This window comes from Orcinus orca, chromosome 11 (assembly GCF_937001465.1).
Source record: "Orcinus orca chromosome 11, mOrcOrc1.1, whole genome shotgun sequence".
NCBI lineage: Eukaryota > Metazoa > Chordata > Mammalia > Artiodactyla > Delphinidae > Orcinus > Orcinus orca.
In genome coordinates this window covers 55,387,546-55,459,634 of record NC_064569.1, presented here as the reverse complement: position 1 = coordinate 55,459,634, position 72,089 = coordinate 55,387,546, and the positions used below count along the sequence as shown (strand labels likewise).

At 41.2% G+C, this 72,089-nt stretch overlaps 1 pseudogene; it reads left to right on the top strand.

Moving 5' to 3' along the window:
* The first annotated feature begins 49,121 nt into the window (after window positions 1-49,121).
* LOC105748646 (40S ribosomal protein S10-like) lies at window positions 49,122-50,539 on the top strand (annotated as a pseudogene).
* Window positions 50,540-72,089: the final 21,550 nt, after the last annotated feature.

Below are 72,089 nucleotides of genomic sequence, written 5' to 3'. Positions count from 1 at the left end.
AATCTCACTTCATTTGAATCCTACAATGTTTCTTTCTTTTTTTTTCTTTTTAACACAAGGCATCATAAAGGTCATTTATTATTATTCTTTATTAGTTTGGATAAATGTAATAGGAAAAAAATTAATAACACATGTATTCATAGACTTTTTCTCCCTCACCACACCCAATACTTCATGGAGGAGAAAGGGAAAGGATGAAAGTTATGCAGGCAGATTCTCACTAAGGAGGAATTCAGAGCTGAGAACAGCGCTCTCTGGAACATGAATCCTACAATGTTTCTTATGGTTTGTTTTAAGTAGTTTTATATAATAACCAATGCATCTTGCTATCACCATCATAAGAGTGTACTCTTCAGGGGGCTTCCCTGGTGGCGCAGTGGTTGAGAGACCGCCTGCCAATGCAGGGGACACGGGTTCGTGCCCCGGTCCGGGAAGATCCCACATGCCGGGGAGCGGCTGGGCCCGTGAGCCATGGCCGCTGAGCCTGCACGTCCGGAGCCTGTGCTCCGCAACGGGAGAGGCCACAACAGTGAGAGGCCCGCGTACCGCAAAAAAAAAAAAAAAAAAGTGTATTCTTCAGATTAATAACTCAAAGCCTCACCTATTACAGGAATGATTTCTTTCCTTGTAGAGTTTTTCCTTTATAAGCCAAAAGCCCCCAGGGGTTATTCAGTCTCATACCTATTCTGTTGCCTCACAGAGAATCTGCTTGGCGCACTGGAATTCCACATTCTCTACGGCTATTGCTGAGGTTCCTACAAAAAGAGGTGGTCCAGTGTGGTGGACACTCTGTAATGCATGTAGAGAAGTGTTTAAGAACATATATGATAAAGATCTTTGTAAGAGTACTGAAAAATAAATAAAGACATAGGTAGGTAGGTAGGTAGATAAATAAATAATAAAGCCCGCATCCCCCCACCCCCAAGAAAAAGAAGTGGTCCAGTACTATGCCCAGAGCCTCTGCTTTGATGATAAAGGCATAGATAGTAGTTTCTTTGAAGGGAGCCGGGAGATGAATGCAAAATGAAGAAGCGGGCCTGATTTCCATATTATAGCTCTTAGTTACATAACTCTTTCAGCTTGCACACATTCTCTGTCATTTCCCCAAGGCCATCAACAGTGACAGAGTGGCTGGGAGAGGAGGGTCTCCAACCTCAGCCACAGGTAGAACTTTCTCCCATGACAATCCAAGCCCTGGGGAAAAACTGAACCACTAGATCATCTGCCCTCTCCACTGGTAAGCTTCTCTTCAGGGTTGAGTGCCCTCCTGCTTGGTGGCCTTGAAATGTGACCAGTTTAATCCCATAGAGGTGTAATTTTTTTTTTTTTTTTTTTTTTGCGGTACGCGGGCCTCTCACTGTTGTGGCCTCTCCCGTAGCAGAGCACAGGCTCCGGACGCACAGGCTCAGCGGCCATGGTTCACGGGCCCAGCCGCTCCGCGGCATGTGGGATCTTCCCGAACCGGGGCACGAACCCCTGTCCCCTGCATCGGCAGGCGGTCTCTCAACCACTGCACCACCAGGGAAGCCCCCATAGAGGTGTAATACTAACATTAAGGCAAGGGGATTGGTGTTCCTATCCCTATCTTTTGAATTTCCTTGGCCCTTATGCCAGTTTGTCCATTTGTTCCCAGCAATATCTGAGTCCCTTACTAATAGGGGCCAAGCAGGTAGAGCTTCCCCAGAAAAAGAAGACCTGTGCAAGGCAACTGAATATAGCCCCAGCTAGAAAGACAAAATATTCATTAAAATAGTGCCCATTGTTTACATCTGCGTGGCAGTTTCACTTAAACGGGGTGGGGAAGGAAAATTAATGTTCTCCCTCATTGGGTATCTTGCTACGCATGTGGTTGAACTACTTAAAAATTTCAAAGCATGCAGTGGTTTATGTCAATATTGGGAAGATCTAAACTCCAAGATAGACTTACTATAACTAACCAGGAGTCAGACATCTAAGAAGCTAACAGGAGAACAAGTCCTGGAGGCCATCCTAGCTAAATGAGCTGGAAAAAATTTAAAAACTTGCATCATCTTACAGGTTGACTCACCTCAAAACAGATCTGTAATTGCCTCACACGGCACACAGCACACATGATGATTTGGCGGCAGTTCACGTGCTACGCCTATTATGGAGACAAAAACTCTGCCATCAGTTGAGAGAAATTTCTGATCCAGATGCCAGACATACTGAGTCACCTGTAATCCCTTGCCACCTACACCTCCCACTTCTGGCTGCACAAATATGTACGTGTGGTTTCAAGAGGTAATTTAAATAATTTGCCTCTGGGAGATGGTTTGTACCACATGTAGAAAAAACAATTCCATCAACACACACAAAGCTGACCATTAATTCTTCTGCCCAGAACAAAAAGCATTTTGTGTGTTTGTTGACCTACCCTTTACTTTGAAGTGAAGGACATGACAGGGAAACTGGCTAAGCCATGCTCTTTGCCTTTCAGATGATTTTTGGTAGGTAATCTTATCTTAAATCGATGGAACAAAGCAGCACTATAAAATTTTACACTTAAAAACAAAACATAGAAACACAAGAGAAAGTCTAAAATTTGCATTTGGAGTCTGGTTCTAGTGGAGATTTGCCAAAATATCAAAGATGACAAAACTCTGAGGAGTGGAACAAATTTTGGCTTCCCTGATTAAAGACAGCTAGCATAGCATTTGTGTCTTTCCACATTTTCTACCCTTTCGCATCCTCCACTATTTTCTATGGGTAAAACCTCCAACTCCTTAGCCTGAAACACAAAGACCTTGACAATCCAGCCAGAACTCTCCTTCCAGCTTTATGTCCCGCTGCCCTCCCCCTGCATCTCTAGGATCTACACTCCAATCTCACAGGACTACCCACCATTCCCTGTAAATAACAGCCCACACTACTGACAGGGTGTTTCTTCTATCCAAGGGGCTCTTCCTACCTTCTCAACCTAGAAAATCTGATCTCAGAGGTCACCTTTAAAACCGGTCACTCCCTCCTTTGTGCTCCTAAAACAGTTAGCACTTAATTCAATTAAACTATTTTATCACATGGTATTGTGGTTATTTGTTTACTCATCTGTCTCCTTCATTAGACTTGAGCTCTTGCAGGGCAAAGACAATATCTCATTTTCTACATCTGCCTTGGGCCCAACAATGCCCGGCACAAAATAGCTGCTCAACCAATGCATGTTCATCAGCGTTAGTTATTGAGAATCAACAGCTTGCTGAACGACCCCCTTTCCTGACCCATAACTTAACACTCAGCTCCAGGCTTAGCCTGGTTGGGTTCTGAGACCAACCACAGTTACCCAGGAGGGAATGAAGATAATCTTACTCAGGTAACACAGAATCAAAGGGATACTGAGTCTCGATCTGCTTTGAAATTACGGCCTAGTTATAGGACCCGGGTTTTGGTCTTGATCTTGGGAACATACCCTCAACTCATCACTACATCCACTTTACTCTCGTGTGACCAAGTTTCTGTTTTGTTACATGGTGTCCCAAGGACTATGAAAAGTGAGATTCTTCTCTTTCTTAATGCAATGAAAATTGCAAGACATCAAGAAGCTAGCCAAAAAATGTCACTCTTAATTCCCTATTAAGCACAATGTTAAGAGCACCCATACCTGTTTTGCTTCTAGTCCTTGACTTAAAGGTGAGCTTCTTCAAGTGGCTAAACCGTTCCTGTCATGGCTCACTTAGCAATAGGGGCTTTACCCAGACACAGGTAAAGGCGAGTGGTGTGCGGGCACTGGGACGTTTCTAAAGCATTGCTGCAAATGTTTTGACATTTCCTCCATCTAAAAGTGGCATATCGGTCCCCAGTCTTTGAATATGGGTGGGTATGTGACTACTTTGAGCGATAAAGTATGACAGAACTGTTGCTGTGTAACTTCTGAGGCTAGATCATTAAAGGCCATGCAGCTTCCCCTTATTCACTGGAAAACTGCTCTTGGAGCTCTAAGCCACTATGTAAGAATTTTGACTACTTTGAGCCAAGTATAGGTGCTCCAGTAGACAGCTCAGCCTTCCAGTTATCCCTACCAGGTGCCGTTTTGTACCCTCTAAACCAATCATTCCACCAGCTGAATATTACCAAGTCACTTCCATCAATGTTATTTGAACAGAAAAATCACCTAGCTGAGCCCAGTTCAAATTTATGACCAATATAATCATGATATGTAATGGAATGATTGTTATTTTAAGTCACTAAGTTTGGGGGTAGTTTTTCATACAACAATAGGTAACGGCAACAGAGGTAGACAATGAAATGCCCTGATTCCTTTTATTGTTTTCCTCAGGGAAGAAACTGAATTTCTATAGCATTACTGAAGTTGCTGATAGACACATTTTTCATTAATTTTTTAACGGAAACTTAAAAAGCAAGCAAGTAGGATTTCTAAAATTAAAAGGAACTATTGCCAGGAGATTTGCAAATGTAGTATTTCTCTTTCCTCATTACAGACTTGGAGCCCATCTCCAGGAATAGATACACAGACTTGTGTGCTTTCTTAAATACAATAGACAATAGTCACAGTGTCTGTTAATCCCATCTGCTTCCCTGGAAAAGGAAAACTCATTACGTGAGACTGTCAAGAGGTCTCAGATTCCATGAAGGGGAATTTTTCTCTATATCTCCTATAACATAAGCCTAATATCTAGTTATTTCAAGATTTGCATAGTACCTAATCTATATCTCTAGCAGGGCTTACCCCCTTCTACTTTGCATTTTAGTTTATTTCTATAGCAATCACAGTTTAATTGCAAAGACAGAATGTAGTTTAAGCAGGAAGAAGTCTTTTGTAGGATATTAAGTGACTTGCCAAATTGTTGGGAGGATGAAAGAAAAAGAATTTAGACTGAACCACACAGCAGAGCCAAGCCACTAAGTTTGCTGCTGCCTCCTCTGTGATCAAAAAACCACTGACTCTTCAATTATACCACCACTGCCATGATCAGGAAGCCACCATGATTGGGAAGCCACCACAATCTGGTGGTTATCCCAGCCCCAGAACCACACCATTTTGGCTGCAATCTGCACCAGCAGAATAGATGCCATGAACTCCATCTCTGAACACCCACAACCGAAAACTCAGTGACCCTGGTCACGGGCAGAAAGAGCAGAAGGAGAAGATGTTATGGCTTCTAGTTTGCTTGTGTTTTCTTAATTTCCCTCAAGTGCATATGCGTGGTTGAACCTAAGAACATAGGTTAGGTTCACATCCAGAGTGTAGCAGCAATAGAATCTGGGAAATGCAGTTTTTGCTTTTGCTTTTATTTGTTTAACTTTCCAGGCTTTGTAGTATAAAAAGGCACACTTGAAAATAAGTGGGGTGATTTGAATGCCAATCTACAATATCATCATAATGTGTATTTCTTCTACTGGACTACTAGCAATTTGCATCTACTTTTCTGTCCCATCTCCCAAAGCATCTAGCAATTTCCAGGGAGTCAATTGTTTGAGATAAGGAAGGGGGTTTAGTGAGGAAAAGAAGAGAGAAGAATCATGAAGTCCCACACACATCTTTCAAGTCCCCACCAGGAAATGGAGTCTTCAAGGGCAGGATAATATGACGTGAGTCTTAAAACGGCCTCTGTCTTAGATATTGTCCATTTCTCCTGTCTGCTCTCAGGTCCACGTTCCACTCATGCCACCCTGCTGTGCGCCATGGGAAGCTGACCTCTAGAGATGGCTCCACCTGAGTTCTTGTGCCCTCTGACTTCTGGTTAGGCTTTGGCAAGGAGAGAGTGTCAGATTATTTGTCCCCCAGGCTTCTTCTGTGGTTCAGCTATAGCTACTACTTTCTCTATCTAACGTAACTGGGCAAGTGGGCTCGTTGCCTGCTGCACAACAGAAAGACCAAATGCCAAGGCAAAGGTGTTTTGCAGAGAGAAAAAGGCTTTACTGCAGGGTAGCCAAGCAAGGAGACAGGAGGCAATACTCAGATTTGTCTCCCCATCAGCTGTTGAGTGGGATTTTTATGTTGGAAGAGAGAGATGGGCTGGAAAGTGATTGGTGGAAAGTAATTTGTAAGTTTCAAGAGTTCTCTGCAGAGGTGTGACTGTTCTTCATGCCTCTTCATGGGTAGCATGTGCAAATCTGAAGAGGGTCCGTATGTAACATGGGATGGATAATTCGACCTGTGGTGTCTAAGGTTAACTATCAGTTGTCCTAGCCCCTCAATGTGCCTGCTTCTGTGGGGCTGCCAGCAAGTTGTTTCCATGTCTGTGGTTTCCCTGGAACTCTGCAAAACAAGCTTGGTGTTCTTGATGTATCATTTTGTTTCTGTTTTGTTTCTACCTTATGGGCCTTGGGTGTGTAAAGTACAGGGTATGGTTTCATGAATGCCAGTACCCGAATCAGAGGCCCTGTTAGGTGGCCCCAATCTGCCAGCCACAGCTCTCACTAGGCTCTGATAACTGCTCCTCCTCTTGTCCCTTCAGGGCCCATAGTATCAGTGGCTTCCCACTAATACTAGTCACAGAATGCATCACCATGCTTAACCCTAATAAGGGTACTGGTTAATGAGTGTTCTGTGTGTCAGCTGCCAGGACACAGACTTCAGTGATGGTGAGCATTTCCAGACCCCATCAGCCCACATGCTCTCCCACCTCTTCACAGCACATTCCATGCTCTACCTGTCTGGTCAGACTTTCCTCCTTTGGCTGAAGCTGGGTCAGCTTCCTCATGGTGCCCATGGTCCATGAGGCAGTTGTGGTTCCACATAAAGTGTGTCATCAAGGGAGCTGGGTCTGAGAGGACAAACGACTTCCATTGGCTGGATTTACCTGCTCAATTTCACCCCACCTGTAAAGATGAGACAAGCAACCACCTGTAAAGATGAGACAAGCAACCACCTGTCAGGACTGGTGCAAGGATTAAATAAGGTGGTTATGTACGTCAAACAGCTGAGTGAACTGTAGATGGTTTTACAAATATTAGCTATTACCTAAACATTTCCAAAGCATGGAGTTCTTTCCTTTCATCTTTGCTACTACATTTTTCCTTCTGCTAATTAAGTTTCTTATCAGTATTGATATTTTAACTAGTATTGCAATCCTGGTGGTCTAAATCTTTGTTCCAGGGAGAGAGGAATGAGGAGGGGGAAAAGGCAAGGCAGAGGTGGCATATAAAAAGCCGTTTTCACTCCTAAGTAGAAAATACTACCCCAGGGGCCCGAAAATTTCTCACTTATTAACTTGGGATGGAGAATTGGCAGAAAAAGTCATTACTATGGTTTGCGTCTGTGGTAAGTCAGCTGAGACTTTAGCCTTGGGCTGAAATAGATGGTTTAGAGTAATTGTGACAGGATGAAACTAGAGTCAAGTGTGGCCAATCTGTGATTTCCACGGCACTTGCGCCCCAGTTGTTCTAGATCTCCTCCAGATCGCGGACAGCTTTTAGGATTTTAGCTAAAAGAGTGTCCGGGACAGCTGGACAGCATGGCAGAGTTTTCATAGGCTTGGAATCCTGACTTTCCATTTTACCCAACAAAGAAGCTTTTAAAATATTTAGGGGCTCTAATTACAAGCAATGATAAAAGGCCTCTTAAGGCAAGCTTCATATAATTATAAAAGATTAAAGTTTTTAAAAGAATTTACAGGTTTAGGGAGAATGATTTAATTGTGTCAGAAACATTAAAATTAAGTTATACAATCCAGGTAAAATTTACCAAAATTTTCCAGAAGACTATTTGAAAAAAGATGGTCTACAAGTTGAACTATTCTAGTACAATCATATATCCCAAATCTAAACTGAGTCATATTAAGCCGCAAAAGTAAGTCATATCTGGACTAAAAATTATGACATTATTCCATTATGATAAGAATTTATGCCTCACTGCCTAAACACAAACCGTTTTAAGAGAAAACTGAAAAAGTTATCTGTCCCCTCACATTCAGGGTACATAAATCTTCTCTGAAGGGATGATAGTAAAAATACTTAATAACTGGTATGCACAAGCTCCCACCAAGTAGAGCAGATCCCACTGTGATCTGCCTTGTGGCTGAAGCAGTACGTCCCACCTGAGTACCAGCTCCACCTGCATCCCATGCACCAGCTCTTGCTCATCACCTGCAATGGTTCCTCAGCCTGCACCAAAACAGTCCGCCATCCAGAGTATTCCACATTTTCCAAAATGTAACCCAGATTCTTTAGGATAGTCTTATTCTTTGCTGTCTACCTTCTCCGTTCCACTACCAAAGGCAACTTGCAACTTCTTGGCAACTCACGAGAACGTGATCCCCTTAGCAGGCCGAGCACAGCTCCACATAACAGATGTTGTCTTGAACAACATCTGGCCTCAGTGAATCATTGCTTCCATTTTTTGATGTATGTGGCTGTCCCCACTTATCAGAGAGTAATGGCAGGTGGGGACAGCTGAGCCGAATCAAGCCTGCTGAGATGTCACTCATCACCACAAGCCTGGTTGCAGTGGCCTCCATCCTGATCAGCCCAGTAAAAAAATCAAAAACAAAGAGTTCCTGTTATGAAAGAGTCAGCCAGCTCAGTGGCAAGTAGGTTTTTCATTTTGGGGGTTTCAAATTGAGTAGCTCTTCCTTTAAGCCCCTTATTTGGGCTTTCCCAGCCACCTACAGTTAGCTTTATTTGCACTTACCGTACTGGATTGAAATCATCTCCTCGCATGTCTGTCTCTGCTGCTACGTCTCTTTAAGGGCAAGCGGCTTGTCTCATTCTTCTCTGTATCCCCAGCACCTAACCTGGTGCCAGGCACATTGCCGTGTGCTCAGAAACAGTTTGTTGACCCGAACAGAATTAGCCTTAGTCTGAAATGAAGAAAAAAAGTTGAACCAGTGATCTATCTGGATCCACTTTGTGGTTAATGCAATATAAGAAAATGGTTGTTAATGAATGAAATTATATTTAATGTTTTATAATTATCTATTTCCAGTCTAAGAATTTTCGTAGTTGATGAGAATGAATTTGACACCCATGGATGGAAGCTCTCAAAGCATACCTTTAATGTTAGATTTAAGCACGAATCGAAAGTAAGCCAATATCCTTTAAATTGTCTAGCATTCTCTTTTTAAAAATTATCTGTAAAATAATTTTCTTAAAAATGGAAAATAATCAGTCTAGTGAGTCTTTTTTTGTGTGTGTGTGTGTGTTATGTGGGCCTCTCATTGTCGTGGCCTCTCTCGTTGCGGAGCACAGGCTCCGGACGTGCTGGCTCAGTGGCCATGGCTTATAGGCCTAGCCGCTCCGCGGCATGTGGGATCTTCCCGGACCGGGGCACGAACCTGTGTCCCCTGCATCGGCAGGTGGACTCTCAACCACTGCGCCACCAGGGAAGCCCTAGTGAGTCTTTTTTAAATGGTCCCAGATTAAAGTTTTCCAAAAATGAAAGTTATAACTATTACTGTAGTTTTAAACAGAGATATGAATCGTAGGAACAAGTTTTTCCTTAAAAAAGTAACTCATTGATTTCTTTTTATTTTAAAAGGAATACATGTTCATTAATGAAACTTAGAAAAATATGGAAAAGATCAAGGAAAAAATCACCATAATCTATAGTTCAAAGATAGTGGAAATAGTTTCTTTCTTCTTAGTCTTATTTCAATGCATATGCGTATTTTTTACGTGGCTGACATTGTATCATGTATATGGTTTCATATCTGACTTTCCTACTTAATGTCATAGCTTAAAGTTCATTTAAAAGATAAAATGGTGACACTGCTGTGCTCTTGGTCAGTACCCCTCTGGTTTGGCCTTTTTCATGTTGGTGAGTGACTAGCTGAGTGTTTCATCCTTGTCAGCAGTGCCCCGCCCTGGGTAGAGATTGGCTGGGTTGCCTTATGGTCTCCAGCTTTACACACAACTTTACACACAACTAAATTATTTTCAATTTAATTTGGTTTTCTTTCAAAATCCCCAACCAAATCTTGGACTTTACAAGAAGTAGGAGGAGAACAACAAATGTGACTAAAGGGACATCTGAAGAAGGAAGGAACTCAGGTTGCTCTCTCTCAATACAGAGGAGGATAGTGACCACGTGGCTCCCAGTGGAACCTGGGAATTAGGATTAACTTTCCCTTCAGTCTTATCCTGGGGATCTTCTGTGGCCTCTCCCGCTCCCCACTCACCCTTCTCCACCTGCTATGTTCCCTGGGAGGCTGGCCCAATGCAATTCCCGGGCTCTCTTGCCCTCAAATTACCCACTTTAAGGGGGCTTTTGTTTCCTGCCAAGCCTCTATTGATAGAAATATTTAACCCACATGACCTTCTTCCAAGGCTAGAGTACTTCATTCAGTCTTCAGAGTTAAGCTATTACCTGAGTTTCCTTAGCAGGGTTATTTGGGGATAATAAATGTATAAATAACCTATCTCCAGTTCCAGCAAGCAGCTAATTATAATTGCCGTGCTGCTCTTACTGGTGATGGTGATGATGAATACAGTAATAATAGCTGTTGTCATGCTCCTATTCAATGCCTGGGCCAGATCCTCCGAACAAATCAGCAAGGTGGCTTTTGTTCCCATTTCAGAGCTGAGAAAATCAAGTACCTAGAAATTTAGGTAACTTTTACCTTATATCACATAAACTAATGCATGCACGTCCAATGCTTCACCTCCTTCAAATCTCATCTCAAATGACATTTTCTCAGATAGACCTTACCTGACTAGCCAGTTTTTTAAAATTTTATTTTATTGACGTATGGTTGATTTACACTGTTAGTTTCTGGTGTACAGCAAAGTGATTCAGTTATACATGTATATAATAGATTGCATTTGCTAATCCCAAACTCCCAATCCATCCCTCCCCCACCCACCACTAGTTAGTTTTAACATTTTCTACTCCCTCCCCTGCTTTGTTTCCTTAGCACTTTTTACCAGCTAACATACTGTGTTTTCTTCTCATTTATCTTCTTTAACGTCTATCTCATTCCCCTTGAACATAAGCTCTGTGAGGGCAGGGATCCTTGTTTTATTCACTGCTTTATCCCAGCACTTAAAACAGTTCCTGGCACATAGTGGAGCCTTCATGAGTATTTTTGAATGAGTGAATGATAAAGCTGGAATTCAGAGCCATGTCTGCCTGACTTGAAGGTCTTTGTTTTTCAACAATACCCTCCTTAGCAAGTCACCATCAAGGTAAATACACAACAACCTCAAAGAGAAAAAAAGACAACAGCATTATCTTTGAACTAGATGCTACCATTATGCCACCTGCTATGACTGCAACATAAGACAGCTAATGAAAGAAAACAAAACGCTGCTCACGTCTTCGTTTAAAAAAATATGTTTCCCATCAAGACACCCAGACATATGGTCAGGCGGTACGGGTTTTGCCAGAAGTGAGGTGCCGTTTGGAATGAATACCAAGCAATGGATACGGGTGCTGACAGCAGCTACCCACTGTCGGCTTGGTACAGGTGCTCAGTGACGGAATGGAGGCTCTCTTCGGGGTCCGGGAAGCTGGATGGCGGAGGCCCATAAGCCGAGCAAGCACGGCCTGTGGGTCTGGAAGGGGCAGATATTCTGGAATTGAACCCTGGATATTGCCTTTTCCTGGCTGTTCAGATGCTTTATGCTTCGTTTCCCATGACACTTACTTAGGAAAAGGGGAAGGAAATAAGAGTTCATGAACAAAGTAAGAAATAAGTGCCTCATGGACATATATACACTACCAAATGTAAAATAGATAGCTAGTGGGAAGCTGCTGCGTAGAACAGGGAGATCAGCTCGGTGCTTTGCGACCACCTAGAGGGGTGGGATAGGGAGGGTGGGAGGGAGACGCAAGAGGGAGGAGATATGGGGATGTATGTATATGTATAGCTGATTCACTTTGTTATACAGCAGAAACTAACATAACACTGTAAAGCAATTATACTCAAAGATGTAAAAAAGAAAGAAGTGCAGCAGAAAGCCCATGTTTTCCAACTACGTATATACCAGGAAGATGATTATTAGCAGGCAATTTGAGCATTGGCAGTGACCTCAGATGTACATGGCTTTACCTGCCTGCTGTACCGCTCACTTTAACCTTGGGCAAGTTAATCAACCTTTCTAAACCTCAGTTTCCTCAGTTATAGTTGGAGGATAATGGTATTTATCTCGTTATTGTAAAGATTATAGGAGATAATTCTTGTACTTGACACATAAGAGATGACCGATAAATTCTGTGCTCAGAAATCACAGTTATACTGTCCAATGACTGGATTCTAATGGAGTGCTCTCCTAGCCAGAGAAGGTTATCGTTTTCTCCAGCACCAGTTCTCAACATTACAGCGAGAGGCAGTTTTGATAGAGGACCTCAGGAAATTCTCCCCTACAGGTTCTGAAACATAGGATATCACCAGATGACAATGTTTCCTTCTCATAGGAAGCAGGTAGAATTAAGAGACTGGACTATTAGTGTGGTTCTTAAGCAAAGCATTAAGTTCTCTGGGTGCCCCTTCCCAGAGACAGTCTCCAAGTTGTTCAAAGTCTTCTTAGTTAGAGATAATGCCTGCTTGCTGTTTGACATTTCTATTAGAGTTATGTTGAAACTTGCCTTTCAGTGTCCCAAATGAGATAGGAAAATTATGTGTGACTGTCGCTAAGGGCCTGTAATTTATTCCCTTAAAGAAAGTATTAAAATGTTCAGAATACCTCCCCCTTAGGAATTGTAGCCCACCAGGCCCACTGGGCTCACCTGTAATGCATGAGTTCTCCCTGTCTTGTCTGCTAGGAATCTAGACATTGACTACTAGAACACAAGGCATTTACATTTACACTTACGTTGGTTGAACAAAATTAAAAATTCAGTTCCTTAGTTGCACTAGCCACCTTTCTAGCGTCCAATAGCCATATGTGTCTAGTGGCTACCATATTGGAGAGTGCAAATATGCAATATTTCCATCATTACAGAAAGTTCTCTCGGAGCACGCTGCTCTAGAGGGTGGTGTCAGCTTAAAGCCCAGATCAATTCAGTCAAGTGAAAAGTCCCATTATCAGGCCAGGGCTGCAAGCAGTGGGGGTAAGAGTTGAATATTTCTTAGCCTCGAATTTCAAAAGGAAAATAAGAGACCATAAAATCCTTTCAGCTGGACTCTTAGTGTCCCTAAACATCCATGTTGTTGTGATTTTTAAAAAAATGAAATAAGAGTCCAGAGAGCGGAATCATGCCTGCATTTCTGCCAGATCTTAAGATAATGGTTCAAATTTCCCCCAAAATACCATTTGACTGTTAAGCAGTGAGTCAAGCGCACACCTGGAATCCTGAAGAATGTTCACTCAGTTCCTTGCTGAAGGGTCAAACCTTGTTCCAGTTAAGGAGGAGGGGGTTCTGGAAATTCTTAGCCACAAGAACAGGGTCCTAGAGGTCTAGGAATGTCCCATGACTCAGATCACCACATAGTACCCCATGACCCTCTCCATTATGTCTTCTTCCCCACTAAACACCTGCCCTTAGTCATCTTTAACCTTTTCTATTTCACTCCCTGCCTTGCCTCCTTTTATATCCAACTTCCGGCTTGAGCTGCAGGTCACTCTCAGTCATTACAGGCTCCACCTATGGGTAAGGTGCAGTGCGGGGTAGGGGGGGTGGGAGGTCCTTCATGCCTTTGAGGGTAGAGCAGGATAGTATCAGAGACCCCCATGGTCATCTGACTGCAGGGCCACAGAATAAGGTATCTAAAAAGCAACCAGAACTTTTGCACTGTAAGAGAACACAAGCAAAACAAAAACCTCCTGCTAGTAGTTTGCCAGTATCTTATTCTGAGTTTCTGGCTCCTTACCAGTCTTGAGTTAAATTTTTAAAAGCTTTTAGCCTCAGGAGTAGCTGAGTCCTAGAACAGAAGGCATGAAAAGACTTGTTCTGCCACGTTAGTAACCTCTACTAACCCACAGGTTCACGGTCGTAGAGTGCATCCTCAGTGCCAAGTAAAATGAGAGATTTCTGAATTAGAAGCATGGGAGAGTCTTAAATTAAACAAGCAAACAAAAACCATCCCATTTCCAAATGAAATAAGTTAAAGGTAAGGTGGTTGCCCCACAGTTTGGCTAAAGGTCTAGTAACCTCCCCAAGTGTTTGTGAAGTTCTTCACTTTTTAGAAAAACAGATCAGCGGTCCCACAACCATCTCCTTGTGCAACTTATATTTTTCCTGCTGGGCCTTGCCATCTTTAGGATAATGTGTGCTCATTTACACAGTGCTGCCACTGCTTATGGAAAAAGCACACTGTGGCCCAGCGATTTTCAAAACCCGCAAAGCGGTGGAAGCCACTCTCCAAATGAAATCTGACCAGACTCTCAGTATGTAAAAGAAATAGAAGTGAAGCGGCTCCAGCTGAAGAAGGGAGCCCCAGGCTATCCTCTCGGAGGGTTGTTGGAATCTTGAGGGCTTGCAGAGACCTGTTAGAGCCTCACTTCTCCAGATGGACTCAGAAACCTCACATTAGACATTTCAATGTCAAGGACGCTTGGATTAGGAAAGATCATCTTCTGTCACTTGCAAAGTTTATAAAAGAGATTAAACACCATTATCTCAAGGACAAAACAACCTCAAGGATCCAAGGATTAAAAAGAATCAGTCATCCACATGTTTATTGTTCTTCTGCCCCTCTCATGCAGAAGAGTGAATGCTCTACAGTTTTAGTGCTATTTTCGTGGATCACTGCTACTGCTGTTACCTTTATGGCATGAGAAGGCGGCTTCTGCATGTGTATAGGCAAACGTCCATAAGACCAGTAAATGACCACACAAGAGATTTTAGAAAAAAGCAAAATTTCATTTTCAATTTACAAAACATTTTACAAATTATTACTTAGTATCACCTTTGCATTTAATTTTAAAAGGCATAGTATTTTCATACTAGGAGAAGAAAAAGAAGATATTGGTGCCAAGGGCAGCTGCATGACAATAGAAAAAAAGAAAAATGTTCAGGGGAGTTTTACAGTATTCTTAGAGGTGACTTTCATGCCCTGAAAAGATTGTTCACGGCCTTTTCTGTTTTCCTTTAAATTTTGAATTACAATCTAAAAAGGTTTGTTCTTTCTTAAGATTTCAACTTATAAATCTTATTGCATTTACAAATCCAGAAGAGGTCAATAATCACTTTTAATAGTATCACTTTTAATAGAGTTTATACAACTTAATTAAATAATATATTAAGCATTTAAAATTGTATCTATAATTTAAATATATTTAATTTTTGTGCTTTAACTGGTTATCAAACAAACATTATCCTATCTTATATAATTCTTATATGTCTACTAAATTAAGTTTACAAAAATGATTAAAATTAAGTTCTTTTAATTTTCCAATTATTGCTTATAATCCAAGAAAATTTATCTTATCCCTCTGAGGTCTCAATCAATTAAGTCAATTAACTTTTCCTAAATTGGAATCACAACTTGCCAGATATCTTAATATACCAAATTCTTAAAGTCTCCAAGTAATACTTAAAATACCAAATATATACAGATTATTCTAAACATTAGAGTATAAATAATTTGGGTTTTATTTACTTCATCATTTCCAATGAGGAAATAATTATGTCAGCTCAAACCACAGTGGTGTTTTGTCCTAGTGCACTGACGTTTCCTATTGCACCAAGAAAACTTCTTTCCAGATCACAGGACTTATTCTTTTTCTTAAACCTGTGGGTCACATGGAGTCCGAACCCTAATAGTGGTCGTAACATGGTTCCATAACTTTCAAAAAGAGCAGGTGTTAGAGCCTGTTCCTGAGTTTAAATCATATCTTAACCTAATTCTTCCCTCAATGATCAGAAGTCTGTAACTCCACTAAAATTATAACTGTGCATTTCTTTGGTTCTCCTAAGATATAAATGTCATTTAATTTAATTCGACTCATCTTGAGGGTCGTTCTATTGGTCACAAATAAAATCGTGCTAATAACAAAAAGCAACGACAAAAAGAAAACTTTTAGAGGACTGAAAATAGTGAAACAAAAAGCCATATCAGTGAAACTGTGGAATTAAATACAATTTTATGGAGATGGTCTAAGCCCAAGTAGTTTTGGGGACATAACGCAATTACAGATAAAGGAAATGACTGAAACCCTAGTTAAATGGTCACTAATTAAGACCACTTAACCAAGGTGTATCATCTATCAGAACTGTAAACATGGAACTAAAGAGTAAGGAAGAAACAATGTTTAATTCTAATGCACAATCTATTACCAGAAACACATTTTTGTCAACACTGCTAAATATTTAGCCACATAAATTTATAAACCTGTTACCTGAGCCTGGCTAAATCTAAACAGGAAAGTCCTCTAGGCTGTTATTAGAAAATCCAGGTCACTGTTTAGAGTACAGAAGTTCTGTTTTTTCGCCACAGACTGATTTCATTACAAAGTGCACATTTTATGTATTTAATGTACCCATTCATTTTATTCATCTACTTATTTATGCAGGTTCGTTACTATTTTTACCCAGAAGGAGCACGGTGAACAACTAGCCAGTCTCTGCTGCATTACGTCATCGCTCTAGATTAATGCTTAATGTCGCATTCAGTAGTAGTTAAATCAATCAGATGAAATTATAATCAGAATACAAATTGATGAGGATGACACTAAACTGGTATAATTTTATCATGCATGCTCATACCACAGCAGGAAAAGTACTGGTGGTCATACTCTTGTATCACTTAATTTCTTATGCACCACATTTGCACAACTTTCTACAAGTAGAAACTACAGCTCTGAGATAGATGCTTGTCAAATAAGTGCTTGGTTTTTGTTTTGTTTTGTTTTTTTCTAAAGGAGACATTTATGGTCAACTTTCCAAATAGAAAATGCTACCAGATCACAGTGACTACTTGGTGAGAGCTCGACTTTATATTATGATCCATTTTATGAAGTACAAGTTTACTAAGAAGGGAGATAATTTACCATGACTCATGTTTGAGGAATAAACTCTTAGCTGGGTGGAGCCTCAGGAAGTAAGAGACTGGAGACATGGAGGCTACTGCCAGCGACACTGCACATCAAGCCCATGGCCAGTAAGACATGGTTCTGAGTCCCTGATGAACCTCTCATTAGCTCCGAGACCTTGGACATATTAACTAACCTCTATAAGCTTCAATTTCCTTATCTGTAAAATGAGGATAAGATAACCTTTCAAAGAGATGTGAGAATTAAATATCCATTTCTCTCACTAGAATTTAAAGTCGGTGAAGCTAGAAACCTTTTCCTTACTATCATATTCCTGGCACATGCTAAGTTTTCAATACTAGGTAGTTTTAATGATAGCTTAATAATACTTTACTGTTATCATTACCCATACAAATATATTCAGGAGACAGCTAAAAGTTCAAGCTTTTAATTCAGGAGTAGTGCACCCCTGAGATCCAGGCAAGAGGGGGCCTGTCCTGGGCCTGTGTTTCAGAGCAGGGCTATTCATGTGGTGGTCCGGGTATTAGTCAGTCCACAAACTGCTACTGTGCCACATGGGATAAGTACAGAAATTGAGAGAAAGCATTTAGAAACTTCTGAACCAATTTGATATCGGTGCATCATATCATTAAACAGGGTATAGACCAGTTTGAAATTGAGTGGTGAGTCACATGCGGTGTAGACTGCAGACATCAAGGACAGCAGGACCACTTTTCAACATATATTTTAAAAAAATTTTTATTGAAGTATAGTTGTAAAATATTGTGTAAGTTACAGGTGTACAATATAGTGATTTACCATTTTTAAGGGTTATACTCCATTTATAGTTATTATAAAATATTGGCTATATTCCCCAGGTTGTACAGTATATCCTTATAGCTTATTTTATACCTAACTACAGTTTTGTTTTTTTTTTTTTGGTGGTACGCAGGCCTCTCACTCTTGTGGCCTCTCCCGTTGCGGAGCACAGGCTCCGGACGTGCAGGCTCAGCGGCCATGGCTCACTGACCCAGCCGCTCCGCGTCATGTGGGATCTTCCCGGACCGGGGCACGAACCCCTGTCCCCTGCATCGGCAGGCAGACTCTCAACCATTGTGCCATCAGGGAAGCCCCCTAATACATTTTTTTAACGTCTTTATTGGACTATAATTGCTTTACAATGTTGTGTTAGTTTCTGCTGTGTAACAAAGTGAATCAGCTATACGTATACATATATTCCCATATCTCCTCCCTCTTGCGTCTCCCTCCCACCCCTCTAGGTGGTCACAGAGCACGGAGCTGATCTCTCTGTGCTATGAGGCTGCTTCCCACTAGCTATCTATTTTACATTTGGTAGTGTATATATGTCCATGCCACTCTCTCACTTCTATACCTAATTCTTTGTTCCACTTACTCCCCTACCCCTTTATTGCCCCTCCCCTCTTCCCTCTCCCCACTGGTAACCACTAGTTTGCTTTCTATATCAGTTGAGTCTGCTTCTTTTTTGTTATATTCACTAGTTTCAACATATGATATTTTAAGATTAGTCACCTATAACCCAAAAGTGAGTAAAATATAAGTAAATGAAAGCATTTCTTTATTTTTATGTTATTTTTATCATTTTCATTTTAATCAAATCCATTTTATTTATATAAATACATAATACATAATAATATGCTATAATATATTTAAATATTTTAAAATTAAAAAGTATATTTTTAACCCAATAGCTAAAGTAAGGATAAAAACTTTTTAAAAATTTAATTATAGTTGATTTACAATGTTGTGTTAATTTCTGCTGTACAGCATAGTGATTCAGTTATACATATATATATACCTTTTTTTCTTAATATTCTTTTCCATTATGATTTATCATAGGATACTGAATAGTTCTCTGTGCTATAGAGTAGGACCTTGTTGTTTATCCATTCCATATATAATAGCTTACGTCTGCTGACCCCAACTTCCCACTCCATCCCTTCCCTAACCCCCTGCCCTTTGGCAACCACAAGCCTGTTCTCTATGTCTGTGAGTCTGTTTCTGTTTCGTAGATAGTTTCATTTGTGTCGTATTTTAGATTCCACATATAAGTGATATCATACGGTATTTGTCTTTCTCTTTCTGACTTACTTCACTTAGTATGACAATCTCTAGTTGCATCCATGTTGCTACAATTGGCATTATTTTTTCTTTTTATGGCTGAGTAGTATTCCATTGTATATATGTACTGCATCTTCTTTATCCATTCATCTGTTGATGGACATTTAATTTGTTTCCATGTCTTGGCTATTGTAAGTAGTGCTGCTATGAGCATTGGGGTGCATATATCTTTTTGGATTAGAGTTTTGTTTGGATGTATGCCCATGAATGGGATTGCTGGATCATATGGTAATTCTATTTTTAGTTTTCTGAGGAACCTCCATACTGTTTTCCACAGTGGCTGTACCAACTTACATTCCCACCAGCAGGGTAGGAGGGTTCCCTTTTTTCCACATCCTCTCCAGCATTTGTTATTTGTAGAGTTTTTAATGTGGCCATTCTCACTCTTGTGAGGTGGTACTTCACTGCAGTTTTGATTTGCATTTTTCTAATAATTAGCAATGCTGAGTATCTTTTCATGTGTCTCTTGGCCATTTGTATGTCTTCTTTGGAGAAATGTCTATTTAGGTCTTCTGCCCATTTTTCAATTGGGTTGTTTGTTTTGTTGTTGTTGAGTTGTATGAGCTGTTTGTATATTTTGGAAATTAAGCCCTGTAGGTCACAGTGTTTGCAAATATTTTCTTCCAATCTGTAGGTTGTCTTTTCATTTTGGGTTTGTTTTTTTGTTTTGGTTTCCTTTGCTGTGCAAAAGCTTGTAAGTTTGATTAGGTCCCATTTGTTTATGTTTGCTTTTATTTCTATTGCCTTGGAAAACAGACCTAAGATAACATTGCTATGATTTATGTTAGATAATGTTTTGACTATTATCTCTTCTAGGAGTTTTATGGTGTCATGTCTTATGTTTAAGTCTTTAAGCCATTTTGAGTTTATTTTTGTTTATGGTGAGAGAGTATGTTCTAACTTCATTGATTTACATGCAGCTGTCCAACTTTCCCTACACCACTTGCTGAAGAGACTATCTTTCTCCCATTGTATATTCTTGCCTCCCTTTTTAAAGATTAATTGACCATAGGTGTGTGGGTTTATCTCTGGTTCTCTATTCTGCTCCATTGATCCATATGTCTGTTTTTGTGCCAATACCATGCTGTTTTGATTACTGTAGTTTTGTAGTATTGTCTGAAGTTTGGGAGGGTTATGCCTCCTGCTTCATTCTTTTTCTTCAGAATTGCTTTGACACTTCTGTGTCTTTTATGTTCCATATAAATTTTAGGATTATTTGTTCTAATTCTGGGGAAAATGTCATGGGTAACTTGATAGGAATCACATTAAATCTGTAGATTGCTTTGGGTAGTATGGGCACTTTAACATATTAATTCTAAGGAAGTAAACTTTATATCATTTATTTTTTAACCCTAATTTACTGATTAGGGAACAAGTTTTTTGGGTTTTTTTTTTTTTACATTTATTTATTTTTGGCTGCATTGGGTCTTTGTTGTGGTGTGTGGGCTCTACATCCCATGCAGGCTTCTCTCTAGTTGTGGTGGGAGGGCTTAGTTGCCCCGCAGCATGTGGGATCTTAGTTCCCCAACCAGGGATCTAACCCACATCCCCTGCATTGGAAGGCAGATTCTTAACCACTGGACCACCAAGGAAGTCCCTAAGAAACAAGTTTTATAGACTTCTTTTTCAAGAAAAGACACATTTCAAAATGTTAGTACTAGTAAACCGAATGATAACAATAGAAGTGATTCTGAAAGAATGAATACCAAAAGAATTCATACCAGTTTTACTCAGAAATATGAGCCCTTGTTACTGAGCTCAGTTTGTAGCCATAATTGATGATAAAGTGCTAAAACTACTGTATATTATCTGTAGAAATGTACTGACTAATGAAGCAATGAAACCATCAAAATGTAGGTGGCTTTTGCATATCAAATGTAAGCAATAAGTGAAAAGAGAATTATTTGAAAGAAAGAGTATTAAATTAAAAAATAGAGGATGATGTTAACTATTTCACATATAAGCAGCTTTGCAGTCTTCTTATAAAGTAGTGTTTGGGGTTGCTAAGACCAGGCATACATACAGCTGCCAAGACATGAATGCAAGTCTAACAAAGACGTTGCCTTAGAAATGTTGGGTGATATGGGGGCAAAGGAGGTAGCTCAAAGGCCATCTTCCAGTGAAACTATAGTTCAGCATATTTGGGAACTAATTAATGATATGGAAGGCTAATTCACAGAAAAAAAAAAAGTGAAACTAGCAAAGTATCTTTCATTGAAACTAGATGAATGCACAAGCACTATTAAAATGGCCATCCTTTAGTGTAAGTATGATTTAAACATGACCATGCTAGGAAGAAATAGTCCTCCTATTTTCTCACTTCATGCCTAATAAACATAACTGTGAACTGTATAAAACTATAAAGGATTACATTGTCCATAAATGTGTCTGGGTTAGGCTTTTGTGTAGGATTATATTCTGATGGCACAGCTGCGATGACTGGAAAGCATTCTGGGTTAGTTACCCCGTTTAAGGAACTGGTGCCAGAATGTAAATCAACGTACTGCTTCCTTCAAAAGTTTCACTACAAAAGTCAGCTGAACTAAGTTGAAAATGTGTGGATCTAAAATCTTTCATAGGAAGATAATTTAAATTTCATTATGATTTCAGAGGATAAGTCATTAGAACTGGCTATTGATGGAGGACTAAGGATGCATTTTGCTCTATTTTGTATAAAAACTTTAAATGAGAAACCTAAGTTTGATCAAGTTACTCTGAAATATCTTCTTCTGTTTTGTCAAAATAACCCTGTGAGACTAGGTTCCCTACTCTGAGTATTATTAAAACAAAGCGTGGAAACCCGTTAGATGTACCTTGTTCCCTACAAGTGGCGTGTGATCATCAACCCAACAAGACTGCAGAGTTAGTAAGCAAGCTCACTTGTTTTATTAAAACCCTTAAATGTTTATATTAGTGGTGCTACTTAAAGTGGGCATATAGCATCTAACAGGGGGAATCATTTCATTCATAAATTTTTGTTTATGACCATGGAATAACCAAGAGTTATAAAAGTAGTAGTGATTGCCTAGGTCAATCATTTATACACACACTTTCAAGAACAATATGCTCAATTTTTATACTTTTTCCCATCTTCTACATTTGTTCTGATTATATTTATTGAAATATAATTTTATGACTAAGAATCTATAAATAAATGAAGCTAATAATAAAAAATGTACGCTCTAATATTGTGTGTATTTTTTTTTTTTTTTTTTTTGCCGTATGCGGACCTCTCACTGTTGTGGCCTCTCCCGTTGCGGAGCACAGGCTCCGGACACGCAGGCTCAGCGGCCATGGCTCACGGGCCCAGCCGCTCTGCGGCATATGGGATCTTCCCAGACAGGGGCACGAGCCCGTGTCCCCTGCATCGGCAGGCGGACTCTCAACCACTGTGCCACCAGGGAAGCCCTATTGTGTGTATTTTTATCTCACTTTTCTAATAATTCATTTTTTTAATTGAATGAAAGATTCTTTAAATTCTATAGTGCTTTACCGTTTTCAGCAGTTTCACACACATGATTTCATGTAATTCCGTAATAACCCTTTTTCTCCTCCTACCCCAGTATTGCCCCTCCCCCTTCCCTTTTCCCACTGGTAACTAACTTGTTCTCTGTATCCTTGAGTCTGCTTCCTTTTTGTTTTATTCTCTAGTAACTTACTTTCATTGTATTAAAAGAAGTATTGATCTGTAACAGATTGGAAGTGGAAAAAAGGGGGTTAGATCCTTCTCGACAGATTGAGGAAGGCTGCTTTAGAGAGCCGGTCTGGCATAAGGGATCCATGGCTCAGAGGCAACCTGCTTACCCAGACTGCACAGTCCTAGGACCCAAAGAATCCCAGCCCCACAGGCCCTGAGCCTGTGTCCAGGACCCAAGCAAGCTTCTTCCCTGGGAACACATAGCTGAGGGTGAACGGTGCTGCCAGTGGGTGAAGCCCTAGACCCTGAGTGTTTGGGGGGTTATGGGCAGAGCTAGCATGTGCAGGCTGTGTGTGCACAGTATGATAAGGAAACGAAGCGGGTAGGCCAGGGGCTAAGAGCCGGCTCACTCAGTGCCACCATGTTCTAGCCTGAACTCCATAGAGCCCAAGAATTCAAAATTTGACAGATTGTGAAGAAGGGGTATTTGTCAAAGCAGGGTGATAGAATGCATTTATTCAACAGTCGATAGCTTCGTTTATAACTTTAAAAGTTTCAGGCGTTTGGAACGTGGGCCTTAATTTTGTTCTTTTGTCAGGGCCCCACCAATGTTAGGGGATGACCTAGCCAGGAGATATGTCAAAGCTGGAGCTATGGGTTTGGCAGTCAGCGTGGAGGGGATATTTGAAGCTGAGGGAGAGGCAGTCAAGGGTAAAGAGGGCAAGCCCTACATTCAGACTTCCTGACTTGAATCCCTGATCAGCAAATTACTAGCTGTAGAACTGTGGGCTATCTTTCTGTACCTCGATTTTCTCATCTGTAAAATGGGAGTGTTAATAGCCCCTATTTCATGGGATGGTTTTGAGGATCAAATGAGCTCATACATGTAAAGCACTTAGAACTAGGCTTGGTGTAGAGTAAGCTCTCAACACCAAGGGAGTCATAAATTACCTGGGGAAGGAATAGAGAGCAAGAACAGACGGGCCTCCGGGGAACCTTGGAAATATGGAGATACAGAGAGGGTGGAGAATGTGTCCCAGCACCCACCACCACGCCTGGCAGGTGGTACGTGCCCAGTAAATGTGGATGGATTTGAAAGGGATCTGAGAAGGAGCATGTAATGCACTGGATGCAGCAGAAAAGTCGAATGGGGGAGTACTAAGGAGGGTCTGTTGGATTCATAGTCAGGAAATACCTTAGAAAGATGTTTCAGTTCACAGGAAATCAGTCCGCAGTAAATTAAAGAATGAAGGGAAGATATTTCTCTCTTTAGTTTAGCTTAGTAACTCTAGTGGAAGCTATGCTTTTAGAAATTAGTGTTAGAGAATGAAAGCGATAAATAGTAGCTTGAGGGGCATGCAAGGTTGAATGAAAGCTCTTTTCTGTTCAAGGAAGTAGGGCAGATTTGTTGCTAAGAGAAAGAAGGCATTGGAGAGGAAGAGAAGATTAATGAAGCAAGAATCTAAGAGAAGGATGGGAGGAGATGGAATCAAGAGAAAAAGACCTAGGGTGAGTCTTACAAAAGGATATTCTGCCTGGGGTGAAAGGAAACAGGATCATAGATAAGAATATAGAGAAAGGTTGAGGGCTGGGAAGTTGAAGTTCTTAAAGTTTAAAGTGCAGGGAAATTTTAATTTCCAGAAGAGCAAATAAATATAACAGACTAGTAGGAAGCATATTCCTTTACCCATTGTGGTAGATACGATGAGTCTGCACACTCATTTGAGTGCTTGGCTAGCTGATCTTCTTATACTACAGAACAGTAGTTGGCAAGCCACATACAGCCTACAGGTCAAATTTAGCCTACTGTCCCCAAACTGAACTCGGGTTCATTCACCCATCGCACAGCAAAGCCAATCTACTGACACTGGATTCTGGTGAAAGAAAGTACAGTGTTTATTTCCTAGGCACCAAGCAAGGAGAACTGGCAGTGCGTGCTCAAAAGACTCAAGCTCCCTGATGGCTTTTAGGCAAGGGTTTTTAAAGGCAACATTAGGGGTGAGGGTTGCAGGGTGCATAATCAGCTTGTGGTTCTGATTGGTTGGTGGTGAGGTCACAGGGTGATGTCTGGGGAGTCTCAAATCAACAGTCTTCTGGTTCCAACCAGTCTGGGGTCTACGTGTTAGTGGTCAGCAGTTTCCATTCAGTGGGGGTCCTGGTTTCTGAAAAATGACTCAAGGATGCTTGTCGGATTGTTATGTATAGCCCTTGAGGAGGAACTAGGAGTCCTGTGACTCTGTTTTGTTGTTGAACTATTGTTCAACCTACTGTTAATTTTCTTGCTTGGCTGCTTTCCTTTGTTTCTGCATTATCTCTCTACTCTAATCAAGTGCTCGAGTCTGCTCTTTGGAACTCAGGGAAGGCCTAGGACACTAAAGCTTTTTCTACAAACAAGAAGCAGGGGACATGAAGGGGCTTGTACAAGGAGGGCCCCATAGGGTTCTGCTCAGTTTCACTTCTGCCTGTTTTTCTACAGCCTGTGAGCTAGGAATGGTTTTCACATTTATAAATTGTGGTAAAATCTACATAACATAAAATTTACCATTTTAGCCGTTTTTAAGTATACATTTCAGTGGCATTAAGTACATTCACATGTTGTGCAACCATCACCATCCTTCACCTTCAGAGCTCTTTTCATCTTAAAAAATGGAAACACCGTACGTATTCAACAATAACTCCCCATTCCCATCTTCACCCCTAGCAACCACCACTCTATGTTCCATCTCTATGAATTTGACTGCTCTATGTTCCTAAAGTGGTCTGATCCCCAATTCCACTGTGTGTGTGGTTGTTCCACACACATCCAAGCAATTCTCAGACATCAGTTGGGGGTCCTACAGTTCAACGCAATTCTGACACCATCTGCATGGAGATAGCATCAGATCCCCCAGGGTAAGTGTTCAGTTCTACAAGTCTGACAACCTCCTTCAGACACCAGTTGCAAGCTCAGGCCATCATCTGTTGTGCTTCTGACCGACCAGCTATAGATGGGAGGTTCCAAGGACTCCTCTTTGGTTTCGAGTAATTTGCTAGAGTGGCTCAGAACTCAGAGAAACACTTGATTTAGTAGATTATTGGTTTATTATAAAAGAATATATAACTCAGGAACAGCCTGATGGAAGAGGTGCATAGGGCAAGATATGGGGAAAGGGCAGGAGTTTCTATGCCCTCTCCAAGTGCACCAGTCTGCCCGAATCTCCATGTGTTCACCAACCTGGAAGCTCTCTGAATCCAGTTCTTTTGGGTTTTTATGGAGGCTTCACTGCACAGGCACGATTGATTAAATCACTGGCCACTGACAATTGATTCAACCTCCAGCCCTTCTCCCTTTCCCAGAGGTCAGGGAGGCAAGACTAAAAGTTCCAACCTCTAATTACGTGATAGGTTCTCCTGGCAACAATTACCCCCTCCTTAGGTGTGTTCCAGAAGTAACCTCATTAACATAACAAAAATACCTTGATAATTCTCATCACTTAGGAAATTCCAAGGGTTTTAGGAGCTCTGTGCCAGAAATGAAGATGAAGACCAAATATATATATATATTTTTATTATAAATCACAATAGTACAATATCTCATATAAGTGGAATTATACAGTTTTTATTCTTTGTGACTGACTTAGAATAAAATCCTTGAGGTTCATCCATGTTGTTGCATTTCTCAGAATTTCCTTCCTTTTTAAGGCTGAATAATATTTCATTGTCTGTGTATACCACATTTTGCTTATCCATTCATCTGTCAATGGACACTTGGGTTGCTCCCACCTTTTGGCTGTTGTGAATAATACTGCTATAGATATGGATGTACAAATATCTGTTCTAGACCCTGCTTTTAATTCTTTTGAGTATATACCCAAAAGTAGGATTGCTGGGTCATAAATTAGTTCTATTTTTAACTTTTTGAGGAACTGCCATACCATTTCCATAGCAGCTGTACTGTTTTCCTTTCTCCGCAATGCACAAGTGTTCTAACCTCTCCACATTCTCACCAGCACTTATTATTTTCTGTTTTTTGTTTTTCTTTTTTATAGTAGCCATCTTAATAGGTATGAGATGATCGCTCATTGTGGTTTTGATTTGCATTTCCCCAATGGCTAGTGATGTGCTTATTGGCTATTTATATATTTTCTTTGGAGAAATGTCTTTTCACAACCTGTGTCCATTTTTGAATTGGGTTGTTTGCTCTTGAGTTTTAGGAATTCTTTATATACTCTGGGTATTAACCTCTTATGAGATACGTGATTTGTAAAGTTTTCTACTATTCTGTGGGTTGCCCTTTTACTCTATTCACAATGTCCTTTTGCACAAACATTCTTAATTTTGGTGAAGTTCAATTCATCTATTTTTACTATTTTTGCTTGTACTTTTGGTGTCATATCCAAGAAAATCATTGCCAAACCCAATGCTTGAAGACTTTCCCTTATGTTTTCTTCTAAGAGCTTTATGGTTTTAGTTCTTATGTTTAAAGTTTTTATCCGTTTTGAGTTAATTTTTGTATGCAATGTAAATTAAGGGTCCAGCTTCATTCCTTTGCATATGGATATCTTTCTTCCAGCACAATTTGTTGAAAAGACTATCCTTTCCCCATCAAATGGTCTTGGTAACCTTATTGAAAAAGTCGATCATATATGTAAGTGTTCCTTTCTGGGCAATTCATATTTTTAAATGTTTGGAAAAAAATCAAAAGAAAAGTATTTTGTGACATGTGAAGATTTTATGAGATTCAAATTTCAGTGTCCATAAAGAATGTTTTATTGCAATATATCCTGGCTCATTTGTTTCTGTATCATCTATGGCTGCTTTTGCATTATAGCTGCAACGTTGAATAGTTGTGACAGAGTCCATATTCCTGCAAATCCTGCAAATATTTACTATCTGGCTCTTTAAAGAAAATGTTTGCCAACCTCTGCTATAGATAGAGGATAAAGAGCTGTAAGATGTATTTCTCAGACTCTCTCACAGCTAGGTGGTAGGCAAGTGACCCAGTTTCCACAAATCAGATTTATGCACACAGATTTGCATGTGGAAATGACTCACAAGAGGCAGCCACATGTGGGGAGATCAAATTCCCTGGTAAGTAAAGTAGTGGGTCATCCAGTTCTTCCACTGAGGTTGTTGGAGGGTTCTGGCATCTGATTGTTTATATCATCAGTGCTGAATGGCTGAAGGTGGCTGCAAGTGATGTCCCACTGGAAAGGTTCTGTGGTATGTCAGGGCATTTTTCTGACTGTGCTTTTTCTGGCCTCTTTGTTCCTGACTGTGTAGCATCAAATCCTAGTTCTCTGTTCACTTTGGAGAATCTGTGAGTTGCCTGATGTGCCTTTAATAAATCTCTTCCTACTTCAACAGTTAGAGTAACTTCTGTTGTCTGCAACCTAGAACCCTGACTGATATATTCAGTAAAGACAATTATATTATACTCAGTAATATTTCCTCAAAAGATAGAGTACTGTTTTCTGAGAAAATCTTAATTCTAATCATGTCTTTTCTACCAACTTTTATTGCCCATAACCTTCCAATACCTCTAAAACTGATTTAATGAAATTTATAAATCATAAGGGGATATAATAGAGATTATCAAAGGAATAGATGCAAAATTTAGATGCAAAAAATAAGACTCTGAGTGAGAAACCGTAATTAAAATAGTACACATAATTGTAGGAACTTCACTCCCAGACACTTTGATTTCATTGCAACTGAAAGAAAAAGAGATGTTTCTGAGAAGAAAGAAAATTAAGTTTCAGGACTCTAACTTTGTAGAGCAGAAATCCTGAGAATAATTCAGAAGATAAGATTGTTTATCATGGAAGTGATTTTTTATCATGGAAATTACATCTTGGAGGTGATGGAGGTGAGCATATAGGGAAAGAGGGAATGCTCTAGAACTAGAGGTAATAATTCAGAATTTTAATCTCAGTTTTTCCACTTAGATGCTGAGTAAATCACCTCATTCAGAGCTGCTCCCTTTTCTTCCAGTTGATGATTACACTCTTGATAAAACAAAGTGCTCAAATTAGGATGCTGGTTTTATTGTTATTTATGCCTGCTCTCCATTTTCCCACACAGTCATGTGGGTGAGTAATAGTGACATCACCACAGAAACAGAACTCCTTACTCGAACTCTGCTTCAGGAATGTGCATGATTTTCAGACCCCTGTTTCTTTTCCTACAGGATATGTCTCTCTATTATTAGAGATTTCCACTTTTTCTTCCTAATTTGAACACACTGGTCCTATTGAGACAGTAATACTTCTGTCCATGTTCACCTCTCCCATAAAAAGGAAAATTTTCCAGTCCTACTCCACATGAGAAAAGTTGAGAGAGCGAAATGAAGAAAGTAATTTAAAATGGAATTAAAGTAAAAAGCACATACACATCCTAAAAGTTAACAAGATGATTCTTGAAGAAATTAGAACAGATGAAGAAGAAGGCACGGAAAGTCAGTAAGCTAGTGCCACATGAAAGGTCGGTAGGGAAAATAAAAGGTCTCTTCAGAGAAAAGCATACTGTGGCAGAGGTAAGAAGAGGGTTTTGCTCTTGAAGTTCACACCCAGTGGACGGTGTCACTTAGGCAAAGAGCAACCTATGCAATTACTTGTGCCACAACCAGCTAGCGACAAGCAGTATCAGACATCTGAGAAATAATTAACTGCTTGCCCTGCATTTTCAGCCTACAATTAGACAATTGTGAGCGCAGTTATTTGTGTGGGCAATTTTGTAACAACAGATAATTGTGACGAAAGAGCTACCTGCATTGTGAAAGGGAGGTATAATTGGGGCCCTCTTTTAATAAGTTTGTGTTTTAAATCTGAGCAAGTGTATAATTTGATTAGTGGAAAGACACCTGTGACTTTTTTTTTAAATTACACTTTTATATTTTAACAAGTGCTTTCCCTAGTCTGTTTGTGGGCCTCGCTGCAGCATCATTGGCACAGTACAATCATCATAAAACTGTAAAGAAATGCCACATCACAGATGGACCAATCATGGATGCTATCCAGAACACATAGGTATTCTATAGCCAACACAGAAAAGGTACAAATAAAAGACCCAAAAGCCGAATCCAATGATTTGCATCATGCTTGAACTGTAAAGAAATCGACCAAAGGGCATCCAGCTCAGTGCCTGACATGTGGAAGGCACACAGCAAGGATTTCCTGAATTGATGCTGTTAAAAATCCCCTCCCTTTGTGCCCTCATAGTATTCAAAGCATGCCTTTACTTAGCCCCCAGTGCTTTGTGTTTTTGTTTGTTTGTTTGTCTGTCTCTCCCTACACCTTCTGGGCTATTGGAAGAAAATGCTCATGTCTTTTTCATCTTTTATTTTCCTCAGTCTATTTCCATCTCTGACAGCAGAAAATGAACTCAAATTAGTTTAAGTCAAACAAAACAGAACAGAATGTCTGGCCAACAGAGGTAGGCTCTCAGCGGGGCTCTCTTCCTTTCCTCTATCTCATGAGTCTGCCCTCTTCAGGTAAAGTGGCCTCATTCCCTCTACTGTGGTTAGGTATCCTTCCTGCAGGAGGGCAGGATAGGCTGATGGCTCTCAGTAAGACTGCCGAGGCTTGAATGTGACTCCACACCTTAACCTAAAATAAGTTACTTAACTATTTTGCGTCTCAGTTTCCATATCTGTAAAATGGGGACAATAATAATATTTACCTTATCAAGTTGTTGTAAAGATTAAATGAGATAATATATGTAAGGAACTCACCACGGTGTCTGACACATAAAATGTGCTCAATAAATGTAAGCTATATTAGTTTGTTTTTGTTTTTGTTTTTAATGGAGGAAGCAGGGAGAGAGGTATGACTGTAGACAATTCTAGACTTATAACATCCTAATTTAGTGACCCCAAATGAAAAGGGGAGCATTTGTATCCCAGCGTCTATAACAACTTCTCAGCATACACAATTTCGAGCAAGGATTCTGACTAGCTAAGACTTATTGAGAGTTTACTCTATGACAGGCACCATAGTAAGTTTCCATGCATTATCTCAATGAATTTTCACCACAACTATGATGTAGGTGCCATTTTTATCCTCATTTTACAGACAAGCAAACCAAGGCTTAGAAAAGTTTAGTACAGAAGGACACAGAGGTTGGCAACCCAACTACTCAACTCTGTATTGTAGTGTGTGTTAAAAAAACAAAATTCAACTGAGTACATCTTACGGGTCTAATTGGCTTCACTGAACAATTCACGATTTGGGCAATATCCCATCTAGCAAGTGCTCCAAAGGGCTACTGAAAGACAAGACAAGGAAGTCATAAATAGAAAAAAAGGATTATTTCAGATTAGGTCATTTCCCTTTTGGGAAAAAATTGTCTTATTAGGTGGGTTACCTCATCTTCCTTTGGAGGATGCAGAGGACCCATGTGACAGATTACCTCATTGGTGATGACCAGAAAATTCCTGGCTGACCAGTTAAGACTACATGTCTAGGGGAGGTTGAAGCTTCATAGGTTAGGTATTAAGCCCCGATTTGGTGGTATGGCCTAGCATAAGTGACTCCATATTGGGTCTGTGACTTTTATTTATTTATTTTTAAACAATTCCCTCTCAGCTTAACTGAAAGAGGTGATCAAAATTTAAGACATTAGCACTACGCTTATCTACTGCTCTGAAATTTTCAGTTTTTGTTGTTCCTTTGTGTGGTATCCATAAATTATGACATTTTTGCTTAATCCCTGTGACATGCACAGGTCACAGCTTCAGGCTCACAATTTTCAGTCAGTCATCCTCTTCATTTCCTTTCTGCTGGTCCAATCTTACGGAGATCATTTGCTTGGTGGTTAGTGCCTACGGACTTGTATTTAAAGCTTTTGAGAAAATACAACACACCGGGGAGATTATAATGATTCTAATAAGCACGATAATTCCCAATGTCTGGACACGCAAACCAATCAAAATCAAGTAAGTCAAAGAAAAGGGCCGTTGAAGGAGTCACCTTTTTAAGCCAAGCGGCTTGCTCAGTGATCTTGTGTAATTGAGTTTCAACTTTCCCAAAAGTGCACGGGTGGCATTGATCACAGCATAGACTCCTCGCTTAGCTAAAAGATAATCAAGGGTTATCCTATTGCCGAGAGCAACGTTGGCCAGAGAGTCTAAGGATCTTTGTTGGGCAGCTGTTGTCTTAATGATGGAATCTGCAATATTTTCGAGAGTTAAGGAGAAACTTCTGATCATGTCCTCATTTGTATTTACTCCTAGCTAGGTAAGTATGGCCCTGCCAAAGGAGGAAGATCCTGAGTCATAAGTGCTTCCTGCTAGGTCCTTTCTTTTTTTTTGAATTTTTGAATTTTATTTATTTTTTTTATACAACAGGTTCTTATTAGTTATCCATTTTACACATATTAGTGTATATATGTCACTCCCAATCTCCCAATTCATCCCACCACCACCCCTGCCCCGTTTTCCCCGCTTGGTATCCATACGTGTGTTCTCTACATCTGTGTCTCTATTTCTGCCTTGCAAACCGGTTCATTTGTACCATTTTTCTAGGTTCCACATATATGCATTAATATATGATATTTGTTTTTCTCTTTCTGACTTACTTCACTCTCTGTATGACAGTCTCTAGATGCATCCATGTCTCTACAAATGACCCAATTTCGTTCCTTTTTATGGCTGGGTAATATTCTATTGTATATATGTACCACATCTTCTTTATCCATTCGTCTGTTGATGGGCATTTAGGTTGCTTCCATGACCTGCCTATTGTAAATCCTGCTAGGTCCTTTCTAACTCAATGATGTAGATCCAGGGGAATCAACCAATGAGCTCTCAGTTTGCTTGTGAAAATGTAGAGGCACTGTTGGATAACCTGAGGCATTGCCCGGCTGTGTGCCAGCCATCTAGGCATTCTTGGTGCAAGAAGAATGATAACCAGCACAGAAAAAGACAAACCCCGTTGGGGCACAGCCATTTTCATTAAGGAGGTACTTTTAATGGATTCATTCTCAGGGATTGAGATCTCCTAGTGGATGGGGCCAAATCTGATCCAGATAATCATGGGAATGTAGAGGTGCAGATGTACTAAGATTTACGTAGGTAATTGTGTCTAATTGAGTACATACAGGTATGATCAGAGACAGGAAAAACAAGGCACAAGTCCTGGCCATAAAAGTTGAACTCTGTAGGAGACTTTGGGGTGGGCTGGGAGGGTTGACTGTAGTTTGCAGTGACATTGGGAATAGAAGAGAAATTGGTCACAGGGAGGATCAGGAAATCTCTGGCATCATGGATAGATCAAAATCTTTGATGACAAATCCAGCAATCTGGAAGTTTACCCCCCTTAACTATGAAACCTGGGAGATATGGATAAGCGTATTACCTTTCCAGGCCAACCCCAGAGTAAAGAGAAGAAAAAGGAGGAAGGGTTTCATGTTTAGTTAAAGTATGAAGTCTCAATCCAGCATCTTAGGTAGAAGCAGTCTACTTCGAAATGAGCTATCCTCTTTCTCGTCAATTTGATTTGGAGGTCTCCAGTGTTTGGTCTCAGGACCAGGTGTCAGGTGGAGCCTTTTTTAGCATGAGAGAAATGTGTACCCAAGGCTCCATGCCTTCTAGTTTTGTAGCAGTGTCAGTGGTCAGAGCATTTGGTAAGGTCCCTTCTAATGGGGCTTGAGGCCTGTCTTCTTCTGATGATGTTTCCAGAATACCCAGTCACCAGGCTCCAGACTGTGACCAACAGAATTGAGATCTGGGAAAACTTCTTCAACCTGTTGATGATAGACTTTAGCATAAGACTTACAGTAGCTGGTCATACAAGCATGAGACATGCTTGTATGTCTCATGGGATCAGCTCAAGGGATCATGGGATCAGCTCAAGGGATCAGCAGAAAGTTGCGTACTAATGGACACTGGTCTACTGGTGACTGTCTCAGGTGGAGATATGACTTTTGTTTTCCAAAGGGAGTACTGCATAGAGTCAGCAAAGCCAGAGGCATTACCTTAGGCCAAGGGAGTCCAGTAGTATTCTCTTGACCTTGCCCGATGATTAAATGTGATAGAGACAGTGTAATTCCAAGAAGTTTACAGGTTTTCATTAAGACTTGTATAATTTGTCCTGTGAACTGGGTGCCTGAATCACTGGAGATAAGGGAAGGTCTACCCCAGGTGGGAAACACATTTTCTAATAGTTTCTTTGCCACCGTAAGGGCATCAGCCTTGTGGCAGAGGAAGGTTTCAACCCATCTGGAAAACATCTATACAATAACAACATATTGATCACACATGTTAAGTGGCAGTCGAATAAAGTCCAGCTACAGGTGTTCAAAGGGTCCAGAGGGAGGAGGTCTGAGGCCTAAATAGTATTTTCAGGATTATGGACCTGGCACGTCAGACATTACTATTTTTGCAGTTTTATCGAAGTCTCCCCACCAACGTCTGTTCACAGATTGAGTCATTTTAAATGCACTGTGATGGGTGAAGGACTGCAAAAGCTGAAAAATGGGGTTTGCCAGGCAGTCGGGAAGAACCAAGTGGCTGTCTTGGGTTTCCATAGCCCTGACTGTTCATTTAATCTACAACCATTGTTTGCCTATCTTAATTTCTCTGATTCAGGAGCAGACTGTTGCCATGTTACAAGGACATCAGGATGACAAAAATCTGGCAACAAGGGGTCATTCTGCAGAGGCAGAATGGACTTCATTCACAAGAGCCATAATTTTTATAGACTTTGTTGCTGCTGCCCTCACATGAAAGTCAGCTAGGGCATTCCCCTGATACTCACTCAGGTTCAGTCCTTTTAGTGTGAGCCTCAATTTTGAAGACAGCAATTTCAGAAGGGAAGAAAATAGCAGTAAGAAGATCATCTATAATACTTGTTGCCCACTGTGGATTGGGGTCCCAGCAGCTGTAGGAAAACTCTTCTGTTTCCATAATATCCCCAAATCATGGATGATTTCAAGACATACCAGCAGTAAGTGTAAATGTTAACAGTTTGTCCCCAGATAACTGCTGTGATCTGATAAGGGCATCTGCTAATTGAGCTGATTTAGTTTGTGGGAGGTTTTCTCTTTCAAGTCATTCATGTTGGGTTGTAATAGCATAAACAGCTTGGAAATTTCCATTGTCATTTCTACAGTATAACCCATCAACAAACAGGATTAACTCAGGATTGGTTAAAAGGGGTACCTTATAAATCAGGACGCAGTGTTACAAAATGAGATATTCTTATCTCATAGTCATGGGGCTCACCTTCATCAGGTAGAAGAAGTAAAGTAGCAGGATTAAGAATGTTGCAACATTTAAGATGGAGATTAGGAGGTGGAAGCAGAAGAATCTCATAGGATGTTAGCCTGCTTGCAGAGAAATGTTGTGTCAGTTCAGAGTTAAGACAACTCTGGACTACATGAGGAGATTGTAAATAAACATTATTTCCTAGGTTAGGTCGGCTGAGGCTTCCACAAACTTCCACTAACAGGCAGGAGCAACTGAATCGAGTTGCCTGCTACAATAGGCAACAGGTCTGTGTTTATTACCGTGTCCTTGCATGAGCATTTCCAGAGCCTGGTTCTCTCTCATGCACAAAATGAGGTGAAATGTTTTGAATCATTAGGCAGCCCTAGGGCAGTGGTTCTTGCAGAGTTTGTTTGTCTTATAAAAGCCTGCTCATGTTTATCTTCCCAAAGAAGGGATTCAAGGACTGAAAGTTTAGTAAGTTCCTAGAGTGGGGAAACTAATAGAGAAGAATTAGAAACCCATAGCCTGCAATAACCAGCCAAGCTTATTAATCCATGAAACTCTCACATAGTTGCAGATCTAGGAAATTCTTAAATTAGCTTAAACCTTTTTCGAGATAGCTGGATTTCTTCAGTGCTTAGGTTATGACCTAGATAATGAGTGGTATCTAGAGATAATTGTAATTTTTCCTTAGTGAATTTATGTCCCTTTTCAGCTAATCTTTTATGGATGCCTCTTTGGTAAATGAGCACAGTAAAAGGTCATCTACATATCGTAAAAGGATTGATTTCCAGGGAACTGAAGGGAGCTTACATCTTGGGGGAGAACTTGGGAGAGTACTTGGGAGAAATAAGAAGGGGCCTCAGTGAACCCCTGAGGCACGACTGTCCAAGTATATTACTGACTGTGAAACTGAGTCCCCGACTTCGAGTTACCCTGCTGAGTTACTTTGTTCCCTTTCTTTTTTTTTTAAATACAGCAAAGTGAATCAGTTATATATATATGGATATATAAAAAGAATAGATATGGATATGGAGAGATATATAATATCTCTCCATATCCATATCTATTCTTTTTCAGATTCTTTTCCCTTTAGGTTATTACAAAATATTGAGTATAGTTCCCTATGCTATATAGTAGGTCCTTGTTGATTATTTTATATAGGGTAGTGTGTATATGTTAATCCCAAACTCCTAATTTATCCCTCCCCCTCCCCTTTCCCCTTTGGTAACCATAAGTTTGTTTTCTATTTCTGTGGGTCTATTCTGATTTGTACATAAGTTCATTTGTATCATTTTTTTAGACTCCACATATAAGCGATATCATATGATGTTTGTCTTTCTCTGTGACTTACTTCACTTAATATGATAATCTCTAGGTCCATCCATGTTGCTGCAAACGGCATTATTTCATTCTTTTTTATGGTACTTTATTGCCTTTCTTGTCCTGCCCCTGTTTCCCTCAGGATTGAGGAGTATCAGAGAAAAGGGGGATTGAAAATTAGTCAGACACTTCCCAGGTACAAAAGCCCCTTCATGTCCCCTGGTTCTTATTTGTAGAAAAAGGCTTTAGTCTCCTAGGCCTTCCCTGAGTTCCAAAGAGCAGACTCAAGCAGTTACTAATTAAGGAAGTGAGGAAATGCAGAAACAAAGGAAAAGCAGTCTAACAAGAAAAGTAATGATAGCCTAGGCAAGAGTTCAGTGAAAACAGAGTCCTAGTTCCTCAATCCATATACCAATCGGATTACTATATCCAATTATATACTAATCGGATGCATACCTCTGAGTTGTTCTGTAGAAACTAAGACGCCCGCCCAGGTGGAGGATGGTGACTCATGCTGACCACAAGCACGTAGACCCCAGACTGGTTGGAAACAGAAGGTTGATGATTAAGATTCCCAAAACATCATCCTGTTACCTCACCACTAACCAATCAGAAGAAAGTCCATGAGCTGCAACCCTCACCCCAAATGTTGCCTTTAAAAACCCTCCCCTGAAAGCTACTGGGGAGTTGAGTCTTTTGAGAATGAGCCACCTGTTCTCTTTGCTTGTTGCCTGCAGTAAGCGCTGTGCTTTCCTTCACCACAACCTGGTGTTAGTAGCTTGGCTTTGCTGCTCACGAGCAAGTGGACCTGAGTTCCGTTCGGTAACAATTGTTCCAAATAAAGGAAAATAGTTGTTGGTTATTGGGGTCTATGAATGCTGCAAAATGCTGAACAAAGGTCTACAACAGTAAACCATTTTCAGTCTGGTGGGACTTGTGACAAAAGGGTATTTGGGTTTGAGACAATTGAGAAACTGGGAAAACTATCTTGTTAATAGCTCTTAAATCCTAGACAAATCACCATCCCCATCCATTACGTTTTCAAACTGGCAGGTTCTGTGTGTAGCAGGGGCTGGTACAGGGAATGACTAACCTTTGGGTAATTACATCTTCTGATATGAGTGTGAGGCCCTATATCGCCTCAGGATTCAGTGGGTATTGAGGTAATTTAGGAAGATGTTTAGTAATATCTACCTGTATCTTTATAGGCTCTGCACTTGTTATTCTCCCAATGTCAGCACTAGAAATTGCCCACAGATTTTTGGACATCTCGATTAATTTAGGGGACTTTTGTTGGAATTCTTCCTCTTCTGTATCATGAACAGATTGCATGAACATGGAAGATCAGGTTCAGGTTGGTCAAGAAATTCTAAAGTGAGGTCTCCATTGGAAGCAAAACGTATTAGTCCTTTTAATCTAGAAATAAGATCTCTGCCTAATAGATTGACTGGAGTTGTGTCAAATAGCAAAAAAAGAATGCTTTTCAGTAAAAGATTCTGGAGTCATTTATACTGGTTGAGATAGAAATTCTCTCTGAATTTTATTAGCTACCCCCACTATGGAAACCTCTGAGGGATTTGTTGGCCTATGAGAATGGTTTAAAGTAGAATGGTTTAAGGTAGAAAGAGTAGCTCCGATATCAACTAGAATTTGACAAGGTTTCTCATTAATTTTAATTTCAGTTTCCCCTCAGTCATTTAAGGAAATTACTGATAATAGTTTACTGGAGAATCCCTTGGAGTCCTGTCAACTCTGGGAACAAGCCATAAGGGCCCTCCCTTGGGAGTAGACATAGGGGCACTCGAGTTGAAGAATTTGCATAGGACCTTGGAGGACAATCTTTTTTCCAGTGTCTCAGTTGATTTCAAATGAGACAAAGGTCCTTAGGCCAGCATTTTGGTGGTGGACCCCTAGGAGGGTGTAATATGAGAGGCTGAGAGGTATTATTTTAGGTCTCTGGTCTTGGAGTTGTTATAGCTGTAAGGCCAGCAGGTTGGCAGATTTTTGCTTGTGGTCTTACTCTAAGATCCTTTAAAAATGCTCAGCTGTGGTCATAAACTCAGGTTGTTGCCTCACCCCGCCCCCCATCCTATTTTCTGCCTTTTTATCAATCCACTAATCTCAGGAGATAACCATTTACAAATAGGGTAGCTAGAGCATGTTGGGTGACCCTACTTATCTGGAACCTAGAATGCCACAGGAAGAGGGCTTCTAAGTGGGCCTTAAAATCTGCCAAAGATTCAACTTTCTTTTGTTTGCATGATTGAATAATTGACCAATCAGTGCAGACAGGGGAGACTCTAGGAATGGCTTATAAAAGGTCAGTTGCTATTTTGGGAGCTTTTTCTGGTCAAAGATCTCGAATATTATTCACAGGGCTTTGCTATTTTGCTTCCTGCATCCATTTCTGGTCTTCACCAGGTCCTATGAACACGTGCACAAGTTAATAAAGTTCTGGCACCCCGGGATCATAGGCCCCAATAATAACTCTAAAGTTTTCCCCAAAAATTGGGGGAGTCCTCCATAGTTTAGGAAATTTCTTAACTATGTCAGTCTTTGACAAAGGGGTGAAAGATACCTGAGGAGGTTGTCTGCAAACTCAGGTATTCTTATGTTAAAAAGTAACCATTTAGGGGGGCTTCCCTGGTGGCGCAGTGGTTGAGAATCTGCCTGCCAATGCAGGGGACACGGGTTCGAGCCCTGGTCTGGGAAGATCCCACATGCCGCGGAGCAACTAGGCCCATGAGCCACAACTACTGAGCCTGCGCGTCTGGAGCCTGTGCTCCGCAAAAAGAGAGGCCTCCATAGTGAGAGGCCCGTGCACCGCGATGAAGAGTGGCCCCCACTTGCCACAACTAGAGAAAGCCCTCGCACAGAAACGAAGACCCAACACAGCAAAAAATAATTAATTAATTAATAAACTCCTACCCCCAACATCTTCTTAAAAAAGAGAAAAAGTAACTGTTTAGTAGTCTCTTCAAAGTGGAAGGACACCACACAGAGAATCAGTAAAACATGAGGTAAAGAAGGATAGAGGGGAGCAGTGTCATGTCAGTCCTATTGTCTTTTGCTTTAGGTACTTCTTGTATTTTTAATTTTTTATTCGCCTTTTATAACGAGTCTTTTAATGAAGGTATTTTGGAATGTGAAGGCTTTTGGAAGTTTCTGCATCCCAATTAAAATAGGTATCCCATTCTGTTTAATTCAGGAAGCCTTACTTTCAAATGCACTTCCTAAATGAATTATTTTGTCTAATTGGAACATTCCGCATAATGGCCATTGTAATTCTAGGTTGTTTTAGTAATATTTTTCCATTTTTGTAGATATTTACAGTTTCCAGGATTATAGTTCTTGGACATAAAATAAGCAGGTGTGCTGGAAGCTATCACGCTTGGGTCTTTAGAAACTAAAGATCCAATCTCTTTTAGCTGGCCTTTATCTACACAAAACGAGACAAACAAATATGTGCACTTTAACACTCCAGCAGTAACAAATTACTGCAGCTTGGCCAAGAAAAAGGCTCTGTGCGCACCACCAACAATTCCCAATGTGGAACTTGGGACTGGAAGAAAGGATCGAACAAGCAGACCTCAAATGAAAGCTGCAGACTGATTTCAGATAAATGGGGAATCGCAGCTGCCACCAGCGGTTCCCAAAGTGGAATCTGGGGAAGGATTCTAAACAAATGGGGAACAGCAGACCAAACTGCCAGCAGTTCCCAAAGTGGAATCTGGGAACAGAACCAAGGGCTGGGGGTTTCCAATCAAATGGGGAATTGTGGCTCAAACTACCAACAGCTCCCATCGTGAAACTAGTGATTCTAGACAAATAGGGAATGGGCTGGAAAGCCAATTAGATTGGGAGCTCCACACAAAGACAGCAGAGTTCAGAATCAAGAGAAACTTACCCACAGCCTTTGGAAATGGTGAGAAGGATAGTGAACTCAAAAAGGGGTTCATGTGGGGCTTCCCTGGTGGCGCAGCGGTTGAGAGACCGCCTGCCGATGCAGGGGACACGGGTTCGTGCCCCGGTCCGGGAAGATCCCACATGCCGCGGAGCGGCTGGGCCCGTGAGCCATGGCCGCTGAGCCTGCGCGTCCGGAGCCTGTTGCCCGCAACGGCAGAGGCCACAACAGTGAGAGGCCCGCGTACCGCAAAAAAAAAAAAGCGGGGTTCATGGGTACCATGCTTGTGGGTTTTTTTGTCCCCAAATGTCATCAGAAGTTCACTTCAAATCTCATTGGTGCCACCAAATCTGTTTTAAAAACTAAACCAAGTAAACTTTAAAGATCTAAATGGCTTTGTTGAATATTCATGAATCAGGCAGCATTCCACCTAGCAAGTAAAGGGGACATCCAAAGGGCTATGGAAAAGGAAGGATTTTTAATGGCAGGACAAGGAAGTCATAAACAGAAAAAAGAATTATTTCATGTTAGGTTATCTTCCCTTTGGGAAAAAAAGAGTCTTAGTAGTTGAGTTAGCTCATCTTCCTTTGGCGGATAGAGAGGGATACCATGAGAAAGTTAACCTTATTGGTGCTGACCAGCAAATTCCTGACAGACCTGGTTAAGACTACATTTCTGGGGGAAGTCAAAGCTTCACTTAGATTAGGTATTAAAGTGTGGGTTAATGTGTGGCCTAGCATAAGTGACTCCATTTTGGGCCTGTGGTTTTCTTTTTAAAATGTGAAAGCAGGGGTAGACAATATGTAAACAAATGAATATAGTGGTATTTTAATAAAACTCTTTTATGGGCAGCAAAATTTAAATTTTTTATAATTTTCATGTGTCATGAAATATTATTCTTCTTTGGATTTTTTAATCACTTAAAAATATAAAAGCCATTCTGAGCTCAAGGGTTGTACAAAAACAGGCAGTTGGTTGGATTTGACCATTAAGCCACTGTTTGTTGATGGCTGGCTTAGTCACTTTCCCAAGGCCACACAGCTAAAACGGTGGACCCCAGCATTAGATCCAGGTGGTGTGACTCTGTAGTCTGCACATTTAACATGTCTCTCATTTTGTAAAAATGTGCTAGTGTTGAAGAACTGAGTCAATAAGACTATAAGGAAACATTGAAGACTTTGAGATAAGCAAAAAAGACTACTGGATAGTTTTTCAGCGGAATGCAGGAGTCTCCAAGACTGTGACTAGGCTATTTTACAACTCTGTATGTTGTAGCAAAGCAATAGCAATGCAAATAATTCTTGACTATAGACATGCAAATAAATTCTATCTGGTGGAGAAGCAGCACTACCCCACTGTGAAAAAGTCAGTTTTGTATACACTTGTAAGTTCATTTCAGTATTCCTGATCCATACATATGTCTATTCTTTGGATTCTCCTTTTGAACTGGTTGTAACATCTGCCCGGTTCCATCAGTAAATAATGAGTTAAATAAAATCTTTACCATGTATTCATTTGATATCTGAGTGAAAGTCAGGATTTTACCATTTTGAAAATTATCCTCTTAACAGTTTTGAAGGTCTTCATGAGATGCCCAATGGATTCACCCGACAGAGCTGGTTGAACTTCGCTTACTCTCTGTTTTTCTAATTTTAATTGTATCTCTACTAATTTTGTGTTCTGATTTGTTTATGGCCAATTAGTGTTTCCCCACTGGTGAGAGCAATGACTGGGAATTTGATTTATGGTCTGACTATTTAGTAATTTCTGTAAAGGGATTATTGGATTATAAAGATCTGTAGACATGTGTTCGTTTTTTTATGTTTGTTTATATGTCTATTTGACTATTTTGAGCTAAATCAAAGGTGAGAGAGAAAGAAATTTGAAGAGGCTACACTGCTGGCTTTGGAGACATGGTAAAGGGCTGCAAGCCAAGGAACACAGGTGGCCTCTAGAAGCTGGAAAAGGCAAATAAGTGTATTTGCTCCTAGAGCTTCCAGAATGAATGCAGCCCCTTTATTTTACCCCTTTTCAGACCTCAGACCTTCAGAAGATAGTAAATATGTGTTATTTTAAGTCACTAAGTTTGTGGTAGTTTGTTACAGCAGCAATAGGGAACTAATACAGATTCTTTACCAATATGTCCTCCTTTCACCAGGATATAATAGTGAGGAGAAAGGATACTTGGGAGGAGCTGTTATAACAAAGAATCCATCAGAGGAAACTGAGAGTTCAACATGCAGTAGCTTTTCATTTGCTAAGTTGTGATAATTTCTCATTGATTGAGCTGTTGCCAGGCAAGGAGAAATTCTTCCTTCCTCCTGCTGGGGAGTAAAATAGTACCCTTCTTCCTGTTGGAGTTGCAAGGAATATCTTTTCCTGCTGGGTCTGCAATTGGGGTCAAGTGCTAGAGCATGAGATCTCCCCTTTCTGGTCTTCCAACTCCATTTTAAATGAAGTTTCTATTCATTAATTTTCACACTGCCATCTGAAGCCTGTCAGTCTCACCTCTCCTCCTGGCTGCCTTTTCCACTTTTTCTGTTTATAAGTAGTGTCCTGACTGGACTGCCCACCAAGTTCCTCTTTCTGGTCCAAGGATTACCAGGATGCTGCACACCCTGAGAGGAAGGAAGTCCTTCCTGAACTAGCGCTCCAGCTGTGCACATCCCAAAAGATGTCTTCCTCCAACTGTGTCCTTGTGATATTGTGATATAATAAGAAATATATATTTGGTCTTCCTCCCCAGTTTCTGGTACAGAGCTCCTAAAATCCTTGTAATTTCCTAAGTGATAAGAGCTGAAAGGAACATCTTTTGTTATAGTATTTAGTTTTTGTCCCCAGTTTCTGAAATAGCTCTAGAACAATAAAGGTGGAAGGAGTATATTTTGTTATTCATAACAAGCCCCTTCCAACCAGAAAAAAGTTTATGTGAATGAAGTGATTTTTGAAAAGTCCCTAAGGATGGGGGCTTTTTGCCAGGGAAACCAACCATGTGATTAGAGGGTTGGAACTTTCAGCCCCACCTCCCCAGCTTGAGGGAGGGGAGAGGAGCTGGAGATTGAGTTAATCACTAGTGGCCAATGATTTAGTCAATCGTGCCTACCTAATCGTGCCTCCAAAGGGATTTGGAGAGCATCCAGGTTGGTGAACCCATCCACATGCTGGGAGGGTGGCATGCCTGGAGAAGGCTTGGAAGCTCTCTGCCCCTTCCTACACACCTTGCCTTGTGCAGCTCTTCCATTTGGAGGTTCCTGGGTTGTATCTTTTTTATTTTTTTAATAGTTGATTTACAATGCTTTTTTTACTTTCAGGTATACAGCAAAGTGATTCAGTTCTTTCACAGATTCTTTTCCATTATAGTTTATTACAAGATATTGACTTGTAAAGTTAACGTCAACTTTGCCAACCACCTTGACTTTTATGTCCCACCTCTACATTTTTCTTCACTGTTTACTGAGCACCTACTGTGTGCTGCTTAATGCAGGGGACACAACTAAATTGTCCTCCTTAGTCCTGCTTAGAACATCCAGCTCACAACAGCCCCGTTTTTGGGGGGTGGGCCACACCACGCAGCTTGTGGGATCTTAGTTCCCCTACCAGGGATTGAACCCCTGCCCTCGGCAGTGAAAGCACTGAGTCTTAACCACTGGACCACCGGGGAATTCCCTGTGCTATACAGTAAGATTTTGTTCTTTATGTGAGTTGTATCTTTTAGAATAAAGTAATAAACATGTTTCCCCGAGTTCTGTAAGCTGTTTTAGCAAATTATTGAACCCGAGGAAAGAGTCATGGACACCTCCAGTTTGTTGCCAAGTAGGACATGAGTTGTGGGTAACCTATGGACCTACTGCTTGGGATCGGCATCTGAACTGGGGACATCTTCTGGGACTGAGCCCTTACCCTGTGGGTTCTCATGCTACCTCCAGGCAGATAGTGTCAGAATTGATTTGAATTATAAGACACCAGTTGGTATCTGCAGAGAATTGGAGAACAGCTTGGTGTGGAAAACCCACTGGTTTGATGTCATAAGTGTTGTGAGTAAAAAGAGAAATGAAGTTTTCTCTTTCATTCCTTCTTCCCTCCCTCAACCCTACAAAATAAGGCAGTCCTTTAGAACTGTCCCTTTAGACTCACAGACAAAACAGGAATATTTCCTTATTATACATTGCTATGGTTTCTGGTCTCCATACAATATGCACGGATTTTGTTTATAGGTGGGGGGAAGCTATTTTTATTTAAAAACAAGAAAGAAAAAGTTATGAGACAGCAATCCCAGTTTTATTTAAAACAAGAAAAGAAAAAATTGTGTGTGTATAAGAAGACACTGGCATTTATGGTAGACATTGCCAGTGATAGGATTACAGCTCATTTTAATGGTTCACTTTCATCATTTTCCAATTTATTACAAAAATAATTTTTTAAAAAGATACATCATACATAGCATCCTCATATTTTGTATTTTTTCATGGTTCCTCAACGATCCACCAAACTGTAAGGAAATCATGCGTGAGAAGCATGCAAGTCAGATTGACTTGTCTGGGGACCAGAAGCACATCAAATAATCCTAAAAACACTTATCAGAGGTGCAAAAATAAAGAACTAAGGATCTGGACCCAAAGCCAGGCGATGTAGCTGTGTTCCCAGTACATTAAGTAGCACCTGACACACAGATGGTGCTGAGTAAATGAACAAGAACTCTGCGTGGCCTCTATTATGCCAAAGTTATCCTCTATGACACTGTGCATGGATTTTCCTCTCTTTTTGGTCCATTCTGTGGGCCTCTAGAGAAGGAAACCTCTCTCCCTCTTTCCTCTACCAGGTAGGACTTGGCATGTCCGAGGAAGCACAAAATGTTTTCATTCTTGAAAAGAGTGTTGGAAACTGTGTACACTTCATGGTCAGTTAGACTTGGCCCCAAATCTCAGCTTCCCCCTTTCAATTGAGGTCCGCTATCTATGGAGCATCTGCATATATCTATGCACACAAACACACTAGGATTACAGAGGAGCTTACCACCTAGCTATGCAATTCTCAGGGGTACTGTTTTCTCTTCTGTCAAATGAAGCTGATAATTACTAGGCAGGGTTGCCTGGAGTATTAAATGAGACAGTGCTCAGAAAGCACCTAGATGCTTGGCAAACATTAGCTGCTGTTGTTGTTATTATTGTGTTGAATTGGATTTAAAGATAAATGACTGTCCTATAATGTTTTCGGAAATCAACAAATGTCTGAGCCCCTATATGTCTATGCCAGGCACTGCACTAGGTAGGAACTTTTAGGATTAGGAAGGTGGGTACTATGCTCCTAGAAATCATTATCCATATCTTTACAAAGGTAATCATGTTTTCCTTGGTGACACCAGTCTGGGGATAAAAATTGTCAAAAGTACAGTCCTAGAGCTGTATTTCTTAGGTTCTGCCCAACCTATCTGATCATAGGGACCCCAAGTCTTCTCAAATTCCATTAAAGGCAGTGTGTCACCTTTGCTGGCCAATGCGTCCTCTCATCCTGGCATGTAGTACCACTCTTGCTGGCAAAAGTAGAGCTGATGAAACCAAAACCATGCAACTCAGACTGGGACTTGAACCCACGGTCTTTTAATTGAGATCACACACCTGGTCTCAGGACTTAATGAAGCTCAGGTTCTTGATGTCTTGTTGCAGAAAGAATTCAGTGAGAGACAAAGTGATAGGTAAGAAGTGGATTTATTTAGAGAGAAACATACTCCACAGATAGAGTGTGGGCCATCTCAGAAGGTGAGAGGCCTGAAATATGTCATGGTTAGTTTTTATGGGCTGAGTAATTGCATAGGCTAGTGAGTGGGAGGATTATTCCAACTATTTGGGGGGAAGGGACAGAGATGTCCAGGAATTGGGTCACTGTCCACTTTTTGACCTTTTATGGTTGGCCTTAGAACTGTCATGGCACTGGTGGGTGTGTCATTTATCATATGCTAACGTATTACAATGAGCATATAATGAGGCTCAAGGTCTACTGGAAGTCAAATCTTCTGCCATTTTGGACCTAGTTGGTTCTAACCAGTTTTTGTCATGTCCTATGGCTATGTCATTCTTTTAAAGATTGTGCTGTGCTCCCTTCCCTCTTGTTTCATTGACACCAGATGAGGTCTCCAATCCTTCTTCCTGGGTCTAGTTGCTTTCTAGACACTTTCCCTGTACCATCTATCTTTCTACTGGGATTAGGTCCAGACAAGAGCATGAGAATCCCCACATGAATGTCTCACTGGAGTGAATACAGTGAGGCTTCATCTGTGAGGAGGAACCACAGTAGAACAGCCATTCTCCTCCAACAGCTTATAGAGTTGCTAACAGAACTGTTTTTGTTTTCATCTCTCCTTTCCTCAGGACTCTTTCAACAGTCCTGATGAGGAGACCATGGCGAACAACACAGTCCCCACTGTAGGGGAGCAGAAATTACCACTGTGAAACATGTCTCTTTGGCATATTAATTGTTCTAAGCTGTTATTTTCTGAGAAACAGCAAACTTGGGAAGAGCTCTGGAAACCAAGTAGGAGTTGCTCTTTTGTAGGAAACTTTTACATTTGTAAAGAAAATCTTCATCTGTAAGGGTGTCTCCCTCTCTGTGCCTGGAAGAAGAGGATGATAAAATCTCTAGAAACAGTTATCAGTGGAGAAGGCAAAGACTTTAACCTGCATCACAATCACCCTTGTCTTACTGTGCTTTTCCTGGTAATCTCCCATAACTGACTCTCCCTACCATCAACCCCTCTTTTGTCTTTAGCTGAGGTTGGTATTTAAGGTAAAAGCTTGGATCATTTTAGCAAGTTACTTGGATTTTCTGTGTTTCTGCCATGTATACATGTTATTAAACTTTGTTTCATTTTCTCCTGTTAATCTGTCTTATGTCAATTTTAGTTCTTAAACCAGAAGAACCTAGAAGGGTAGAGGAATATTTCTTCCTCCCAGACCCTGCTTTCCTCTGGGCTGATAACATGGCTCTCTCTGCCTGACTTCACTTCCCCCAGAGGCCTCCTTTGTTCTTCCTTTGATCCTTTCCTGGACAGAAGTTCCTACCAAACCTCTAGACACACCCCACTCCTGAGTCCTTAGACTCTCAAGATGGAACCCCTGCTGCACAGTAACTGAAATACAGGCAGAGCAAAAACTATGCTATTTTTAAAATCACATCTCGGTAACTAAGCCCTAGACCCTTTAACTGTACCCCAAGTAATGTGATTTCAAGACCCTTTAGTTCTTGGGTCATCCTCTCAGGACACTTTATAATGTGTCAATTGTTTAAAAAATTATTCGTACCTTTGTTAAAATGTTAAGGAAGACTTTATTCAAGACTATTGGAGGGCTTCCCTGGTGGCGCAGTGGTTGAGTCCGCCTGCCAATGCAGGGACACGGGTTTGATCCCCGGTCCGGGAAGATCCCACATGCCGCAGAGCAACTAAGCCCGTGCGCCACAGCTACTGAGTCTGTGCTCTAGACCCCATGAGCCACAACTACTGAGCCTACATCCCACAACTACTGAAGCCCGTGTGCCTAGATCCTGTGCTCTGCAACAAGAGAAGCCACCACGACGAGAAGCCCCCAAACCACATCGAAAAGTAGCCCCTGCTCGCCGCAACTAGAGAAAGCCCATGTGCAGCAACGAAGACCAAATGCAGACAAAAATTAAAAAAAAAAAAAAAGTCTATTGCAGTCAAAGTACTGTAATAGGGGAGAAAGATTCAGCTCATCTCCAAATACAACCAAGATAGTTGGGGATTTATAGCCAGTGAGCTGAGTGAGGAGTCAGTGGATGGAAAATTACTAGGAGGCAACATCAAGAGTAGAAGGAGTCTAAGTAAACTGACTTAGCAGGATTCTTGCTACAACTGGGCTAGGTAGGCTGAAGATAAGACATGGGCCAAGGTCAAGACCTAGTTGAAAATAGGTCTTAGAGGAGCCTAAGTTTGGTCAAGGAGAGAATCTTTGTTACAATATTGCCTGTTTTAAAATGTGGGTGCTGCAGGAATTCCCTGGTGGTCCCATGGGTAGGGCCTGGGTTCGATCCCTTGTCAGGGAACTAAGATCCCACAAGCTGCACAGTGGCCAAAAATAAATAAAATAAAATAAAATGTGAGTGGGGAAACTGAAAAATGTAACACAGACATGATCTGATCAGTGCATGGTCTAGAAGGGTTCTGTACTTTCTTGATACGAATGCTAAATTTCTGTAATGTCTAAGGTTGATGTGAGATTGTTGGGTAGCCACAGAATCCCATTATATGGTTGGCTCATAATTAAGATTGCAGGCAACTAAAACATCAGGTGTTTACTCACAAGAATTCTCTCCTTTCAATCTTTCCATCATCGTACTACTAATGCTGAAAACTTGGCCTCTGTGCATCAGTACGGAATCAAATCTCAGAGAGTTTTGGGTGAAGTAGAAAAGAATAGCTTTATTGCTTTGGCAGGCAAAGGGGGACACAGTGGGCTCATACCCTGAAAAACTGTTTGTCCCAACCTGGGAGGATTTGATGAGTTTGATAGCAATGGTTCAAGGGCAGAGGAGTTGCTGATTAAAAAATCAGGGTGAAAAAAAAAAAAAAAAAATCAGGGTGTGTGCAGGGCCTGCACTCTTTTAATCTGGTCTCAGGTGGTCTCCTGATAAGCTTCTCTAGGTTATCAAACTGTGATCTTCTCTGGAATGAAGAATGCTAACATCTTCCATTTGTTGGGGGTTTTAGTTCTGTAAAGAGCTCAAAGATATTGTTATGTGTATCCCTTCAAGGGGAACCAGGACCTTGCCCCAAGGCTGTACTTGTTTGTTTCAAGGCTGCACTTATTGTTTCTTGGCTGCTCCTCCCTTGTCTCTGCATCCCCTCCCTTCCCTGATTAGCAACTGTTCAAATCTGCCCTTTGGAACTCAGGGAAGGTCATGGAGGCTAGAGTCTATTCCCTACAAACAAGAAACAGGGAACACGGAAAGCCTTCTGTGCCCAGGAGCCCCAGGGTCCTGCTAGGTTTCACTACCCAAATAATCTTGCTCAAATATAGACCTGAGTGTTTTCCAGCTCCAGCCCTGGAGGGTACAGAATCAAGATCTTCATGCCCAAGAAGAACCAGATTGCCTCATATTGACTCATTTTTAAGGAGGGACTGATGGTGGCCAAGAATGATATCCACACACCTAAACACCCTGTGGGGGAGGAAGACATTTTCCTCTACCCTTCTAGGTTCTCTTGACTGGTCTAGGGATTAAACTGACATGAGACAAATTAACAGGAGAAAATCAAAGTTTAGTAACATGTACACATGGGAGAAACCCAGGAAAACTGAGTAACTCACCAAAATGGCCAAAGCCCTCATCTTGAATACCACTATCAGCTAAAGACAAAAGAGGATGTTGAGGGTGGGGAGAGTCAGTGACGGAAGGTTATCAGGGAAAGTAAGTAAACAAGGGTGAGTGTGATGCAGATTTAAGTCATTGCCTTCTCCATTGATAAGTGTTTCCAGGGATCATGGTCATCCTCCTCTTCCAGCAAGGAGGGAGACACCCTTGTAAGGTCAGATCTTAACAAACGGCACCACGAAACAGAGGAAACCTTCAAGTGAGCTTTATTAGGGAGCGCTCCCGGGCGAGGTTCACTGGTCCGAGAGAAAGGGGCCAGAGAAGTCACACCCGGGTGAGGGTTGGGCAAGATTTTATAGGGGAAGAAGGGAAAGGGGTGTGGTGAATCTGGGAGGGCGCAGGGTATTCCTTATTTGGTGGTCTTTTCGGGTATCCTGGGGGACCGTTAGTCCCGCCCCTCGAAAGGCGGGAAGGCTGGGCTGGGTTCAAAGTCCCCAGGTCAGTTCCTGGAACTGGGTGGTCCGGAATGTCTCCAGGGCAGTTTCTGGAACTGGGTGGTCCGGAGAATTTAATTTCGGTCTGATGCAACCTGTGAATCTGATTGTGTTCCCCTGCCTCGGGCCAGTTGGCCTTACAACCCTTACAAATGGAGATGTCCCTTACAAAAGGGCAACTCCTACTAGGTTTTCAGAGCCCTTCCCATGTCTGCTGTTTCTCAGAAAATAACCACCTCAAAATAATTAACATGCCAAAGAGACATATTTTGGGGTGGCAAATTCTACTCCCCTATAGCCTGGAGCTGGCAGATAAGAATGTGCCCAATCTTCACATTATGAAGGCCATTCACTCTCTCAAATGACAAGGCTATGTGAAAGAACAGTTTGCCTGAAGACATTTCTATTGCTACCTTACCAAGGAGGGTGTCCAGTATCTCTGTGATAACTTCCACCTGCCCCCTGAGCCACAGCTGTCTTGAGACTGGCAGGTCAAGGCCCAAGGGTCTGGAGAGAGAGTGACCTGCAAGACTCACCTGAGGGGATGCCTACAGAGACACCTACAGAGAAGTTCTGTGCCCCCTGGTGTGGACAAGAAAATCAAGGCTGGGGCTGGGTCAGCAACCAGATTCCAGTTTAGAGGTGAATTTCATTGTGGATATGGTCAGCTACCTCAGTAAAGTTGGAGGAGATTGTTTTATGTTAAATAAATCTATAGCCAGAAAAATGTGTGTGTGTGTGTGTGTGTGTGTGTGTGTGTGTGTGTGTGTGTGTATTTATATATATATAACAAGCAGAAACCTGTGGGACCCTTCTGGGTACAAAAGCCCCTGTGTCCCATTTCTTCTTTGTAGAAAAAGGCTTTGGTCCCCTAAGACTCCCTTGAGTTCCAAAGAGCAGACTCAAACAGTTACTAATTAGGGAAGTGAGGAAATGTAGAAACAAAGGAAAAGCAGTCACAAGCAAGTTCAGCAGTAAAACAGTTTTAGTTCCTCCTCAAGGGATATACATAACAATCTGATGCATATCTTCGGGTTGTTATGCAGAAAGTAAGACCCCCCCACCCAGGTAGAGAATGGTGACTACATGCTGACCCCAGACTGGTTGGAACAAGAAGGTTGATGATTAAGATTCCTGAAATATCACCATGTTACCTCACAACCAACCAATCAGAAGAAAGTCTGTGAGCTACAACCCTCACCCTAAATATTGCCTTTAGAAACCCTTCCCTGAAAGCCACCTGGAAATTTTGGTCTTTTGAGCATGAACTGCCCATTCTCCTTGTTTGGCACCCTGCAGTAAACACTGTACTTTCCTTCACCACAACCTGGTGTCAGTAAATTGGCTTTGCTGTGCGGTGGGTGAGCAGATTCAAGTTCAGTTCAGTAACAATATCAACTTCCAATTATCTACCCAATAAAATCCATCCACTTTAGCACAGCACATAAGCCCATCACAGTGGGATCAATTAGTGTTAGTGAATTCTCCCATGTAGGGAAGCAGAATTTGTCATCCCAAAATATGTCTCTTTGGCATATGAATTATTTTAAGCTGGTTATTTTTTGAGGAACAGCAGACATGGAAAACACTCTGAAAACTGAATAGGAGTTACCCTTTTGTAAGAAATATTTACATATATAAAGGGAAATCTCCATTTGTAAGGATGTCCTCTTCACTGTACCAGGAAGAGTAGGGTGACCAGTACTCAAGAAACTTATCAATGGAGAAGGCAAAGACTTAAATCTGCATCACAATCTCACCCTTGTTTACTGTGCTTTTCTTGGTAACCTCCCAAACTGACTCTCCCCACCCTCAATATCCTCTTTTGTCCTTAGCTGAAGAAGGTATGTAAAACTCGGCCATTTTGATGAGTTACTCTTTTTTTCTGGGTCTCTCTCATGTATACATTTTATTAAACTTTGTTTGATTTTCTCCTGTTAATTTGTCTCATGCCATTTAATTCTTAGGCCAGCCAAAAGAACCTAGAAAGGTAGAGAAAGATGTCTTCTTCCCCAACACCCACGTTTGAGAATCTCAGAGTCTAATCCAGACTCCCCAGAGAAACAGAACCAACAGTATAGATAGAAAGATAGACATAAAAGATTTATTATAAGGACTGGCTCATGAAGTGATGAAGGCTGAGAAGTCCCATGATCTGCTGTCTGCAAGCTTGAGAAACAGGAATGCTGGTGGTGTAATTCAGTCTGAGTCCAAAGACCTAAGAATTAGGGAGTTAGTGGTGTGAGTCCTGATCTGAGTTCAGAAGCCTAAGAAGCAGGAGTACCAATGTCCAAGGGCAGAAAATGGATGTCTCAGCTCAAGCAGAGAGGGCTAATTTATCCATTCTCTACCTTTTTTGTTCTATTTGGCACCCTCAATGGATTGGATGCTGACCACCCACACTGCGGAGGGCAATCTGCTTTACTGTGTTCACTTCTTCAAATGCTAATATATTTCAGAAACACCTTTGCAGACACACCATCTATCAGGGCATCCCTTAGCCCAATCAAGTTGACACATAAAATTAACCATCACAGGAGGGGTAGGACCTAAGGTAGCTTGGCAGGGGTGGGGTCCTACTCAAGACTCCAGAAAAATCGGGGCACAGATGCCAAGAGCCATGTTGTGGAGGGCTGCTGAGATCAAAACCAGCAAGTGAGTCCCGAGGTGATCAGGTGCACTGGGCTGAGAGGAGAAGCTGAAACACTAACTCCCAGTGAAGGAGGTTTCAAGCAGCCATGGGAGAAAAAAAGAGCGAAAAGTACCCATCAAGGTAGGCAGGGGGTGGATGGAGGGGTTCTGGGCAAATTCTAGAGACAGATTTAAGCTCCTACAACGGTTCCCTCTCATTACTTAAGTGTGAGTCTGTGTGCACAGGCCAGTTTTAATTACAGGTGTTGAAAAAGTTCTGACAGAATGAGAAATTCTAAGTTTTTGAGACTGTGCAGCTGTGAATTAGATTTATAACAGGGAGAGCAGGTAGGTTTTATCTCAGGTGTCAGCTCCGACAGATGATTGGCTGTCTGAGCACTGAGTTGAGAAGGATTCTGAAGATGTGTTTAAACTCAACAGGGAAGTATGTCCACATAGGTTGGTGGCACCTGCCAGTATTTGTGGATAGAAGTATGGGGTGGCCTGAGAGTCCTGTACCACTATTGTAATGCTACCATGGAGAGACCACCTCAAAGATCAGCTGGAATGTATACATTCTACTGCCACATGCCCCTCAATTTCCAGTACCTTGTATATTCATCTCCAGTGTAAGTTTTATATTATATCCTCCAGTTTTTCTCATGCTCCTATTCATATTTATTTCTTTGATACTTTGATACAAAGGTTCCCAAACTTTCTCCATTTGTGGCATTCTTAGTGTCTTGGTAATTTTTTCAGTATCCCTAGGACAAAAGAAATACATAATAGTTCCATTTATTAATTAGGTCTAAACAACTTAGTAAATATTTATGTCTGAACAACTCAGTAGCTGTTTGAAAAAAAAATTGTACATATAAATTGAAAGAAAAATAATAGTTTTTTTTCATTCTTAAATAACCAAAATTACTTATTAAGAGATATGTAGTCTGTTAGGCACTGGAGAGCTTTTCAAATCTTGTGATCAGACTTATTAAAAATGATTAAAAGAGACAATTTAGGTGATACAAACAAATTTTATTGAACACTTCAGTGAAAAATAAGGTAGATGGCAGGAAGCTTTTATAGGATAAAGAATAAGAAACAAGGAAAAGAAAAATTAAAAAGGAATAAGGAACAAGGAAATAAGACTACAGCCCAGAGCTGGCTTGGTGTTTGGGGATTGGCTGAATGGATATCCTGTAATTCTGGTCAAGCAGAACATTTACAGGGACATGAAAATTACCTAAGTTTTGGTTAGCTGATGTGGTACCCAGGGCAGGAGTGAGGCCAAAAACTCAGCCTCCAGGCACCAGTGATGAATTTAATTTTGGAGACAGAGTTTTGGGTGAAGTAGAAAAGAGTAGCCTTATTGTTTTGCCAGGCAAAGGGGGACACAGCAGGGACACACACAAAAACCTGTGTGTGTCCCAACCTGGAAGGATTTGGTGAGGAGTTTTTGTTTGTTTGTTTGTTTGTTTTGTTTTGTTTTCTTTTTTGGCCATGGCTTGCAATATCTAAGTTCCCTGACCAGGGATCAAACCCATGCCCCCTGCAGTGGAAGCGTGGAGTCCTAACCACTGGACTGCCAGTGAATTTCCTGGTGAGGAGTTTTATAGCAATGGTTCAAGGGCAGGTTTGCTGATAAGATTAGGGTGTGTGCAGGGCCTGCACTCCTTTAATCTGGTCTCAGGTAGTCTTCTCTAGAATGAAGAATGCTAACATTTTCCATTTGTTGGGGGTTTTAGTTCTATAAAGAGCTCAAAGATATTGTTACGTGTATCCCTTGCAGTGGAACCAGGACCCCACCTCAAGACTGCACTATTGTTTCTTGACTGCGTCTCCCTTGACTCTGCATCCCCTCCCTTCCCTCATTAGCAGCTGTTCAAATCTGCCCTTTGGGACTCAGGGTATGTCATGGATGCTGGAGTCTATTTCCTACAGACAAGAAATGGGGGACACGGAAAGACTTCCTTGCCCAGGAGACTCACAGGGTCCTGCTCGGTTTCAGGAGTGGCTCCACTCTGGGCTTAGAAATTTATTTCAATAACTGGACATCATCATCCTCATTCCCTGTTCTACACTACTTTGCACAATATTTCACAAGTGTACATCATGGTAAGGGATGCTGCACAGTTTAATGCTGATCCTGTGAACTACCTTGAGCTTACAGTTGGTGCAGCATCTGAATAGATCCTGTGCTTCTCTTCAAGTTTTCGAATATCCCTTGGCGTCCCTGTGAGTTTGCTGTAGCACCCCAGGGCACCTCGGAGCACAGCTTGAGAACCATGGCCTTGGTAGGCACTTCATCACTTTTCATACTAATATCTCTGTGGACGAGGAACTGCCATTCCAGTAAACAAAGAATGTTGCCTGCCATCCCAGTTCTACAAGGATCAAGCCACTAGCCACTGTAGCTCCCCACTGACGGTGCACCCTGAGGGGAATTCAGGATGGAGAAAAACAGGAAGCATTCTGTGCTTTGGGTACTGGCTTAGACAGTTAAGATGCATATCTCAGGAATAATTTCAGTGAACCCAAATTTTTTTCATCTTCCCATACACAGAAAAGCACTAAAATCGTTAACTTTAGGTGACTATTTTTTGTGATTAGCAGTAATCTTTTGTTTGCAGTAATTTTTTGATGTTTGACTACATGTGTTTTTTTTTCCCCAGCAAAAATCCCCACTATATATCCTGGCTTCTCCCTTACCTCTTCAGAGCAGTTCCTTATATCTACGTGAGAGGCTATCTCCCAGGCAGCAGTCCTCAGTAAGGTCCCTGAATAAAGTTTAACTCACGACTTTGAGGTTGTGCGGTTTTCTTCAGTTGACAGCTCTGTTTTCTCTTTAAATTTTCTTTTCTGTTTTCTTATTTAAAGACTTATTGGCCAGAGTCATGCAACTAATGAAGTACATTGAGTGTGAAGAGCAGAAAAAGATAATATTTTGACATTAGAAGAAAATGTCAGTGAAAATGATGACAAATGGGGAAAAGATGAATTCAGTAAGTCTTAGAAAATGAGATGAGAAACCATGATCTTACTAAATCATCCAACACATGTCAAAGTGTGTCATAAAAGACATTTTCTTCTTTTGAATTAGGGCCAACTTTGGTTGTTTGGCTTTGATTGACAGCTGGGATAGACTGGAATGGAAGGAGTTGGTGAAACCACACTCCCACAGCAAAACGTAGTGCTGTTTTGTTTTTTCTTAATCTTTAAAAACCAAGTGTTAAAAAATAACAAGCCCCGGGCTTCCCTGGTGGCGCAGTGGTTGAGAGTCCACCTGCCGATGCAGGGGACACGGGTTTGTGCCCCGGTCCGGGAAGATCCCACATGTCGCAGAGCGGCTGGGCCCGTGAGCCATGGCCGCTGAGCCTGCGCATCTGGAGCCTGTGCTCCACAATGGGAGAGGCCACAACAGTGAGAGGCCCGCGTACCGCAAAAAAAAAAAAAAATAAGAAGAAGCCCCAAATGGAGTCATATGCCGCTGACTACAGCAAACCAGGACTTAATTGTTTTTCAACCCCTCCCAGAAATGTGACCTTTAAAACAGTCTATCTGAAGGTTCCTGATCAACACCTGAAGTGACCTGTATGATAAAGAACCCTGCCTTTCCCCACCCCAGAAAAGATGATGTCCTGGCCCAGAATAACCTTTTCTTTTTTTTTTGCTAATGATTCCTTCCTCCCTCCCACCCACCCCTTTCTATGAAAGTCTTCCAGTTTGCACGGCTCCTCTGAGCCCCCTTCTAGTTCCTAGATGGGATGCTGTCCTTTCACAAATCCCCTCATAAAGCAAATGAGATCTTCAGATTTACTGGGCTGACCTTTGTTTTCAGCACAAGGAAGAGAGAGAAGGACAAGGAGAGGAAGGGTAGAGGAAATTGTCGCTTCCCTCACATAATTTTTTTTTAATCACTCATTTTATAATCATCTATATTCCCTTGCCTAGAGGCAATCACGTTTGCATCGAATGCATTAATACAGGGTGTTAAAGAAACTAAACCTGGTTAGAGCTTGGGATAAAAAGGATGAAAGAATCTTTGGGCTTGCACACTGCTTCCCTCTGCCCCATTCTGCCCCAGCCTTGGTGAGGCAGCCTTGTCCAGGCCTATTCAATTCTTTCTTTTGTTCCATTTTAGGCATCTTTGTAACCCAGGCATGGTTCCATCTGGACCTGAACATGCTGAAGCAAAGCCTCACGGCAGGAAGGCTTTGCCTGTGCTCAATGTTGCTTAGATGGTCAGAGCTATTAAGTACTCCGTCATTCCGGAAGTAGGGACTATTGTTCTCACCCAGGAGGAACTTTAATTACCCAAGAGAATGGAGCCCTCATGGGTGGTTCCTTAAAAACTCCGTGAGTCATACCATCAAAAAATGAAAAAAAAAAACAGATCCTGAAATCCATGAGTAATAGAGCACTGTTTAAGAATCAGGGACACATTTTTGCTTTTGCTTCCAGATTCCTGAACTTAGGTTTCGCTATCTTAGAAATCTGAGCTGGTGGTAAAAAGAGCAAAAATGAATATGTTATAAGCCCCTTGGTTCATAATCAGCATTTTCTTATAGCCTAGCCTTAGAACAAGGAGCAGTGGTAAGGTTTCGTTCTCATCTCACAAAGCAGCTGTGCTGACACTTCAAGCAGCTGGCTCTAATGTCAGCAACTGACTTGACATTAGTAATTGCACAAGCTAACTTACACACTCCAGGCTGGTTCATAAGCGCTGGCAATAAGGGAAGCACTCTGCAGACAGTCTGTGAGAAGAACCAGCCCCTCAGCCTCGGGAGGAGAAAAGTTTCCCTTGTTATAAACTAAAAGGGAAAAAAGGCAAGGCACCATATTTTAAATTACTAATTAGCTATTTCATGCTGCAGCCAAAGTACTTATCTTTTGGAGCGAACATATCACTGTAATGGTTTTGTTTAATGATGTTTGAGAAGTTAAAAGTCGACCATGTGAGATATTCAACTCATTTGCACCATCATTAAGAAATGAATTAGGGCCGTGGCATTTAAGAGTTGAATGTGGTGCTGTGACACTAAAAATAAGCACCCTTTGAGCCCACAGCCCAGGCGCGCCTCCAGATTTCAGGAACCGTGAATGACTGAATAAATGGGATTATGGAAGGTATGGAAATCAAAACATCTGCCCCAAACTGTCTCCTTTTACTTTAGGAGCTGTCAATTTCCAAAACCAAATTGAAGAATAAACATTTTTTAAAAGGCATAGATGAGGAATAGCTTGCCCTTAACCAAGGGCGGCATTAAACAAGCCCTGCAATGAGGCTCTTGGAAGGATCACAGCTGCACCATTAGAGAATGTGGGGAGGTAGTCCTGAGGCTTCAGATGCAGTCTAGTTTAAACTTTGTAAGGAAGTTAACTTAGGAACAGGGAAAATGGAAAAATATAGGTTCCAGCGCTTTGAATTCCACCAAAGAAGAGAATCAAGAAAGGAATGTATAGTACAATTATTATCTAAACCGAACAGACCTCTGAGGGCTCATGGAAGAAGCCAGCAACCACAGGTGTTTCCATGGGGCCAAAGGGACAATGACCCTGAGTGGTTCCCAGATATAGATCAGGGAAGAAAGGAATAAGTGGAGACTTTGGATTTGGGATCTCAGGTGCAGATACTGCTAACAACACAATAATAGCAACACACAAATTCTTTCCTTCCTCGTGGCCTTTGAACTTGCCCTTCCAGAAGGACACACCCCCCCATATTCACACGGCCAGCTACTTTTAGTCACTCATCCCTCTGTGAGTTTTCCCCAACCACTGGTCATTCTCCACCATATCACTCTGCTTTAATGCCTTCATAGCTCTTCCCACCACCTGGATTCATCTTAATTATGTATTATCTGAGTATCTGTTAATGGTCTGTCTCCCCAGTGGTGGTAAATGTTTAACAACTGGCTGTAGGGGAGGGGGGATGATAGTAAATACATGTAGCACACAATTTCCAAATAATAATAAAATCTGCAATACTCTTGATTGTATATGCCATATAGTCAACTGATTCCCTCAGAATGTCATTGAAGATTTTTGTCAAACTCTTGCATCTGTAGCCAAACTGTGGTTGCAGTTCGACCATGATTTAACAGAGTTGCATCCCATTCCCAATAGAAGTATTGTCGTTAAATTTGATATGTCATCTGCTATTAAACTATTTCTCATCCTCATACAAATTATAATCACTAAATTGGCATCTCTTTCTGCTTGGGCACTATTGGTTGCAACAGTGCTAGCCATGGTTTTAGATTTTTGTGCAGTTGCAAGGTTTGGAACATTGTTTATTAATAGCTTGCAAAATTCCTGAAAATGTAATGATCCACTCTCATGGGTCAGCACAAGCTCTGTGCCTCTCCAGCCTAGATGGTAGAATGTTCTATGAGAGGATGAAGGACACCTGAAACATGTCACATGTACACAGATCCTTTCCTAATATAAAACATACTAATATCTTCATTTTGACTCTTTTAAATTTTTCTGTAATCTTCCTGGGATGGAAAGACCAGGAAGAGTGCTACCATCTAGACTATGGTTGCCCAGCTACTAAGGAGGACAGTTACCACCTTAATTATTAGAGGATTCTAATGATCAGAGATTTTGGTCAGAGGTGGGACCTGGAGCTGCAGACATCCGAAGCAATTCTTCTCACTGTCAGACTATCTTTTTACAGATGTTGTGTCATAGATTTCAAAATGTGGAAAGAGTTTTGGTCTTCTGACTCACACTGTTGAATTCTGCCTACTCACAGAGGACTGCAACTTTTACCCAGGCTGGTCATGTGACCGGGTGTGGTGTTGCTTTAGCTCTTAGGATATGGAGATGTATTTATTTGCTAAGGTGCCATAACAAAATACCACAAACTGGATTGCTTAAACAATAGAAATTTATTATCTCAGAGATCTGGAAGCTAGCAGTCTGAAATCAAGGTGTTGGTAGGGTTGGTTCCTTCTGAGAGCTGTGAGGGAGAATCTGTTCCAGCCTCTCTCCTAGCTTCTGATGGTTTGCTGGCAATCTTTCACATTCCTTGGCTTGTGGATGCATTGTCCCTATCTCTGCCTTCATCTTCAAATGGTATTCTCCCCATGTGCCTGTGTCCAAATTTTTCATGTTTATAAGGACACCAGGCAAATTAAAGTAGGGGCCCCCTACTCTAGTTTGACCTCATCTTAACATTATATCTGCAATGACCCTATTTCCAAGGTCACAGTCTTAGGTACTGGGGTTAGGACTTCAACACAAGAATTTGTAGGGAGACACAGTTCAACCCAAAATAGTAGATGCTTTTTTTTTTTTCTGGTCTAACTCTAAAGACCTTTAAATTAGATGGGATTCTAAGATAAGTACATGTATTTTCTATCTATTTAAAAATTTTTAAACTTTATGGGATCTTTCATTCTTTCATAGCTTTGGCACCTTACAACTCTTAGAACTATATAAAGATACATCGTCACGCAGCTCTGTCTGTCTTGAGGTCAAGAACTCAAGAGGTCATTCTTCTGACAACTTGGCTTGAGTTGACAGTGTACAGTGCTGGATGACATGCTATGAACGTACCTTATATCTTTGAAATCCACTCTGAAATCTCTGTTACTCCCATAATCCCTCTAGATATTCAACACAACAGTTCAGTGATTACTTGCTATAAATCAATACTAAGTTGAGAATTTTCCCCCATATTTCAACATGGCTGAAATCAGAATCTGTTTATGATCTCTGGCATGTTGTAGTTTAATTAGCAGCATTTTTTTTCTTTTTGGTGGGACTTAAGATAATGATATGATCTTAATTGTGGTGTCTTTCTTTTAGTGATATACAGAATTGAATAACTACTATTTGCAGACACTGCTAAGTATTTAGAATCTAAAGAATAGTAATAGAAAGAATAGGCTTCACAGTCTCTTAGGAGAGAGAAATAAACAATAAACTTCAATGTAGTAATTTGGGGGGATAGTTTTTTCTTTTGGACCCCTGATTCTCACCCACTGCCTTTTTCATTCATGTTGCATTGTAATTATTGGTTTTCTTGCCTATTTTCTCCTCTAGCAACTCGAGGGCAAGTGCCCTATCTTTATCACCCTTATATCCTTACTGCCCAGGACTAAGCATGGCCCAGAGTCAATGCTAAATGATTAAATGAATGGCTGTATCTCTAAACCTACATTGTGTTGGAAAATCTCACTAAAGAAAACTCAGAATTTATTCTTATTATGAAAACTAAGTCAAGTTTAACTGCTTTCTCCAACAGAACTTTCAAGCAGGACTGCACAGAATGCATATCATTAAGTGGCTTTTTGCTGTGGTGGTTCTTGGCAAAAGTTGGAAAATCATAGTAAAGTGTAAGGATTGTTCCAAGGTTTGTGCTGATTTCACAGCCAATTGTCAACTAGGCTGGACTGCAATATCATTCATAAATATAGGGGTGTGGAGTGAGGTCTTCCCTCTATTCCAGGGAGGAGTTCTGCCACCTTAAGTGTCCTATTGTGCTCTACCTTGTTCTCAGGACAAAACTGAGCCTAAGTGAGCTTTAACTGGCACTTTGAAGAGGTGAATAGATGTGCAGTGGAGAAACAGAACAGGATTAAGATTTATTAAGGCAAGTGCAATGTAAAGCATGCATGTTAGTTTTCTATTTCTGCATAACAAATTATCATAAACTTAGCAACTTAACACAACACACTTTTATTATCCCACAAGTGCTATTGGTCAAGAGTCTGAGCATGGCTTAGCTGGGTCTTCTGCTTAGGGTCTCACAATGCTACAAGCAAGATGTTAGCCAGGCTGTATTTTCATCTGGAGGCTCAACTGGGGAAGGATCTGCTTCCAGCCTCCTTCAGGTTGTTGGCAGAACTCATCTCCTTGTGGTTGTACAACTGAGGTGCCTGTTCACTAGCTGGTTATGGCCAGGGGCTGCTCTTAGCTCTAAAGACACCTACCGCTCCCTGCCATTTGTCTCTCCATAGGCTCTCTCACAACTTGGTACTGTACTTCAAAGCCAGCAATGGAGAGAGAATCTCTGACCGAAGGGAGAGCCTTGTCCTCTGATAAGGACATTTAACTGATTAAATCAGGTCCATCCAGGATAATCTCCCTTTCAGTTAACTCAAAATCAACTGATTTGGGACCTCAATTAGATCTGCAAAATCCCTTCCCCTTTGCCATATTCGGTTGGCTAGAAGCAGGCCACCAGTCCCACCCAAACTCAAGGAGGGGGATTATATAGGGTGTGAACATTAGGGAGGGAATCAGGGGACCCATCTTAGAATTCTTCCTATCTTGGCATAGATATTCCCTCACTGTAACTTCAGGGCAAATCCATGGAAAAATAATAACTTGGAAGTTAACTTCATGGAATTCCAGGGTTAGAAAGGACCTCCAGAGTCTTTAATTAAACCTGAAAAAATGAGGGCTTATCCTTATATAGATCTCCAAGGAAAGTGAGTCTCTTTATAATCATTCTTTGTGGATAATAAAAGTTAGCACTTCTACGGGGGAATATTTTGAGTATGTCGGCTGTCTCCCACGTGGTAAAACGATTGCTCTGAATTTATTGTTTCCATTTGATCGCTATCAACTTCAACTGGTCTACCCGACTGTAGAGCATTGTCCAGCGAGAAATCTCCAGCACAAATCTTCCCAAACCATTTTTGACACGTTCGATCAGTCACAGCACCTTCTCCATACACTGAACAAATCTTTTTGTCCATTTCAGTTGTGTTTTTACCTTTCTTGAAATAATAAAGCATAATATGCTGAAAATGTTGCTTTTTTCCTTCCATCTTCAATATTAAAATGTCTACACAAAAATTCACCAATTTTGATAAGTCTTAAGTGCACGCTGATATGTCATCTGTCACATACAGTCCAACAACATTGTTTCAAATGAAGTTAAAGACAACTAAGTGCTACTAGAGCCATCTTATAGAAAAAACTGAACGAAGCTTTTGGCCCACCCAGTAAGATGAGAGAGCACGTTATTAGCATTTTGCCAACTTATTTTTGCATTTGTGACCTGCTTGTTAGAAAACAGTTCAGTTAGGAACACATTTGGACACATTCAGTGACAGTCCAACACCAATTTGGTGGTGTTGCAGTGACCAAAATGTCAATATCGTTATATATATATATATACTTATGTAGTAGAACACACACATATCTGACTCTGACTCTGCTTCATCCAAAGGATATATGAGACCCCAGTGAACTCCTAGGGAACATTGTTATAGTCACATCTAGATGGTCTCTAAGGCCTTTTAAAGTTTTGGTGGCAGAAGCTGAGTTAATAAGGACACAAGCCTGGAAGACAAGGCTGTAGATGTACAAGAGAAGGAAAATGGTGGGAAAAGAAAACAGGAAAATAAGGTCTGAATTTCATTGATCTGTAGCCTAGGTGTCATGGTTCCTTGTGAGCCGACTCTTCTCCAGCTTGGAAAATAGGGCTCGGTTTACACAAAGCTTCAGAGAACGACATCAGTCTTACTAGAGATGTTGTGGCAGACAAAGGGAAGGCATATATTGCATCTTAAGCTGCAAACAATCTAGTAAAACTTCCCATTAGAACTTCCTGTTATCCATCAGCTCTGGGCTGCCCTACACAGTCTCTCTCAACACATTTTCCTCCCAGACAGCTAATTTTCCATCTTCCCCACCCCTGAATATTCATCCTTTCCAATGGAACAATGTGGCCCTGTCTCAAATCTTTCCATTTTGTATGAGTGCACATTACTTAATACTCTCTTTAAGAAGGATGATTTCACTTTGCGCTCAGGAAACAAATGATCCTCCAGTGGTGGGGCTCTATCCTCCTTGTGGGGCTGCTGGGGATTAAATAACAAGCAACCTACAGTCTAACTTAGTGGTTCAGGGTTTGGGTTCTAGAGTCAAGATTCTGCTCATGGAAATTACTCACATAATTTACCTCATGTAAATTACTCAACTCCTCTAAGCTTCACCTTCCTAATATGTAAAATGAAGTGTAGATCCTGAGCAATACAGGCTGTGTCATTAATAATAAAAATAATGTCTATCTTATATGTTTGGGGAGAGTCATGTCAGATATTATATAAAAAGTACTTCCCCAACCTCAGTGCCTGTCATAAAATAATAAATGGGTTATAATAATAATTATTAAATCACTCCTAATTTCAATCACTCCAAGCATATGAGGGTCTACCAAATTAAACAGTAAATACTCATTCAATGAGCATCTATTCAATGACTACTGCATGCATAGTACTGCAAAAAGAAAATAAGGAAAAAGGAAGTAGGGGATAAATAACCAGCTACGTAGAGCCATCTATGTGTCAGGCACTTTACATATATTATCTTATTTATTCCTCCAAATAATGTAATGAGAGAGATTAGTGTCCCCAGTTCTATGGATAAGGAGATGGATCTTTGAGAGGTGTTGGAGGACAGAGGGAATGTAAAGTACCCACTGTACTAAGAAGGTATCTTGAGACTGAAAAATGAGGCAGGCAGCTCAATATAATCAATGGATGAGTTTATTATAGGGTCACTTACTCACAGTGTGGGATGGGGTGATAACGATACAGAAGCATTTGCAGCTGCACTCAGCACCATCAAGGGGTCATTGGGACAATTTATAGTTAATCTGTGAAGTGGAGGTAGGTTCTTGGAAACAGGGTATGCATTCCTAAGTCAAGATTTATGAATGGGTAACTAGTCTCATGGGCACCAGCAATACATCAGCAAAAGTTTTCATCATTGTTTGGGGACTAACAAAGCATAGAGGCTACCTGGCCCTAATGATTATTAAAAAATATCTATTAACTACAAAGCCCTGGATGATAGAGGAGTGATTTACTGCACAGTACATTCCTGGGTAGGGTCAGCAGGAGGACAGGAGAAACTGTAAGGGCCCAAGATTGTGTCGGTTATGCTAACAACCATACAGGAGGTTATACAACTTGCCCAAAAGGCACAGATTTGAGTTTGCATGCAGGTCTGTGAGGCTCGGGACCCCTTTCTCTTCTATAAATTGCATCCTCAAAAGTAGAATATATGGGACTCCCCCGGTGGTCCAGTGGGCAAGAATCCACACTCCCAATGCAGGGGGCCCGGGTCTGATCTCTGGTCGGGGAACTAGATCTCGCATGCATGCCGCAACTAAGAAGTCCTCATGCCACAACCAAGATCCCATGTGTGAAAACCAAGACTCGGAGCAGCCAAAATGAATGAATGAACAAATAGTAGAATATATGATGAAATCTCATATCGTAAAGGAAAAGGGGAGAAGAGCAACATTAAATAATAGGAGAAAAGAAAGAACGATAGAAAGGGGAAGATAGGAAAGAGAAGGAGGGATAAGAAAGCAGGAGTAGGAAGCTGGGAAGGGGGCTCCTCCAGTCTCATCTACAACAGTGGCTGGTGGAGACCCCCACTAAGCTCACCCTTATCACCTTCGTGATGTGTGAACTTACCAACAAATGCAGCCACAACAAATGATCTTGCCCTCTCCTTTGAGAGGCTCAGACAGAAGTATTTTTGCCTTCTGTGTAAACTTAATTCTCTGTGTTACTTGTAATTTAATTTTTACTACCCAATAATTGTCTCATGTGGGTTCACCTCATCCCCAACACCAGAATATAAAACACTCAGTGCATTGCATGTACTTTGGCTTACCTTCTGTAAGAAGGTAGTCAATGATGAGAACACATTAAATTTCATGAAAGCTTTCTAAGGAGAACTGAAAACATTACAGCTGGGTAGAGAGAGAGATTTTAAGTGTAAATACACAACATAGAGAGTCCAGACATAAACCCATGCATATATGCTACATTAATTTTTGACAAGTGTTCCAGGGATACACAGGGGGAAAGACTCTCTTCAATAAATGGTGCTGGGAAAACTGGACATCTACATGCAAAAGAATAAAACCTGGACACCTATCTTACACCACTCACAAAAATTAACTCAAAATGGATCAAAGACTTAAGACCTAAAACCATAAAACTCTTAGAAGAAAATATACGGGAAAACATCCTTGACCTTGGTCTTGTCAATAATTTATTGGATAAGACAACAAAAGCACAGGCAACGAAAAATAAAGTGGGACTACATTAAACTAAAGAACTTCTGCACAGCTAAGGAAACAGTCAATAAATTGAAAAGGCAACCTACAGAATGGGAGAAAATATTCACAAATTATGTATCTGATAAGGGGTTAATATCAATGTATATAAAGAACTCATACAACTCAATAGCAAAAAAAAAAAAAAGCAAATAATCCAATTAAAAATAAGCAGAGACTTGAATAGATGTTTTTTCAAAGAAGACATACAAATGGCCAGTAGGTATATGAAAAGTTGTTCAACATCACTAATCATCAGGGAAATGCATATCAAAATCATAATGAGATATTACCTCACGCCTGTTAAAATGGCCATTATCAAAAAAAACAGGAGATTACGAATGTTGGCAAGGATATGGAGGAAAGGGAACACTTTTACATTGTTGGTGGGGAATGTAAAATGGTACAGCCATTATGGAAAGCATAGCGATGCCTCAAAATACTAAAAATTGAATTATCACATGATTCAGCAATCCCACTCCTAGGTATTGCTGGATACCCAGCAATTGAATTGAGGTCAGTATCTCGAATTGAAAGGAGATACAAAGGAATTGAAATTAGTATCTTGAACAGATATCTGCACACCCATGTTCATTGTAGTTTTATTCACAGTAGTCAAGATATGGAAACAACCTAAGTGTTCGTCAGTGGATGAATGGATAAAGATGTGGTGTATACATACGCAGTGAAGTAGTATTCAGCCATGAGAAGGAAGGAATTCCTGCCATTTGAAACAACATGGATGGACCTTGAAGGCATTATGCTAAGTGAAATAAGTCAGACACAGAAAGACAAATACAGTAGATATCACTTATATGTGGAACTTAAAAGAGCCAAACTCACAAAAACAGAGAGTACAATGGTGGTTACCAGGGCCTAGGAGTGGAGGGAATGGGGAGATGCTATTTAAGAGTACAAATCTGCAACTAGGAGGTCAATAAGTTCTGTAGATCTAATGCACAGCATAGAGATTAGAGTCAACAGTACTGTATTATAAAGTTGCTAAGAGACTCAAAGTTGCTAAGAGACTAGATCTTCATTGTTCTCACCACAAAAAAAACAATGAGACAGTAATTATATAATGTGATAGAGGTGTGAGCTAAGGCTACCATGGTAATCATATTGCAATATATACATGTATCAACCCAACATGTACGCCTTAAACTTACAGTGTTATATGTCAGTTATATCTCAACTTAAAAATTTAAGAATAATAAAGAGTAAGTAAAATAGATTTTGGAAATATACTGCCAGATATTATAAACTTATCTTGCTGCTCCCAGGGAGGTGAGGGTGTCCTGAAGGGGAATGAGTGCTCCTCAGCTACCCTGGAAAGAGGTTGGTTTCGGGGTGGGGAGCAGACTGGAGGAGGCGCATGCATGGTAGGTGTAGGAAAGCAGCACGTGGCCCAGTCTCAGGTTGTGAAATTGCCTGAAGCACTTTTTTCTTTTTTTAAAGGCCTGACTTGGTCTGACCCCTGTCTGCTTCCCCATTCTTTTTTTTTTTTTTTTTTTTGTCTGCGTTGGGTCCTCATTGCTGTGCGGGGGCTTTCTCTAGTTGTGTCGAGCAGGGGCTACTCTTCGTTGCGGTGCGCGGGCCTCTCATTGCAGTGGTTTCTCTTGTTGCAGAGCACGGGCTCTAGGCACACAGGCTTCAGTAGTTGCGGCTCACGGGCTCTAGAGCGCAGGCTCAGTAGTTGTGGCACACGGGCTTAGTTGCTCCACGGCATGTGGGATCTTCCCGGACCAGGGATCGAACCCGTGTCCCCTGCATTGGCAGGACGATTCTTAACCACTGCACCACCAGGGAAGTCCCACCTGAATCACTTCTATTGATAGGGGGTGGCTGCTCCTCGTCACTGAGTGGTAACCTGGGAGGGAGGCCGAAGTGGGCAGAGAAAAGGGCCTTAGGTTAGGTCCTGACCCTGCAGCGTCTCTGAATCATTCTCTGTGCCATGTGTCCTTTCATCACCCACACAGCCTATTCTGCACTGGATCAGGAAGGGTCCACGCCCACATTTTGGTCAGAGTGATACAAGGAAATGCTGGGTCCCCTCCCAAGGTCAGAGGATGGTGCCAGCAGGGAACAAGTGGGCTCAGCTGGGGCACTGCCTAGGGGTGGTCCTTTGAGGAAGGCACTTAACCAAAGTGCTGTCTCACTTCCCCATTTGTAAGAGGAAAAGAAACGGTATCTACCTCTCAGGGTTGTCATGAGGATTAGAAAAAATATGTGCGGAGTGACTGGACTTTACATATTCATTCAATGTTTACTCATCCCATCCTCTGTTATTGTAATTACTACCTGGCACCAGGCAATAGGGGTATGCAGCAAGCAAGACAGATCAAGTTCCCACTCTCTTGACTTTACATTCTAGAGAGGAGAGGAGACAGACCATAAGCAGATAAACCGCTGTCAGCCGGAGACTGTCAAGCCGTGTATTCGCACCCGTCACGTACAGCAAACCCTTCCAGCGCCCAGATTTAGCTGGCAAGAGCTTCCCAAAGCAACTTTCAGTTGCTTCCCTTGATATCCACCCTGGTCACCTATATTCCCAACCTTTATACAGATATAGCCATTGATCATTATGCTGGATTCTCTGAAGCCCCGATTCTATAACTAGCCCCCATTCTATAACACAGAATTGGGCCTGATGAATTCAAAAGAACTACTGCCATTTGGGTGCACGTGATCTACTCAGAAGAAACCTGTAAAAGGTGAGGGAACAAGGCTGGAGATGGGGAAGAAGCTGAGCAAGAGTGAGCTCAGGTCAAAGCCCACCTTGGCCTGATCACTGGGGGCTCTGGCGTGCAAACCGTCTCTTCCAGTTGTACTTTAAAGCAGGGGATGAAGCTTTGCAGCCCTGTCTCTGTCAGTCCTTGGCCACCCCAGCTGAAGCGGCTCCTCAGTCAAAGACGAGTCCGCAGAGACGGTCGCAGGTGTAGGCTGCCAGCTGTGCCACTCACAGGAGGGGCTACAGGCTCACCCTCTGGTAAAGGGGCTCTGGGCGAAGCATCAATGCCCTCTCCATATACTCGAAGGGGAAAATGTCAGAGAGTGCTAAGCGCCAGGAGAGAATGGACACTCAGTGACAGGAGACTGTGTGACTACTTTAGATTGGGCGGCCATGAAACAAGGGGTAGATTCAGATTTTGTAGAACCTGAGGCTTGAAGTTTGGGGAGGAGTGTCTTTTAAAGTAAAAGGATATAAAATCGTAAATACAAAACTAATACGATCGTGAAGATTTGTTCAGAATGAGAAATCCCAACAAATTACAAATAATAAAAGCCACTAAATATTTCAAGCATCACAAAATCCTGAAAAAGAAACCCATGATATTTATATTAATTAACTCCCTGACACACCTCTATAATACCTTTTCCTCCATATTTTGACGGTATATTTTTTGACTACCTCTCCGTTTGATATTTGATAATAAACTCTCTGCTAAGAGAATAAAGACATTATTTATCTTTCCCCTAAAAGATAAAATGGTAGATGAAAAAAAAATTTTATTAGTGATATTTTGTTAAAGTTTCTTTCAGCTTCAGAACTTGTTATTTGGTAAAATCATGTGACTTTTGAAGATTATTGTCGAGTTTGAGAAAGCCTCTAGTAAGTTTCTTTCGTAAATGAGCTACGAGCTTCGGGAAGACGTACTGCAGACTGGCTTCTGACTCCACACGTTTCAAACTCACTCTCCTCCCGTGCTCCTCATTCTTTGGTTGCTGGGTTTCGTGGGGCAAATTCATAGTGAGATGCCTGCATATGACAAGGATAAGCAGTCAGCGGCAAGTGATAATAATATTCCAGGAAATCCTTACTGTGCAGGGGGACATCTGGCAATAATGTACTTACACACAGAAATGACCACAAATCACTTAAATATCTCCCCTAAACTCAGATGAAATGAATCCTTAAATCAACTTCCCTTTAGTCAGGTCCCCAGAATGCCCATAGCCACTCCAGTGCTACCTGACCAGAGGTAGCAAGAGGGTGGGATATTTGGAGTAAAAAGAGAGAGTAGTTTTTCATTTCTACTGATTGTGCTTAAAATATTTTACTTGTGCAACATTTATAAGAACACATAAGCAGGTGAATAGATCACTAGAGGCTCTCCCAGGACTTACAAAGGCCCCAACAAGTCACCTTAAATCTGCCTGTCAGTGCGGGCCTCTGGGAAGAGGTGTCATAAAAGATGAAAACACTTAGTTGACACCCAATATATTATTATTAACTGGAGACTCGGGGTGAATCCACTGTGGTCTTTGAAGGCAGGGACCCTTGGCTGTATCCCGAGACTCAGATCAAATGACAAAAGGACAGGAACATAACACTTCCCCAGGAAAGCCTGTTTTAAAATAGAAGTGACCCACATCAGGGACTCTCCCTGAAGTACCCCATTTATGGTTTTCAGCCACCCAGCATACAGGCAACGAATGGTAGCTGTCTAGCTGTCTGTGCAGTGTTGGTTGGAATCAGTAAAGATTTAAAATCGGTGCATTATTTCACTGTGATTTGCATCTTCTCTTCCTTTGCTGGCTCTGGGTCTCTGGGAAGGGTGGCAGGGGGAGGGGGAGGGTCCCTTGCTCCTGCCAGGTGTTCCTGATTAGGGCCTGCATCTCCCAACCTTGGGATTATTTGTTTACCTGCCTTCCTCTCTTCCAAAAGTGAGCTGTGCCAGGGCAGGGGCCCTGTCTTATTTTATGTGCCCAGCACACACCCCAGAGGCACTTGATCCATGTTGCGAGCTGAATACATTATTGCCCACCCAGGAATGTATGAAAGAAGGAAGATCATTTCACCAGTGTCCTTCTTTTATCTCAAATTCCCAAAGACTGGTAAGTTAATACTTTGTTCAGTTTGCTCAGTACTGTAACTCTTGACCCTGAGCGACTTCTCATTTACATAAATAATTTTCACTGTTGGCTAGAAAGCAGTCACAAAATAAAGGAGAAATAACACACAATATGCAGTTTTCATTCTGGTGACTCTGCCCCAAAATATGGAACAGATTCTCTTTCTTATTTTTGAGAAAGACAAGAGAGCTGCTTGTCTAGAATCACTGTTCTCTTTGTCAATGAATAAAAGGTTCTTGTGTTTGCAAGGATTTCACATGATGTCCTAAAAAAAAAAAAAAGAGTGTAAAGTTTTCATAGCAAGTATGCTTACCACGTTTGCATGAACCACTTAATTGCAGAGAATTCAGAGGGATAAACTGCACTTCTGGGCAGTGTTAACAGAAAGGGTGCAGGATGTTGGGTTGTTTTTCCTTTGGTTTCCCCTTTCTTCTCTAGCTTTCACAGATCCCAAAACAACAAAAGCAGTAACAACAACAAAAACCCCACAAATTATTATTATTTATTTATTTATGGCTGCATTGGGTCTTTGTTGCTGCGCACGGGCTTTTCTCTAGTTGCGGCGAGCGGGGGCGACTCTTCGTTGCGGTGCACGGGCTTCTCATTGCAGTGGCTTCTCTTGTGGAAGAGCATGGGCTCTAGGTACGCGGGCTTCAGTAGTTGTGGCACGTGGGCTCAGTAGTTGTGGTTCGCGGGCTCTAGAGCGCAGGCTGAGTAGTTGTGGCGCATGGGCTTAGTTGCTCCGCGGCATGTGGGCTCTTCCTGGACCAGGGCTCGAACTCAAGTCTCGTGCATTGGCAGGCAGATTCTTAACCACTGCACCACCAGGGAATCCCTATTTTTTAATTAAATTTGAAGCTTATTTCCAAGGGAATAACAATATCTGACATCAAGCCAAATTAATAGCAGGAGAAAAATTTTTTTCTGTACTTAAATTACCGACCGTGTTTAACAGAAGATACTTAAATCCTTCATAAACTTTCTAGGGTTCTCAAATAAACCCTGGATTAAAATAAAAGCCTTCTTAACTCCAAATATTTCAAAGGAATTAAGAAATATAACTATTTTTATGAAAAATTAAAATCTAGATGAAACCTGAAACTATTGTAGTACATGAAGGATATTTAGATATTTAGATAAATAGCTGGATATTTAGAAAAGATCTACATGTGTCAAATATCTCTGTGTGTAAAGCAAGAAGAGCATTAGTTTCATTAATAAAGGAACAACAGGGGCTGGTAAATGGAATTTTATTAAGTAAAAGTTAACTTATGTTAAAAAAATTAATAAGTTAATCCATGTAGCTTCAGGTGATAATACTCTAAACCAACTGCCCTATTTCTAAGGGTAATTATGAATGAACCTGAAAGCTTTTGCCTAACTCCACTCAACGATTTCTCTGTACACTGGTCTACTATGTATGTGAAAATCTGGCATCAGCCTCATGGTTGGGCTCTGCTAAAATAAGTTAGCTCTGATAGATCATTAATACGTTGTTTGAGTTGGCATTTGAGCTTGCAAACATGTGAAGGCAAGAACTCTGGGTAGGCAGGTGGGCTTCAGGGGTCAGGAAAGGTAAACACATAAAAGGGTAAAAACAACAGTCTCTGGGAGCAGATATCCTCTCTTCGGGTGCAACC